This window comes from Silene latifolia, chromosome X, assembly GCF_048544455.1.
Source record: "Silene latifolia isolate original U9 population chromosome X, ASM4854445v1, whole genome shotgun sequence".
Classification (NCBI taxonomy): Eukaryota; Viridiplantae; Streptophyta; class Magnoliopsida; order Caryophyllales; family Caryophyllaceae; genus Silene; species Silene latifolia.
In genome coordinates, this window is record NC_133537.1 from 98,698,602 (window position 1) to 98,770,690 (window position 72,089).

Consider the following 72,089-nt stretch of genomic DNA (forward strand, 5'->3'; position numbering starts at 1 on the left):
TCCAGGTAGTTAGTCTTGAGCACTTATGTTGGTAAGTTAAATTGTTGTAGATTCTTGATTGACATGGAAGTTACACAATGAAGGAGATAAACCGCCAATTGAACACGCACACGCCCTGTTTCTGCTGTTGTATGTGCTCTCTTTGCGCTCTGACAGTATTTTTTTTTTCATTTGGTGTAGAAGTTGTTTAAGCAAATCACCCATAGAGGCATTGATTGACATGAAATTACAATTAATTCATGGATAACATGGGGTTAGAATTGGTACAGCGGTTACAAATAATGCCAATCTACTTGCTCTCTTTTTGTTCTTTGTTAGTACTGTTAGTCTGTTGTCATTTTCGCTACCCGCTTTCTTTTTTTCTTTGGTGTCTTTGCTGTACTCCTTTTTGGTACCCAAGGAATCTCCAGTTAGTTTCCTGGTTCAGGCACGCACTGAACAACTCTCTTGTTATAAGCACATTCAAAGTAGATGTGAGATATACATTCCTCAGCTTGCCCACAAAAGTAGCATCTATCCTCAATATCCATGTCATACTTGATCAGTTTGTCATTTGTCATTCGTATTCAGAGCTTCTAGTGCATATTGTCATCCCATAAACTGATTTTTGGCACAACTAACCCACCCATTCCAGCCTTTGTTGTACCGGGTCACCTATCTTTGGTGCATGCTTGTGTACCTCTGAACCATTCAGACCATTGACAAACCTTATTAGTAGCATGAGGCAGAGTAGGTAGTTAGAGTAAATTCTGTAGGTAGATAGAGTAGTCAATAGGCTACACCTTGTGTACAATCACGTACTCTATTTTCTGCACGTCCTTGTTAATTAGTTGTTCTTTAATGCATTATTTATTATTTCGTGATAATTAAGTGTGACGTATCATCTATGCCTATTGAGCCTTTGAATCCTCAAATCTAATAATGTTCTATTTTTTTATGTTACAGGTTGCATTTGAGGTATTAACAATGATGACGGGTTGATTTTTTGTCCGGTTGGCAACATATATATGCTCACAATACAAGAATGAAGACTTATAATTAGTAGCTTTCAAATAGTCGTTAAGAATTATTATTTGTTCTATTTAAATATTTGTTATATTTGTTTTAGTTAAATAATTGAACATTTGCGATCGAAGTTCTACTTTTGATCTTTTTTTGAAATGTAATTGACATATATTTTTGAGACTGAATCAATTGAATGCACAATTAGAGAGAATTACAATTGTTGCGTGCCTTACAAGTCCTTATGTCGTTGCACTTTATTAAGTGTTGTTTTTGAATAAATTAGTGTTGCATTTGTTTATTATAAGTGTTTTTTTGGGACGTAACTAGTGTTGCGTTTCCAAAATAAAAATGTTGCATTAATTTCATATAAGTGTTGCTTATCAACATGAAAAGTGTTGCATTAGTTCAGGAAGTGTTGCTTTTTTTACATAAGAAATGTTGCATTAGAAGATAAAAAATGCTGCCTTTGCAATTGAAAAAGCGTTGCATAAACATGACCAATGCAACACTTTTCAAAAGTGTTGCTTCAGATTAAAAAGTGTTGCATTAAGCGTTGCAATGACCTAATGCAACAAGACCTGATGTAGCACTTGATTAAGTGTTGCATAAACTCTATTGCAACATTTATATGACATTATGCAACAATAGCAAAGTGTTGCTATAGAATCTAAATGTAGTAGTGCAATTCTCGTACTATATCTCAACACTCCCTTAACTATCATCATTATAGCTACGGTAGAATTTATAAACTCGTATAGGTTCGCTATTACTAATAACTTAAATTACACACCAACACATCCACCTTTCATATTACAGCATACACTCCCGCACTTTCACGCATTTCTATTAAATAAACTCTTGTCACGTTTCTCATAATCATCGTACAAGCTCACTAATTATGCCAAAACTTCACTATACACAATCCAAACATAACTACCATACCCATATTTACGTTAGCAAAGACTCGACCACAAATAATTTCGACACAATTAACATACACATTACATACATACACACGAACTCCACATTCCCATACCCTGTGACTGGCTTAAGTACCATGGGGCCAAGATTTTTAAATGAGGGTGCCTACTCACCCAAAATCTAGCATCAGCTGGGGCTCCCATTATACATACACCAGGTTCATTTTATTAGACTCACTACGTTCATTATGTTCATTGGTTACAGGTTCCAAAATCGTCGCTCTGATACCACTTTGTAACACCCCCATATTCAGAGCAGCCTTAACTAGGCCTTCCTTAGCATATAAGGGCGTTACCATCTCGGTTGTCCGAGGTAAGTAATCATCAAAAGTCGATAAAAGAACATTTATAGTTATATTACAAGCGTTACAACCAACTTAACCAAAATAAGATATAACTCGTGAGCTACACACTAACTATATCGAAACTCGTGAGAATTCCTCCCGCCAGGACTCCAGCTATCAACAACATCAACACCTGCTAAGACCGACTGCTCACCATAAGGGATCACGGCAGACACATAGAAAGCACAAGACAACCACACAAGGTCAGTACTGAGATAAGACATGACAATACCAACAACATCTATCAACACAACACAACACAATCAGTCACACACACAATCACACCCACTCCAATCAATCTCCGTCACCGACTGTCCACTGGACCAGCCCTGCCAGTGGGGGACCGCAGCCGTACCCACTAAATCCCCGCTCATCATACCGAGCGATAATCCTGTCCCATTAATGTGCACATCCCCTCCCGTGGCGGGTTCCACGGAGGGCGAAACTAGGGCGTGAAGCCACTCCCGCAAGTGACTCCACTTAGCCGAGAATGCATCTCGAGAACCAGAGACAAACAATCACAGACAGCTGCAATACAACAACAACCAACAAACTGTATGTACCAACCGACTACCGCATATATGCTGCCACACAAACACAACCACAATACAACAACAATTACGAGACAACCGACACACTAGACTTCCACAGAAACTGAGTAGGCGAACCTACCTTTAAGCAACTGCAACCACTCCATGCCAATCATACGAAATATCCAGCAATCAAGCAACACCTATATCCACAACACAATCATCTATCACTACCAAGCAAACCCTAACTGCAAAGATAAGGATACGGATGATGATGACGACATACCTACAAGGAGAAACTTGGTAAAAGACCGCTACCCGACTCAAGCTATGCTCTCCTAAGGCACAAGAACCTTCAAAGGCGTCCATGGAGGTTATATGGTGAAGGGAAGGGGAAAGAGGCGACTTAAGGATTGAAGAAATGAGGCGGAAATGATTTGCGGATTTAATAAAACGCGATTATAAACCCTCGCTGAAAACCCGTTACTCGATCGAGTGTCCCACATACTCAATCGAGTGTCCCCTACTCGATCGAGTATCCGAGCTACTCGATCGAGTATCCGAGCTACGCGATCGAGTAGCCTCTACTCTATCGAGTACCACACATAACTCACAACCCAAGGTAACTTGGCACGCACTTTTAAGGACTATTACCGCTCCCAAGGTCAGTCAACGCTGGTCAAAGGGTCTCTAAAAGGGCGGGTATTACAACCACCCATAACTCGCAACCCAAGGTAACTTTGGCACGCACTTCTAAGGACTATTGCCGCTCCCAAGGTCAGTCAATGCTAGTCAAAGGGTCTCTAAAAGGGCGGGTATTACAGTCTTCCTCCCTTAAAAAGAACTTCGTCCCCGAAGTTCAACTCACCCAACCAAGGCACACAAAACGGAAACGAAACAAAATCACTATCTCTCTCTTTTTTTTTTTTGCATAGGTTACTACTCCCCGTAAATACCCTCCCCCATGTCATCATCATCAACCGTCTAACACTCCATATAGACCAACTCCTACAAAATATTACTTAAAATACCTAACACACAACGAGGTTACGCTTTCACTAGCAACAACCAACAACTCGAAACATGTCACTTTAGCACCACTAATGTACTCAACAATATAATTCTATTCCAACACATGACCTCATGACTATCTTTCTATGACCGCCTTTTAAGTATACTATTCAACTTTACTTCAACATAGAAGTTACTTCCACTAACAAGCGCAAACAATTATACTTCCACACCAGAGATGTGACTGAAGTCATAGGAAACATTATAAACAAACAACAACATAATTTCAAAATCGGCCCTTTTTATTCTGCGACATTACTCTTCCCTTCTAAAAAGGAACTTCGTCCCCGAAGTTCACCATCAAATTACTACATATGTTACTTACTACTTACATCTTGACATATATCCAAACCATATTATTCATTATTGACATTACTCATATTACTCGTACAACCAGCAAACCATAAAGATATATTCAACCATATTCGAATAACTAGCCACCGTCAAGAAGGCATGTGTATAACATTTCCATTTGTATATATGAAAGGACGCACTCCCGATGAAATATAACTAGTAGACAATACGGATGTAAAATGAATGCAATAAAAACAATTATAACTTCACGATTCGATACAAATACGCCTCTAAAAACCAAGCACGACCTCCAACATATGATATTAACGGTTCAAATATGCTACTAATCATCAATAACTATGTTGGACATCAAAACATGTAACTATATAATCATCAAACAATTTTAATTCGTGAAAAGTTCCTGTAACAGTGCTACTCGATCGAGTATGTACTGGTACTCGATCGAGTACCCGCTACTCGATCGAGTGTCTTGGCTACTCGATCGAGTAGCCCTCAGATCAGAATGCCTCATTTCTGTCACACCTACAGCTACTCGACCGAGTATGGGGTACTCTGTTGAGTACCTACAGGTCAAAATATATGAAAATACCTATCATAACCCACATATATGCATATATAAATGTCACATAACGTGAGTCGGGATGACTTTCTGACTCCCAAAACCCTGCAATAAAGTCAAACTAGCAAATCCGGCCTTATGGCCATCCATACAAATCTCAAAATAAAGTTCTAACTAACAACGACTACCATAATCTAACACCATCAACCATAAACAACGATAAAGAATAGGAGTATCACTCCTGCTACTACTGCTCCTCCATCAGCTCATCTCCACCACCATCTCCTAACGAGGAGCCCGCTCCCGATGACCCTATACCCGCATCAACCTCCGCTCCAGCTCCAGGACTCACATACCATGGGGTTAAGCCACCAAAAGCAAAGGACTGAGGTGTCCCCCAAGCTGACTGATCCACCCCGTAAGAGTGGAAAACCCCACTATAGTCCCCAACTCCGCTCCACCACACCGAATGCGGTCCCTCGGTGCCAATCCTCTGAGCATACGCCATCTCATGCATGTTTTGGAGTGTCAAGGTGGATGACACTCTCTCTGCCAAGTAACTCAAACGCGTCTCCGGGGTGTCGAGGTAGGGGTAACAAGGAAAAGGGTGCTGCTGCGGTGGTGCTGCCGATCGTGGTCTAGTCTCAGCGGTCCTCTCCCTCACTCGACGGGGTCCTCTCCCCAACCTGGGCCTCTCCTCCACTGCCGCCGCGTTCTCCCCCTTCTTCGGCTCGGGCATCACCTGGAGGATCGTGTTATCAATGAGGTACGTCCTCAACTGTCGAGGTCTATCATCATCCTCCTCCTCCTCATCGGAGTCCACAACTACCACCACCAGGTCCAACGGCTCTGTCGGTGGGAGGTGCTCAGGAGCCGGAATCTTCATCCAGCTCATGCCCCACACCCTCCAAGCAAGGCTGCCATCAGCTAAAGTTCTCAACCATTTCAGGTCGAGGTAGTAGTCTCGGTCTATAGTAGGCACCGGTTTAGCCAGAAGAACATACTCAAAAGAAGCCTTAAAGGAGGCGAGCTTTTCAGCTAGCCGAGTTGCGATAGCACCACAACTCAAGTACCGGGTAGTGGAAGTAGCCATCAAGGCAAGGCCAGCACAAACTATGGCAGGAGCATTAAAGACCACCCTCTCGGTCCGCTCCGCGTTGAGGTAAGACATCAGAAGCAGCATCTCATGATTGTTCAGTTTACTAATATCCGGTCTATCATAAAGGAGGTTCGAAATAGAACGAAGAAAGATCCTCAAGGTAACATGTTGAACATCGTTAATCAACATGTTGCTTGAGGTGGGAGCTGGCTTTCCGGTAACACAAGGCATTAGGCGGAAGACACCGCACTCAGAAGGGATCTCACTGATGGAATCCTTGGGAGGCTTGGCCAACCCAAGGTGAGACGCAAAAAGGTCCATGGTCAAAAGGAAACTGGTGTTCATCAAACGAAACTCAACGGTTTGTGCATCTGGCTCGTAATTAAACGAGCTCATAAACTCCAAGGTAAGAAAAGGGTAAGAATTCTTCCTCAGCCGATACAACCCCGTAAATCCCAAAGTCTCAAAGATGTGACGGACATCCGTCTCAATTCCCAAGTCAGTAAGAAGTGTGGTATCCACACAACGGGTAGGCCTCATTTTGCGTTTCTGTAACGCCACAAATAGCTCCCTCTGCTTAAAATCTACAAACACCACCGAAGGGTACTCCGGTACCGCGGGTACTACGGGTCCACTACCTTCCCCAAGCTCGGGCTGTGAAGCCCTCCCCCTCTTACTCTGTCGGGTCCCTATGTTTAGTCTCGGCATCTGTTTCAGCATACAATTTAAACAAACTTGCATAGGCATGTAAAGCACATAATTCATATAATTGAACTTTGAATACTCAGCTAGGTACACACTTTCACCAACAAATTCCCAATTTGATATGTATAAGTTCAGTTTATGACATTCAGACGATTTCCATGACTGTGAAAAGTTTAACCTAATAAACATAATTTACTCAATCAATTCAGCTATCATGGCTTGGCTCACATGCTACTTCATATACATACTTGATAACATGTGCAATGTTCATATATGTTCATAGAAAGGCAACTTAAAACATGTCATCATCGACCTTCAACTTTAGAAACAAACAATTCAATTGGACTAATCAGACGGTCTCTACAGCTGTAACAAATCGACATATTCATCAAGAATTTGCATCACCATTACTATACTAAAGTTCATCTCTTGTATATAGATTCATATCCAACACTAAATCCCAAATATAGAAAACGAATTTCAGTTTGAGGCACTTTTAAGACGGAGTTTTAAGGCAAGTTTTAAGATGAAAATCACCAAAATCCAACTTCTAACATGGTAGGTGTAACATATAATACTCAATTTCATCATCCAACATGTAGAAAACAACCAAAAATCAATTTTGATTTTGCAAACCCTAGAAAATTCGTCCCCAATTTTGCAATTTCTAGTCTATTCTACAGCAATTAATCACCAACATTCATGGAAGGGAAGCATGTGAATCATATTACAACAACTAAAAGCAATAATTCGCCCATATGAATCGAAAATTTCAGATTACACCATCATTCTAACAAATCGAAAGTAATAAAAGCATATAAATAAGGAAGGAGTTCATACCTTGGCTAGATAGGAAAGTAAAAGAACGAAATTAACAAGCAAATAATCCAACTGATCACCACCAACACAAGAAGAGAGGAGAGTTTTGAGAGAGATTAAGGGCTTGGGGTTCGAAATAAGGGCATAGAATGAGAGGAATAAGAAGAAATAAGGGTTTTAAGAAACCCGTAAAAGGCTCTGTACTGTAGCCTACTTGATCGAGTGCCTAGGGTACTCGATCGAGTGCCCTCTACTCGATCGAGTAGGTGCTATTTTGTCGAGTGTCTGCAGAAAATTTCCACATCCCGACGTCATAGCTTCCTAACTAGATCGAGTGAGGTCTACTCGGTCTAGTAAGCACTCGCACTCGGTCAAGTAAGGTTGAGTACTCGGTCAGAAATACGAGATAAATTGAAGATTCCTACAAAACAATATCGCCTGTCGATTCCAAACTATGTTCGGAATTCGTCACTAGTTATCATACTTACTCATGTATTAACATTACTACTCAAGCATATCATACCGTCTCATCAGACAATATTCATGTCACATTGCGCTACAACAAATTTACCCAACTCGGTTTACCTGTTACCGAGTCATTCATATGCATAATCACGTCATCATACCATATCTAAACTCGTCTTACCACATTGTTATCGACTTATTCTCATGTTAATGCAAAACATATATTCAACGATAATTATTCTCATGTCATCCAAGTACATTCTACATAAACAAGTTCCAATATAAACAAATTATTCGACACAATTAAACATCACGCAAGCGGAAAGTTTCAATCACCAAGCATTGTATATACGCATCACTAATTACCAATTCTCGTACTATATCTCAACACTTCCTTAACTATCATCATTATAGCTACGGTAGAAATTATAAACTCATATAGGTTCGCTATTACTAACAACTTAAAGTAAACACCAACATGTCCACCTTTCATATTACAGCATACGCTCCCGCACTTTCACGCATTTCTATTAAATGAAACCTACATCGCATAAGCTCACTAATTCTATCCAACTTCACCATATGCGATTCGAGTGCGACTATCATGCTTATACCAACATCAACAAAACTCATCCACAGGTAGTTTCAACGTAATTAACATACACATTAGACATACACACGGACTCCACATTCCCATACCCAGTGACTGGCTTAAGTACAATGAGGCCAAAATTTTGAAATGAGAGCGCCTACTCACTCAAAACCTTGCATCAGCTGGAGCTCTCATCATACATACACCAGGTTCATTTTATTAGACTCACTACGTTCATTATTTTCATTGGTTACGGGTTCCAAAATCGTCGCTCTGATATCACTTTGTAACACCCGCATATTCAGAGGAGCCTTAACTAGGCCTTCCTTAGCATATAAGGACGTTACCATCTCGGTTGCCCGAGGTAAGTAATCATGAAAAGTCGATAAAAGAACAATTATAGTTATATTACAAGCGTTACAACCAACTTAACAAAATAAAGGTACAACTCATTGGCTACACTCTACTACTATCAAATCTGGTGAAGACTCATCCCTGCCCGGACTCCAGCTATCAACGACATCAGCACCTGCTAAGATAGACTGCTCACCATAAGGGTTCACGGCAGACACATAAAACAACAAGACAGCCACACAAGGTCAGTACTGAGATAAGACATAACAAAACCAATAACATCTATCAACACAACACAACACAATCAACACACACACAAGCACACCCACTCCAATCAATCTCCGTCTCCGACTGTCCACTGGACCGGCCTTGCCAGTGGAGGACCGCAGCCGTACCTACCAAATCCCCGCTCATCATACCGAGCGATAACCCTGTCCTATTAATGTGCACATCCCCTCCCGTGGCGGGTTCCACGGTGGGCGAAACTAGGGGGTGAAGCCACTCCCGCAAGTGACTCCACCCAACCGAGGACGCACCTCGAGAACCAGAGACAAGCAATTACAGACATCCGCAATACAACCACAACCAACAAACTGTATATACCAACTGACTATCACATAAATGCTGCCACACAAACAGAACGACAATACAATAACAATGACACGACAACCGACACACTAAACTATCCACAGAAACTGAGTAGGCGAACCTACCTTTAAGCAACTACAACCACTCCACGCCAACATACGAAAGACCCAGCAATCAAGCACCACCTATACACACAACAGAATCATCTATCATTACCAAGCAAACCCTAACTGGAAAGACAAGGATACGGCTGATGATGACGACATACCTATAAGAAGAAACCTGGCAAAAGACCGCTACCCGACTCAAGCTATGCTCTCCTAAGGCACAAGAACCTTCAAAGGCTTCCATGGAGGTTATATGGTGAAGGGAAGGGAAAGAGGCGACCTAAGGATCTGAAGGGATGAGGCGGAAATGATTTGCGGATTTAACAAAACGCGATTATAAACCCTCGCTGAAAACCCGTTACTCGATCGAGTGGCCCACATAATCGATCGAGTGTCCCCCCACTCGATCGAGTATCCAAGCTACTCGATCGAGTAGCCTCTACTCTATCGAGTTTCACACATAACTCGCAACCCAAGGTAACTTTGGCACGCACTTCTAAGGACTATTACCGCTCCCAAGGTCAGTCAATGTTGGTCAAAGGGTCTCTAAAAGGGCGGGTATTACACCTTACATCATATATTTGGTTATTTTGGGCATTTATTTTTCGCCCGGGCCCGTATTTTTGCTAGACAGACTGCAAAATCGTCACGATTGATTTATCTCCCAGCAAAGATCGTTTATCAGGATTTCGCTTGCATTAACGAGCGGATTTCCAGCGGTGCTTAGTACGCGCCACTATCAGTTAAGCCTCTTCATTTTCTTTGACGATGTTTTAAGACACACCTTTATTGATATCTTATTATTTTCCCACCGAGAGTTCATGACAGCCGATTGCGCTTCTCGAGAGATGGAGTTTGTTTGGAAGCAGACGCAAGCAGATTCCCAGGAAATGATTCAATCGAGACTGAATCAACATCTTCCCCGACGAGAGTTCGCTTGAGACCGACGCAATCCAATTCCCCAATAGTTTCTACCGACGTCCTACTATCCTTAATACTATTTGTTTCCTCATGGAGTTTGGCAAAGGTGTCATTCTCTAGAAGTTCTCATACCAACCTTCTCTTAGGTTCCCAAACTACCCAGGTTCATACACCTAACCTCTACCTATTGGATCGTACTCCTTTAGGATCACCTTTTCTCAGGGTTCATACACCCCAAACTTTGGTTACCCTTAGGCCTCCTTCTCGTCGATGTTTTCCTTTAGGGTTCCACGCCCTAGCATAATCCTTATATATCATTTAGGTCTTAACCTTAGTTCCTATGCTTAACCTTAGCTCCTATGCAACTCCGGAAAAATCTCGAGAAAGAATCCTCGGGTATGGTTTCTTCTTATGGCTAGCGAGCTTCTTTACGTAGTCTAATGGACTTTAAACGACCCTCGCCGATAGTCGTCAGACTCTAAAATGTTCCCAACGACAGGTCCTTGGCTCAGACTCCTTGAGCCGCCTAGCATCGCCATAGTCGTCAGGTTGTAATCTTTGATTGACCTGATGGCTATACTTTGACTTTCGCCTTGTCCAAGCCTTAGTCAAAGTAGGGGCTCTATAGATACCTCCTTTCTACATCTCCCGCCAACCACCCAGTGATGATTGGGCCACATGTTTGGTACACGGAACGATTTATGACAATCCGTAAGTTGATCTTCAAGTGATAGTTCAAATACTTGTGTCTACCCCTTGGTCGTCATATACACGCCGATACGGTCGTTTTGACAGTAATTAGACTTCATTTCGAGTCCGGATCAAAAACCGCTTCATTTTCTAAGAAACCGTTTAAAATGCCGAGTCAGAATGATCTAGAATATTCCGGATATTTATTCCATAATTTAATTTTATATCTTTTGGCAAAATATATCTCGTAAATCATATTTTAAGAAATAAGGAAGTATAGATCTACCGCAATTCCATAAAAGAAACGCGGAAATCTTTCTTCCGCAGGAGGAAACCTTTGGGGAAATGACGCAGTAGATGCTGCGACTCTTAGAAGGATCGCAGCAGCTGCTGCGCCCCTTCTCCAGCTCGTTTCTGCCTATTTTCATATTTTTTTCGTGATTTATTTCCAAAGTTTGAGTCATTCCATAACTCTGTTGGAGCTTGTGTCCTCCACAAATTAGTGTGATAACATTTGTAAATCTCTTACAGGTTCACAAGGGTATACTTCGTATTTTAATCAGTTGATTAACGATTACCTAATAACGGTTGGCTTGCTAGAAAGTTTGACGTTATTATCATACAGATAGCGGTGATCAACTGGTCCCTAAAGGTCACACCTAAAGGATGTGTTTGAGAGATGTGGTCATGGAAATGTAATCACATTGATGCCTTATATGACTAAACAGTTAGTCAATGTGTTGATGAGACAATTATTTAATGCAGATTAAATAATATTAGTTGAGACGAATTAACTGTCAATTCGTAAATTGAATATAATAAGTTATATTTAATTAAATGTATGTAATGTTAGCTTGGACGAATTAATATGTTAATTCGTAATTAAATGTAATCGGTTATATTTAATATCAACAAGATGAATGTGTCATAGTGGTAATAATGAGGTTACTCAAACCAAGAGGTTATGGGTTTGATCCTCACTAGATGACAATTTATATTTAACACATTTATACATTTTTGCCAAAACCGAAATTAAGGAGATATTACTCCTTATTAATTTCGGTCAGATGGGCCGAATTTAGGAGAAAAAAAATATCTCCCACTTTCACCCTAATTTCGGTGACAATAAGAGGAGAGTAGGGTTTTTTTTCTTAACCTAATTCTTTTCCCATTCTGGCCTCCATCTCATCAGAAGAAAAACACAAAAACCTAAAAATTAATTAGTTAATTTTTGGATCGATTCTAGCATAATCAAAGGGCATTTCTCATATCGTCTTGGGTGCAACTGATAGGCGAATATCAACTTTGATATTGTTCTTAGGCTGTTTTTGCTAGGACCGAAGGTTATTTCTTAATCCTTTTCAATTTTGTTTATGCAATTTATTTTATGACTAGTTTCATCATTATAAATTTCGTTATAATCCTTAAAATTAAGGGGACGCTTACATATAAATCCCACAAGTGGTATCAAAGCAAAGACCACGAATAAGGGTTTCGGTAAAAAAAAAAAATTTTGCCGATTTGAAATTTTTTCTGCCGAGATTTTGTTCTTGTTTTTGATGATTATTTCCATTTTGATTTTTCATATTGTTGTTTTAATAAGTTAGAATGTTTATATGAAGAATTGGTAGATGCTTTGATTTAATTCGGATTAAATTAAATTGTAAATGGAATCGTCTTGTTGATGATAAAATTGTTTTTTGCTATATTGTTTTTGGCATAAATGGTTCTAAATTGTTGTTTAGAATCATGTATCATAAATTTACATGTTTTAAATTGAAAGATGAATATGTCAATCTTGTTAATAGCAACAATAAACGATTTTTGTTCATCAATATCATATTTTTGCAATTAGGGTATTATGCCAAATGCAAAAGGGTTTTTTTTTGTTTTGTTTTTTGTTACTGTTCACCGTGAACAGTTTAATAAAAAAAAAATCTGTTTTTTCTCGGTTTTGAGGAAATACCGAGTATAGGGGCTGTTTTTTTCCGGTTTGGTATATACCGAGAGAAAAAAAAGGAAGATTTCTGGTTTTTTTTTTGCCGAGAGCAGCTGGTATTATAAAAAACAAATTTTGTTTTTGTTTCCCCCTGTTTTAGCCGAGACATATAAAAAAAAGGGATTTTGTTTTTGTTTGTTTTGGCCAATTAATTATTGTGAAGCGGTTCATAATTAAAAGATACCTAATTATTTTAAAGCAGTTTAAAATATTGATGGATTAAATTCATATTACAAGTTTAATATGAATTAAGATTGAAATTAATGTGATTAATTGAGGAATTGTCACTTAATTTGATAATTTAATTTGGTGGTTTGGATAAAATTAATCTACATAATTAAAGAATTATGTCTTGCATGTTTATTTTTTTTTTAGTTGATGCTTTTATTTTTGTTGAATGAATCGTTGAATGAATTTATTTACGTATTTTTTTGCAATCGGCTGTAATTTGTAATACTTAGTGTGGCCTTAGTCAAATTATGTTTTCGTAATGAAAGAAACATAATTTTTATGTAATTATAAGATCTCGAATCTCCTTTATTTTTCTTTAGTTTTTGGGTTTTGAAATTAGAATGTAATAAATATGTTTATTATGTAAATTTATTTATTGTAATTTTCAAAGAAGACTAAAGATGGAGATTGGAGCTCACTCCCGCTACATGGATCAAGATGGAACATCGAGACAAGCTTCTCGGGTCCAAGGATGGATTCCAAATTTGTATTTAATGTTCATTTTGATAGGATAGGCCACACTAGGACTTTTTATTGTTTTTACGTTTTTCATTCCTATTGCTTTTCATTCACATAATAGTTTATGCATCATATTCCGCCTAAAACCAAACCACTTACTAAAATGCATGAAAATTGACACATATAGATTGTATGTTAGTTTTCATAGACATACAGATGTCACATGTTTATTAAGCCATCATCTTAGTTTAATCATTCACGCATGCTAGATATTAGTTCATTTAAAATGAATTAAAAGAAAGTTGATGGGATCTTCCTCTAAAACGGAAATTGAGATTAGTCTTTATAAGGGCAAACAACTATGAATCCCTTCTTCGTCGGTAGGCATAATATGACCCCTTGTACGTTGGGTAAGTATTTTGTGTTGACTTAGTTTATCTCAACATTATAGTCCGAAGAGTTTCTCGTGATTATGATGGACTAAAGATAGAATTTACAGAAATTTATCGACCAAGAATTCTAACGGTAGAATTAGCTAAAAGGTTAGCTTATCAATTTACAGATAATTGAGTCTTGGGATCATTTATATAATTCTTAAGGAAGGTCAATTGTATAAATGTTTTGAGTCTTCGCGTTATGACACTAGTTCATTAGACTTAAATTAAAATCGATGTACATGCTTATTATTTATTCTTCTTTTCGCAGTGTAGAACACGTTTATTTTATTGTTACAACAAAATGTCTGGAAATAACGCAATCCAAATGCCTAGTGCCACACTTGGATGCGAGTCCTGGCTGAAAATATTCATGGACCAAATGAATTAGTTCTCACGTCTGAAAAACGACGGGTCCAACTTTGCGGATTGGGAGGCAAAGACTACGGGATCCGCCATTGCCGACGAAGCTCGTGTACTTAATCGAGCTAATACCGTAAACCCAGGCCCCAATGGAGGAGTCAACGAGTCACTCGCTTATAGTGACTTCGTTATGGAAGCGGGTGCGATAAAGAACGTACTCATCTTTGCAATGGAAACCAATTTGCAGAGACGCTTCATTGCCCAAGGTGCGAACAAGATTTTCACCACGCTCACTAACGAGTTCTCAAAAGCACCGAGAATTGTTACATATGAGCATACCTGTCGCTTCTTTGATGCGAAACTCCAGAAGGGCCAACCGGTTAGCCCACACATTCTTCACATGATTGAGAATGTCGAGAAGCTGGAGGCTCTTGATTGCAAAATCAGTGAGAGCATTGTCATTGACCGAATGCTTCATTCTCTTCATGATGGTTTTGCCCTTTTCAGGGCGAACTACTACATGAATGACTTGAAAGAGAGTCCTCATGAGCTAAACTCCCTTCTCGTACAGACCGAGAAGGATATGAAATTGAGTGGGAGCATGAAGCAGGATGTTCTCACGATTTCCAACAAGGGTAAAGGTAAGGGCAAGGCTCATGGCGACCTAGCTGTAGGTAAGCCAAAGTTTAAAAAGCCAGGAAACGGTAAGAGTGGGCCCGGTGAGACTAGTGGCTCACAGGGCAAGGCAAAGAGCAAGGGCGGTGACATTGAGTGCCACCATTGCCACAAGACTGGACATTGGAGGAGGAACAGTCCCGTCTACCGTGAGGACATCAAAGTAGGCCGCGTCGTTCCTGTTGGTATGTCATCTTATATTCATATGATTGAGATTAACCATGCAAGTTTCGGAACTTGGGTACTTGATACTGGTTGTGGTTCTCATATGTGTAATCATTTGCAGGGCCTAAAGAACATCATACCTCTCGAAAAAGGTGATGTGGACCTGCGAGTCGGGAATGGAGCACGAGTTGCTGATGTCTCGAAGGGAACATATGTAATCCAACTCCCTAGTGGTTTTGAGTTATTTTTAAATAACTGTTACTATGTACCCAGTTTGTCTAAGAACATTATTTCTGTTTTCGTACATGCTAAAGACGGTTTTGCATTTTTAATAAAGGATAATAGCTGTATTTTCTCATTCAATGAAATGATTTATGGCAAAGCAATTTCCATGAATGGAATTTACATCTTAGATCAAACCACGGAAGTATTACACATGAATGATAAGAAATTAAAGGTTGGTGACAAAGATCAAACCTATTTATGGCATTGTCGAATGGGACACATAAATGAGAAACGCGTAAAGAAACTCGTCGATAATGGGACTATTCCCACATTCGATTTTTCTACATATGGCACGTGTGAATCATGTCTCATTGGCAAAATGACTCGAATTTCCTTCAAAGGTGTTGGAATGCGCGCTAGTGACCTATTAGGACTCATACATACTGATGTTTGTGGACCTATGTCAATTACCGCTAGAGATGGCTATAGATATTTTATCACTTTCACGGTCGATTTGAGTAGATACGGATATGTCTACTTAATGAAGCATAAAAGTGAGTCCTTTAAGAATTTCAAGGAATACCAGAACTGGGTTGAGAACCAACTGGGTAGAAAGGTTAAAGCACTCCGTTCAGATCGGGGTGGCGATTATCTTTCAAATGAGTTTGATCAACACCTGAAAGACTGTGGAATCGTTCTATAGTTAACTCCACCTGAAACACCTCAATTAAATGGTGTGTCCGAAGGGAGAAATCGAACCTTACTTGATATGGTTCGATCCATGATGAGTCACACGGTAGTGCCTGATTCATTATGGGGTTTTGCTCTTTTGTCAGCTGCTCTTATACTTAACCGAAGTCCGACTAAAGCTGTCGACGAGACTCCATATGAAATGTGGAAGGGAACGGTCCCTAACTTGTCCTTTATTCGGGTTTGGGGCTGCGAGGCTTATGTCAAGTGGAGACACGAGGATAAGCTCGGCCTGCGATCGGTCAAGACATACTTTATAGGTTATCCAAAAGGAACATTTGGTCATTACTTCTATTCGCCTACCGAACATCGAGTTTTTGTTGCGGCTAGTGCGACGTTCTTAGAGAAAGAATTTCTTGAGAACAAGACGAGTAATAGAACCTTCGAGCTGTCGGAGATTCCAGAACCAACAACCGAGGAACAGATGGAGGAAGTTGTTCCTCCAACTGATGATACGGTTAATATTCCTCAGGAACCTAGGAGGTCGGGTAGAGTCTCTCATCCTCCGGACAGATACATTGGTATGGTCGAGGAGAATGACGTTTTACTCCTAGAGATTAATGAACCCGCTACCTATAAAGGTGCTATGGCCTGTTCTGACTCAAAGCTATGGCTCGAAGCCATGCAATCCGAGATGGACTTCATGTATGAGAATGACGTATGGGATTTAGTTGATTTACCTAATAAGGTAAAACCTCTACAGTGCAAATGGCTTTACAAAATAAAGCGTTATGTAGACGCGCAACCAGATACCTATAAGGCACAACTAGTGGCAAAAGGTTTCACTCAAGTGCACGGATTGCATTATGATGAGATTTTTGCACCTGTAGTCATGCTACGTTCCATTCGGATAATCTTAGCGATTGCCGCTTTTCATGATTATGAAATTTGGCAAATGGATGTGAAAACCGCCTTCTTAAACGGTTATTTGGAGGAAGAGTTGTACATGGTGCAACCCGAAGGTTTCATATATCCTGAACATCCTAAGAAAGTATGCAAGCTTAAGCGCTCCATTTATGAACTTAAGCAAGATTCTCGGAGTTGGAATCATCGTTTCGACCAGGTGATAAAAGAGTATGGTTTCACTCGATCGGTCGAAGAACCATGCTTATATATCAAGTCGAGTGGGAGCAAGATTGTATTCTTGATATTGTATGTCGATGACATACTCCTGATTGGGAATGACATTCCTCTCCTATCTTCGGTTAAAGAATGGTTGAAGAACCATTTCCAGATGAAAGATCTGGGTGAGGCACAACGCATTTTAGGAATCCGTATCTACCGAGATAGATCACGACGGACGTTATCACTTAGTCAGGAGTCTTATTTGGATAAGATTCTTGAGAAGTTCAGCATGACCAACTTCAAGAAGGGAAATCTTCTAATGACGTCTGGGATGCAGTTGAGCAAGTCTCAGTCACCCACGACGCCTGAAGGGATTGAGCGCATGAGTCGTGTTCCTTATGCATCTGCAATAGGATCAATCATGTATGCCATGATATGCACACGTCCAGACGTGGCATATGCATTGAGTATGACGAGTCGATACCAAAAGAATCCGGTGAAACACCTTTGGATAGTTTGTTAAAAATATCCTCAAGTACCTACGGAGGAATAAGGATAGGGTATTGACTTATGGAGGCGATACTAAGCTATGCGCAATCGGTTACGCAGATGCTACTTCCAAACGGATCGAGATGATTCAAAATCTCAGTCCGGGTTCGTCTTCACTCTTAATGGTCTTTGCGGTCACTGGAAGAGTTCCAAACAGAGTGTTGTAGCAGATTCTACTACTGAATCCGAGTACTATGCCGCTTCGAAGCGTGACTAAGAAGCGATATGGATGCGTCAATTCTTACAAGGACTTACGATAGTTCCTAGTTCGAATGACCCGATCACCATCTATTGTGACAATAGAGGTGCCATCTTCCAGGCTAAGGAGCCTAAGTCTAGCAACAAATCTAGACATGTACATCGGAAAGCTCACCTGATCCGTGATTATGTGGAGCAAGAAGAGATAGTGATTGACAAGATTGCGACGGATGATAACATCGCGGACCCTCTCACTAAACCGTTGAATTTTGATAAGCATGAAGGGCACGTTATTTCCATGGGAATTAAACGTATTCCTGAGTTGTAGTAGTTGATTATGAATTTGATACATTATCTTTTTCATATACTATTTATAAGTTCATCGTTTTATTATAATATTTTGTTTTTCATGTGCATTGTACTAACAACTTTGAACGCCACAAAATGAACTGAATTACATTATATTTTGTTTGGTCCGTAATCGCCTCCAAGAGCTGATAACTCTGGCTATTATATTGTGCAGTCGATTGATGGTGGGTTCAACGAGCCATAAGTCAAACGGTTGACTGATCGTTCACAAATACGAGATTATAACCATACCTCGTAGGACAAATTTTTTTTGTGACAAACGTAATGGAGTCCTAAATGTTTAACACATTCGGTGCCAGGTCGTGGATAGTGATACCGTCGTTTAGTACCAAAATTAAATTTATAATTCCAAACTAAAACTATAGCTAGTGATAGTAAGGGTCGAACCACAGAGAGACAAGGTTGATTTTGTTTGCTATTTTTCAGTCTAAAAAAGTAACAATTAAATGGGGGTTTTGAAGTTGGTTGGCTAACAGGCTAATCGCAAAATTGAATATTCTTAACAAGATAAAAAGGGGATCGGGAACTTCGGTTCACCATGGCACAAAACAAGTCAGTCAAGCAGCAGAGATCTTATGATACGGTCTCAGGGAAAATAAGCTAGTCTTTCGATCAAAGCTCAAACAACCTCACAGTCTAATAATTCCCTAGAATTTATCAAAGTTTTCACTCAAGAGAAATTCCAAATCCAGCGATAAATCAAATTACCAATCTTTCGACCTAGCAAAGAAATCTATCAAAAGATGACAAGACCAATACGGAAGAACTCATGCTACACAACTATCCTAATTTAATACCATGGCTCACCTTATTCCCAATCAAAAGAATTACCTATGCATAATCATGACTACACTAATTGCGAAATTAATAAATAAAGACAAATTCAACATGATTGATTCTAACTAGAACAAAAGAGAGAAATTTAATTACTGAAATTAATTGAAGAAAACAAGAATTAAATTAACAAGGAAGAATAAGAGAAAGAATTATTGCATTAAAGGCTTACTAATTGAATATCAAGAACCAAACATATGAATCCAAGGTCTCCGTCTCAAGCTAGATCTGAAAACTAAGTTTTTCCAGAATAAAATTGCATACCCTAAAAGTTGCTGCGTTCAACTGATAAAAAGATACTGAAAGTTAATTACAAGTTGGGCTTTTAAAAGTCTAACACGGAAAATTAAACACAGCTCGAAAACAGGTCGATCGACTGGTCTGCACAGTCGATCGACTGAACATGCGGAACAGTGGCTCCTGTCTGAGCTCCAGTGGTCGATCGACTGAAAGGCTTAGTCGATCGACTGATAATGTGTGATGCCTCCTTGATGCTTCCAAAAAAGACTCTTCACTCCTTGCACGCATCTCAAGGTGAGTGAATGAACTCTCCTTCCTCTTGGCTTCCTTGAACTCGCTTAGGAGGACAGAACTTGGCTTGATTTAGCCTACTTCCACGCATTCCTACAATAAATCATAGAAAATGCAAAGTAAACCGTTTCGGGAGAAATAGTAGCCTTAAGCTATCAATTATACATGAAAATACGTGCCAAAACCGCAGATAAAGTGTATAGAATATGCACGTATCAAATCTCCCCAAACCAAACCTTGCTTGTCCCCAAGCAAGCACTATGACCCGTATAAAAACCTAAATGGAAAGGAGAACATTTCAGAGCTAACTACAGTCAATACCAAACCATTTAATGCCCAAAGTCAACTACCGCAAAGCTTAAATCAAGCCAACAAATTTATGCATATCATAGAATTAGATCGGGCGTTCGACCTTGCAAGACTCACACAATCAGACTCTCCCGGATCGCTCTTCTCTCAGCAAGGCAAATGGTAAGATGATATGTAAAAAAGAGGGAAGAAAAATACAGTCTCTCACCTAGACTGCGACCGACAAAACATGTGTGCTGGACTAGCATGAATAATGGTTCTATTCACCGTACATACGCATAACCACCGTCAAGGACTATCACATGCCGAACTATTGCAAAATTTGGATATGTGAGGCTAAGTGGGAAAGAAGGGGCAAAACAATTATGGGGAAGTGAAGGTAAGAGTCAAGCTAGTACCTAACGAACCATTAGAAACCGAATCCCATTCTTCCAACCCAACAAAAAGACCATGCCTTATTGACTAGGCAACACAAAAATCCAAACGAACGCCCCCAATTCAAGAGATAAGCATATGAGGCGTGTCTTTTTTCTCAGCCAAGACTTATTATTTTCAAGAGACTCCTTTTTTTTTCATTTTCTATTTCTGTTTCTTTTTTTTTTTTTTTTTTTTTTTTTCATTTTTTACATTCGAACTGGTGGTCGATCGACCAATAAGGGCTGTCGATCGACCACCCTGCACACTTCAGAACATTCTGCCCAGGTAACAGCCTCCTTTCTTTCATTTTTTTCTGAATTTTTTTCTTTCTTCTTTTTTTTTTTTTTCAGGCTGAAGTTACTCCTTCATTTCTCAAAATTACCCGCTCCAAAATTGCAAGAGCGAACCAAAACGACTTAAATCAACAAATTCCTCTACTACTTCCTAGCTTGGCACAATGGTAGGCTAAGTATGGGATGTAGTTGAGGGCAACTGGCGATTTTGGCTTATAGTGGAGTTAATGGGGTAAAATGAGAAAGGGGAGGATGCAATAATTCTCCAAACATGCAATACCGACCACAAAACAATGCGTATAGGCAATAAGCAATCAAAACTCATACACGTGCAAAACATGAAATGAAGGGAGTAACTACTCTCAATCCTAATTTAACCGGTCATAAATGTCACCAGTTATAGGCTCTATATCTCAGAAGGTATAAGTAGTTTGCCAAAAGTAATGAGTCAAGTCTAATTGCCCGAAATAGATTCCATAACAAAATTTGAGATATCGCTTTCAATTCTTACTAAGCAGCTATGAAAAGGCAAGGAATGGCATATTTGACTAATAGAGCAGAATCATCATTAAAAACTCCAATCCGACTCAACTATATGCAAAAGTAAACGTGATATTTTTGGTTTTTTATGCATTTTTCAATTTTTTTTTTTTTTTTTTTTTTTTTTTTTTTTTTTTTTTTTTTGAATGGTGAAAATAAAACAAATGCAAGCAGAAATTAAACATGTGACTGAAGTGCAATAGAGAACGAATGCAATGCAAGACAAAAGGCATATGCAAATACCCTCCCCAAACCAAAACGCACAATGTCCCCATTGTGCTCAACAGCAAATCACCAGCAAAAGAATGGGAGAATAAAAGCATAAAAGTAAAAGGAAGCGAAAAGAGAAAGGAAAATACTCACAAAAAATACGACCTCCCCAAACCCCCAAAAGCGGGAGGTCACCAAAGATCTAATCTCCACCCTCGTAGGAGGGGTCACTGTCTCTCGTGGGACCCGACTCACTCTCCTCCTCCTCGGCAGCAGAGGAGTAGCTCTCCCGGGAAACGGAGGGAGTGGGTCTCTGGAAGTGGAGGGACCAAGAGTGGTGGTGGTAGGAGGGGGTCTCTAGCGACCGAGGGTAGCCACCCTCGGGGGAACAAAGTAAGAAGGGTGAGCCCAGTCACCCTGTGGAAGCAGCCCCCCTCGAGCTAGCTCGTCGTAGACCGGGAACAGGGCGATGGCCGTGTCCAATCTGTGCTCGTTGAAGCTCCTGCACAAATCACCCAAAACACGTGACATTGCCCTCTGGTCCATGACCTGAGGGACAACTAAAGGAGTAGGTGCCCGAAAAGTAGCCGCACCAGCAGTAGGGGTGGTAGTGGAGGTAGGGGGTGCCTGTGAAGAGGAGGCATGAGTCCTCCTCAAAGTGCCAGCAGAAGGCGTGGCTGCCACCAAAGGAAGCCTGTAACTAGGCAAAGGTGGCCTAGCAGACCCCTCAACAGTGGTGAGGGGCAAAACAGGAAGGTAACCGGTGACGGGGATGCGGTCACAGATGAAAGAATCAATCTTCCACCGCATCTGTCTATCGACCCAATAGACACCCTGCGCGTAACGGAGGCCCATGAAGCGCAGGTCAGGGTCAATGGGGTCCTCCTGTCGAGGAAAAAGTAAAACAAGGCGGTTGGCGATACGTGTCACCAAACCGCCACAGGCAATGGTGGTCTTGGTGCCCTCACTTACAGTCTGAAAGTGAGCGGCGGTCAAGTAGGCAATGTTATAGATGCGGGCTCTCCGACGCTCAACGTTCAGATAACCCGCCAAAATTGAAAGCTCAATATTGTTAACATTATTCGACTCTTTACGGCCAAAAATGGTGTTACCCATTAGCCGTAGAAAATAACGAAGAGGGGGCAAGTGGACGGAAGTACCCGTCCTCCTCGACCCGTAAGTATCACCAATGCAGGACCACATGGCCTGGTGAGTGTCGAGAGGGTCCGAGGTGCGCCTCGGAACAAAGAACCAGAAAACCCGCAAAATCAGCAAGTGTCAGAGAATAATTAACATTAAAAAGTCGAAAGGAAATGCAGGGTTTTGTCGCATCAGCCTCAAAGGCTTTGGAATCAAAAGCATAAGAGGAAAAGAATTCTAGGGTCATGACATAATATGTGAACTCAGACATGTCCACCAGACCTATCATACCCGTCCCATTTAGCAGGGACACGACCGACTCATAACAGCCTAGTTTCTCCAAAGTGTCTTTATGGAGAAACCGGGTAGCTGTGACCTTTTGATGTGGCCGGGGTGATGTCGTCACTCATCCAATCAAACACATTTATAATACTCAACATACAACTAGCTAGCGGTAAGTCGAGGTCGATCCATGGGACGGTGGTTACTCAAATTATTCAATCTAATTATGGTTATGCTTGGTGTTGTCACAATTATAATGGGTTGATGATTCTAATCTAATAAAGGCAATAAACAAGCAACAAAAGGAAAGATGTAAACAATTGATTAAAGAGCACTAGGATATCATGGGGTCATAGGGGAATCATGGGAATTGATCATACAAACATGTTCTCAAATTATAAGCAAGCAATTATTGTTGTGATGGATTGAGTTGGGTTATATCTTACAATCCTAGGAAAGTTTGGGTCCCGGAGCCGAATCGATTAGATTGTACAACACCTACAAGTCGACTTAATCTTCCCTACTCAACAACATGCATGGTCTAATGAGACTCGAGTTGGTTTATGTCTTACAAGTCTCATTGAAAAGATAAGAGATGGTAGTAAATGCAAGGATTCATAGGCTTAGCATTTCATCAAACATAACATGTGCATGAGTTGAGATCAAAACAAGCAAGCAAATAAACCATGAAAGCATATTAATTTAAGCATGAATCATTCCCCATGTTGGTTTCCCCTAATTACCCATTAATCCTAGCTAAGTAACTACTCACTCATGATCAAGTTTAACATGTTAATAAGGTTGTCAATCATACTAACAAAGCCAAACATGATGAACAAGTAAGAAAGATTTAACAATAATTAAGCAAGGATTAAGAGAATTATACCTATGGAGATTCCAAAATAATAATGCAAAGAATAATAGAAGAACTTGATGATTGATGGAAGGTTGTCAATCTCCCAATAAACCCAAATGATCTTCTTATTACCCAATAATAAACTTGAATTACTCAATAATAAACTTGAACAATGATTAAAGGAAAGATTAATGTGTAATTTGTGGAAAGATTAAATGATAATCTATTCTAATCTACTCCTAATCTAATCTAAAGAAGGATTAAATTAACCTAATGAAAACTTGTCTAATCTAATAAAACTTGATGGTTTGATTATTACAAATGGGGTATTTATAGTGAAAATTAGGGAGGATGCATTAGGGTTAACTAAGGGCTAAACTAGTAATTACACTTTTTAAGTTGAGCAAGGAGACTCCGGGATTCTCCGAGAGAAGGGCTTCTCTTATCGTTGCTAGAAGAATGAAAACGTGCTGTGCTGGAATCCGTGCGGATGGGAGTCGGGACGGCCGGATCTGAAATTTGAGGAATCCGAGCGGATTCTTGGGCAAGACGCTCGGATTGGCGAGGGGGAATCCGAGCGGATTTAAAGCAAGACGGGCGGATTCTCCTCCAGTGAATTTTCTTGTTTTTTCCCAGCCAGAAGACGGGCGGATAGGGGACAATCCGGGCGGATTGGGGAAGACGAGCGTCTTCTTCTCGGGACGCGCGGATTCCCGAACAGCTTCTTTGTTTGACCTCGGATTGTAAAACGGACGTTATTTTCTCATCCGGACTCCTATTGGAGTGATTCAAAAGCCTAGATCACTTGATTTTTCGATGCCGTTCCATCTAGCATACTTTCAGAGCCAAATGAGCAACCCTTGGTTCAGTTTCCGAGCAATTTCTTCATAAATGGCTTCCTTCTCGTCATCTTTGCTTTTAACCCTTATGAGTCTTCTATAAACTCTTTATTCCTACATACTTGGACATCATTCTTGCCTCCTCTTCATACTAGTCCATCTAATATCATCAATAAGCTTCCAAATATGCACGAAAGACGGGAATTTCCGCCTTATTCTCTCCTTTTCTACAAAACATATGAAATGCGATAGAAAAGCAAATAGGAAGGTTTTGACGGATAAAATGGCCATAAAATGTTATAATAGTATGCAAAATAGGCTCAATTAGGGGACTAAATGTGCGCTAATTATGGTCACATCACCTTTACAGACGAAACAAAGAAAGAAAATTTAGCGCGCTGAATAGGTTTTTCAAAGATAACCTGCGGATAGTCAGGTAAACTATCCGTTGTGGTTTCTATCATCAGAGGTGGTCCGCGCGGGCGCTTAGCAGGCCGTTGACTCGACTGTCCCTCTTGCATTGGCGCTTTTCCCTTTGTCATTGTTATACCTGCAAAAGAGTCAAATTAGCAACAACAACCAACTCAAGCTACAAATTCCGGAAGCCCGCGTCAAAATCAGACCATCTACCCAAATTAGGGTTTCGAAATTTTTAGGGCAAACGGAATTAATCGCTCCTAGTTGCTAATTAGGGCCGAAAATCAAGGGGTAAAGGCTAGAATAAGCAATTAAAGCATGTATATCGACAGAAATTAAACCCTAAATCGTTTTCCCCAAATCGATTTTTTCGACTCAAGGGGTCAGTGCTCGAAAAATTAGCATGGATCTTCAGCAAAACTCGAACAAATAGCATAGAAATAAGATTAGAAGCATACCTTGATGACTTCTTTGAAGATTAAAGCAAGAATGGCAGAGAATGAGGCGGAAATGAGGTGAAAATCGCAGCAATGGAAAGGAACTTAGGGTTTCTTTTGTTTTTTCAGAAATTAGGGAAGTGAATGAATGAGAAAAGAAGGATGTAAACTTCCCTTATTAACTTCCTCTGAACCCGCGGACTGGTCGATCGACCAGTTCACTTGGTCAATCGACTGATCCTTCAGTAACGTACCTTCTGGACTTTCCTTGGTGGTCGATCGACTATGTGACCCAGTCGATCGACCACTACTCTATGCACAGTAGCTTCTGTTCTCCTCACGTCAGTCGATCGACTGAACCACCTAGTCGATCGACTATTTGAACTGGCAATTGGAATTAAATTCTTCAAAATTCATTACGCCATCATAACTTCCTGTCTTTCTCTGTCAAAAATCCAGTAAACCACTTACGCACTTTGCATAAAATAAATTCCTGCATAAATTATCAAAGGCGTACAATTTTCCCCAAACCAGGAGATTACAAACTTAAAGGAAATAGAGAAAACAAAAGCAATAAATGTAAAAATGCAAAATGAATGAAATAACAAAAGGGGAAAACCTAAATTACAAAATAACTACAACCTGGGTTGCCTCCCAGTTAGCGCTGGTTTAAGAGGTCCCGCACGACCTTGTTACCTCACTTTTCATCATCTGATAGCGGATCGAAGTACAAAACCTCGACCTTCCCAACATATGCATCTGATCCATGATAGTGCTTCACATATTGGCCATTTACCTTGAACCTTTCTCCAGCAGAGGTCTCCAATTCAACTGATCCGAACTTTGTGACAGCTGTGATCGTATAGGGACCGGTCCACCTGGATTTCAGCTTACCAGGAAATAAACGGATACGGGCGTTAAAAAGAAGTACCTTGTCGCCAATATTGAACTCGCGCTTGATGATTCTCTTGTCGTGCCAGCGCTTTGATTTTTCCTTGTAGATCCTTGCATTGTCATAGGCCAGCAGCCTAAATTCCTCTAGCTCATTCAGCTGTGTCATGCGTTTCTCACGAGAGAGGTTAGGATCCAAATTCAAATCACAAATAGCCCACCAAGACTTACGCTCTAACTCAACAGGTAAATGACATGTCTTACCATAAATCAATCGGTACGGTGACATCCCGATTGGCGTTTTAAACGCAGTTCTATAAGCCCATAAGACATCAGCTAATTTGAGACTCCAGTCTTTCCGTGATTTAGAAACAACCTTAGCTAAGACTTCTTTCAATTCTCTGTTAGAAACCTCAACCTGACCACTAGTTTGGGGATGATACCCCAAACCTCTACGATGTTGGACACCGAATTTAGTCAATAAAGCACTAAGTTGTTTCTCTTTAAAATGCATTCCCCCATCGCTAATGACAACCCGAGGGACACCAAAACGAGGAAAAATAATCTTTTTAAACAATTTAATCACGGCTTTTGCATCGCAATGGGTAGTAGCAATAGCTTCTACCCACTTGGATACATAATCTACAGCTACGAGGATATATTTATTACCTTGACTGCTCGGAAAAGGTCCTTGATAATCGATGCCCCAGACATCGAAAATCTCGACCTCAAGAATGCCTACCTGTGGCATCTCATGTCTCTTGGAAATATTCCCCGATCTTTGACAAGCATCGCATTCAGCAAAAAAACTGCGACAATCTGCATGCAAAGTTGGCCAATAGAAACCAGATTGGAGTATTTTAGCTACGGTCCCTGGACGGACCGTGATGACCACCATAAGCAGAAGAGTGGCAAGCCTCTAGGATATCCTTCACCTCCCACTGAGGTACGCATCTCCGGATGAGACCGTCTGCGCATTCCTTGAAAACATAAGGATCATCCCAAAAATATTGTCTAGCATCATAGGCAAACCGCTTCTTCTGCTGCCATGAAAGCTCGGGTGGTATCCTACCTGTCACAGCAAAGTTAGCAAAATCAGCAAACCACGGAGGTGGATAAGGACCTGAAGTAGTAATAGCTAACAAACTCTCATCAGGAAAGGAATCATTAATAGGCAAAAAATCCTCCCTTTCCGTCAGCTGCAGACGAGATAAGTGGTCAGCTACCACATTCTCTGCTCCTTTCTTATCTCTGATCTCCAAATCAAACTCCTGCAAAAGGAGTATCCACCTCAAAAGCCTTGGCTTTGCATCTTTCTTAATAAAGAGAGTCTTCAACGCCGCATGGTCGTGTAAACAATAACCTTAGAACCTAATAAATAAGACCGAAATTTGTCTAAGGCAAAAACAACAGCTAGAAACTCTTTCTCAGTGGTAAAATAGTTGACTTGAGTCTCATCCAGAGTTCGGCTCGCATAGTATATGGCATTCAAAGCTTTATTCTTTCGCTGTCCCAGAACTGCACCGATCGCATAATCGCTAGCATCACACATGATCTCAAATGGGAGGTCCCAATCAGTAATTTGAATGATTGGCGCAGAAATTAGGGCCTCCTTTAACCCGTTAAAGCGACATGACACTCATCAGTAAATTCAAAGACAGCATCCTTAAGAAGCAATTGTGTAAGTGGTTTAGCATTTTTTGAAAAATCCTTAATGAAACGCCGGTAGAAACCAGCGTGACCTAGGAAACTCCTCACTCCTTTAATATTCACGGGAGGAGGTAATTGCTCAATCACCTGCACCTTTGCCTTGTCAACATGTATACCTTTATCGTAAATCGATGCCCTAACACAACTCCTTCATTGACCATAAACCGACACTTTTCCCGATTTAAAACAAGATTAACATCTATACAACGCTGCATGACTTTATCAAGGTTAGCTAAACAACGATCAAAGTCATTTGCCATAAACCGAGAAATCATCCATGAATACTTCCATAATATTCTCTATATAATCAGAAAAAATCCCCATCATGCACCTCTGAAAGGTAGCGGGGGCATTACACAATCCGAAAGGCATTCTACGATACGCAAAAAACACCCCGTGGACAGGTAAAAGTAGTCTTACTCGATCGTCCGGATGAATAGGGATCTCGGAAGAACCCTGAATATCCGTCTAGAAAACAGAAAAATTTGTTAGAAGCAAGTCTGTCATTTGGTCAACAAAAGGGAGGGGGAAATGGTCTTTCTTAGTGGCGGCATTTAACTGTCTATAATCAATGCACATCCGCCATCCTGTCACTACTCGAGTTGGTATTAATTCATTTTTATCATTTTTGACCACGGTAGTCCCTCCTTTCTTCGGGACCACCTGAACTGGGCTAACCCACTTGGAGTTGCCAACTGTATAAATAATACCGCATCAAGTAGTTTCATCACCTCGGCCATAACAACTTCTCATCTTTGGGTTCAACTTGCGTTGACCATGTCTCGTAAGGCTTGTGACCCTCTTCCACTCTATCCTATGCATACAAACATCGGGGCTGATGCCCTTAATGTCATCCAAAGAGTAACCTAAAGCCTTCCTGTTTTTCTTAAGTACACACATCAAAGCAGCATAGTGGTCATCGTTAAGCTTAGAGCTAACAATAGTGAGTCTTGCTCCGTATCATCTAGAAAAACATACTTAAGATTAGGGGAAGTGGCTTACGCCGGCACCTTTACCTCTACAAAGATAGACAGAATCAGCTTCAATGGTGTAGCAAGTGTTCACCAAGTTGTCGTTGGCCAGGCTCAAAAGCATCTCATCTTCTTCTTCATTGAGCTCGTAGCTCTCCATTGAGGCAACCAAAACATCCGGCTCCTCAGCATTCTCCACTGTATTACCTGCACACTCATCTAAATAGGTTAGATCAGCTAAAGGACCCTTGGCTAAGGATTCCCTCCAATTACAAGTAACAACCCTGTCAACAACATCAATAGAATAACACGTATCCTCATCAGCAGGTTCAGTTGCTTTGTGAGCAAGACTGAACTCAATAGTGTCATCCCCTACCTCTAAGGTGATGGTTCCGCGTTTGACATCTATCACAGCCCCAGCTGTATGTAAGAACGGTCTACCTAAAATAATAGGTATCTGACTATCCTCTGCAATGTCCAAAACAACGAAATCGACAGGAATAAAAAACTTACCCACTCGAACGGGTACATCCTCTAGAACACCTATAGGTCTTTGAGTCGATCTATTTGCCATTTGAACGGTAATATCGGTTACCTTTAGTCTACCAATGTTTAACCTTTCGCAAACAGAATACGGCATGACACTAACACTGGCCCCTAAGTCACAAAGGGCCTTTCCAATTACGTGGTTACCTATAGTACAAGGAATTGAAAAACTACCCGGGTCTTTCAATTTAGGTGGCACATTAACTTGTGAAAGAACATTACATTCCTCCACAAACGCAACATTACCATCATCACGAAAATTTCTCTTACGATTCAAAATGTCTTTCATAAATTTAGCGTAAGAGGGTACCTGGGTAATTAAATCAGTGAAAGGAACCGTTACCTCGAGGTTCTGGACCATCTCCAGAAACTTACCAAACTTACGCTCCAGCTTGGTAACCTTCAAGCGCTCCGGATATGGGACTGCAACACTGGCCGTAGGATCAGTAACCTTCGGCTCTCGTAGGTTTAAAACCCCCCGTCAAATCATCAATGAGTGATGGATCATGCAAACTAGTAGACGGATTTGCATCCTGCTCTGGAGATCCAGTCGATCGACTGGTATGGGTGGTCGATCGACTAAGTGAGCTGGGAGTGAACAGTTCCTGGCCAGAATTAACGTCATCAGGTGTTTCAGTCGATCGACTGAGGATGTTGGTCGATCGACTGGGTATGATGGGTGTGAATAGTTCCTGATCAGAAACTATTTTGTCTGACAGTTCAGTCGATCGACTGGGAATGAAAGTCGATCGACCTGAATTACTGGCATTCAGACTCGTTTTTGCATCAGAATTCAAACGAGCGTCTTCATCAATTCCCGAGTCTTCCTTTGGCTTGTCGGGACTTTCATAAGAAAGGCCACTTCTGAGATTTATGGCATTGATCGTCTCAACCGGCCCTTCACATTTAATTGAAGAATTAGCGGCTTGCTTAGCCTCCATATTCTCCAATTGTTTCACAAAGTTCTGTGAGGACTCAATCCCGGCTGCTTCCATATTTGCCACTTGAACCAAAAGGAGTTGGACCATCTCTCTTAACTTCTCGACCTCATCTGAGTTTTGAACAGGAACTTCGACTTTCCCTTTGGAAGCTTCAGAAGTCTCGAGTTTCTCGAGACGGGTAGAAATGGAAGTTATGAGTGACACAACAGCAATCATGTCGTCACTTTGCTTTCGTGACTTACCACGTGAACTTCCAAACTCAGCTTTATGGACTGCCATCTCCTCAATGGTGTTCCAACCTTTACTTTGACCGGTATTATTTTGGAACCTACCATTAGCAGCTGCATCCAAAATGACCTTGTAATCGTCATATAAGGCATTGTAAAATAGATTGCAAAGGTACCATTGCTGGAAACCATGATGAGGGACAGCTCGGACCAAACTTTTGAAACGACCCCATGCTTCACAAAAATATTCGTCGGCTCCTTGCTGAAAACTCGTGATTTTACTCTTCAAGGCATCAGTCTTCGAAGGTGGGAAGTACTTCTTGTAGAAGGCTAGTGCTAAAGACGTCCAATCAGTGACTCCAGCTGCTACTCTATCGAGGTAGCGATACCAATCTCGCGCCGAATCCTTCAAGGAGTATAAGAACATGAACCCCTTTACTTCATCTTGAGTTACCCCCTCCGGTATAGGTATTGAACAGCAATAGTCCGTGAAAATTTCCATATGTTTCAAGGGGTCTTCATCGGGTAGACCCGCGAACTGATTCCGTTCCACTAAATCAATATAAGAGGAACGAAACTCGAATTTACCGATAGAAGGAGTAGGTAACTGTTGCCCCTTTGGAAGGTGGTGCTCCTTTGGCTGAAAGTTATCATATATCGTAGCCATAACTTCCAAAATGAGAGTACTCAAGTCTTCCTCTCAAACAACCTGGCTTCTAACTGTGCAAAAGCAAAACTAGAAGCAAAGATAAGCAACGGCCTCAAGGAACAAAAGTTCCTTGAGACAAGGAAAAATAAACTAAAATAAAGCAAACAGAATTACACCGTCTCCCCGGCAACGGCGCCAAAATTTGATACCGTCGTTTAGTACCAAAATTAAATTTATAATTCCAAACTAAAACTATAGCTAGTGATAGTAAGGGTCGAACCACAGAGAGACAAGGTTGATTTTGTTTGCTATTTTTCAGTCTAAAAAAGTAACAATTAAATGGGGGTTTTGAAGTTGGTTGGCTAACAGGCTAATCGCAAAATTGAATATTCTTAACAAGATAAAAAGGGGATCGGGAACTTCGGTTCACCATGGCACAAAACAAGTCAGTCAAGCAGCAGAGATCTTATGATACGGTCTCAGGGAAAATAAGCTAGTCTTTCGATCAAAGCTCAAACAACCTCACGGTCTAATAATTCCCTAGAATTTATCAAAGTTTTCACTCAAGAGAAATTCCAAATCTAGCGATAAATCAAATTACCAATCTTTCGACCTAGCAAAGAAATCTATCAAAAGATGACAAGACCAATACGGAAGAACTCATGCTACACAACTATCCTAATTTAATACCATGGCTCACCTTATTCCCAATCAAAAGAATTACCTATGCATAATCATGACTACACTAATTGCGAAATTAATAAATAAAGACAAATTCAACATGATTGATTCTAACTAGAACAAAAGAGAGAAATTTAATTACTGAAATTAATTGAAGAAAACAAGAATTAAATTAACAAGGAAGAATAAGAGAAAGAATTATTGCATTAAAGGCTTACTAATTGAATATCAAGAACCAAACATATGAATCCAAGGTCTCCGTCTCAAGCTAGATCTGAAAACTAAGTTTTTCCAGAATAAAATTGCATACCCTAAAAGTTGCTGCGTTCAACTGATAAAAAGATACTGAAAGTTAATTACAAGTTGGGCTTTTAAAAGTCTAACACGGAAAATTAAACACAAATTTAAAACAGTGTCGATCGATCGTCCGCACAAATCGATCGATCAACATGCGACAGTGGCTCTGCCTCGAGCTCCAGTGGTCGATCGATCGAAAGGCTTAGTCGATCGATCGATAATCTTTGTGCAAATGCCTCCTTGATGCTTCCAAAAAAGACTCTTCACTCCTTGCACGCATCTCAAGGTGAGTGAATGAACTCTCCTTCCTCTTGGCTTCCTTGAACTCGCTTCCGGAGGACGAACTTGGCTTGATTTAGCCTACTTCCACGCATTCCTACAATAAATCATAGAAAATGCAAAGTAAACCGTTTCGGGAGAAATAGTAGCCTTAAGCTATCAATTATGCATGAAAATACGTGCCAAAACCGCAGATAAAGTGTATAGAATATGCACGTATCAGATAGGACATCCATTGTGTTCCTAGAGTCGATTCTTTTGACTATCGACTGTCTCTTGAGATTAAGGCGGTTTTTGGGTGACTTTTGTTTCTTTCTCACGACCGCCATAACCGGAGGCTAAGTAGATTTTTTCGGGTCATTTCATTGTGCTTACATCGGCAGGATTCGAGTTGAGGAAAATATCCAACCCTTATCAGGTATAGTTATTTCTCATGGCCACTCGAGGAGTTGTAACTGAAATGCATGGCCATGCTCGGATGATGATTCGTTTATCAGTTAAGTTACTCTCTAGTCGGGGAAACCACTCTTGATAATGATCGCTTGTAAAATACGACCTTTGCGAATACGGATTTTGCAAATTGTTTTACATTGAGTGGGAGAAATTTTAGGATATGAGAATCGGTTATCGCACATACACTTGTGAGGACAAGTGGGAGTTTGTTGGAGCTTGTGTCGTCCACAAATTAGTGTGATAACATTTGTAAATCTCTTACAAGTTCACAAGGGTATACTTCGTATTTTAATCAGTTGATTAACGATTACCTAATAACGGTTGGCTTGCTAGAAAGTTTGACGTTATTATCATACAGATGGCGGTGATCAACTGGTCCCTAAAGGTCACACCTATAGGATGTGTTTGAGAGATGTGGTTATGGAAATGAAATCACATTGATGCCTTATATGACTAAATAGTTAGTCAATGTGTTGATGAGACAATTATTTAATGAAGATTAAATAATATTAGTTGAGACGAATTAACTGTCAATTCATAAATTGAATATAATAAGTTATATTTAATTAAATGTATGTAATGTTAGCTTGGACGAATTAATATGTTAATTCGTAATTAAATGTAATCGGTTATATTTAATATCAACAAGATGAATGTGTCATAGTGGTAATAGTGAGGGTACTCAAACAAAGAGGTTATGGGTTCGATCCTCACTAGATGACAATTTATATTTAACACATTTATACATTTTTGCCAAAACCGAAAATAAGGAGATATTACCCCTTATTAATTTCAGTCAGATGGGCCAAATGTAGGAGAAAAAAATATCTCCCTCTTTCACCCTAATTTCGGTGACAATAAGAGGAGAGTAGGGTTTTTTTTCTTAACCTAATTCTTTTCCCATTCTGGCCTCCATCTCATCAGAAGAAAAACACAAAAACCTAATAATTAATTAGTTAATTTTTGGATCGATTCTAGAATAATCAAATTGCATTTCTCATATCGTCTTGGGTGCAACTGATAGGCGAATATCAACTTTGATATTGTTCTTAGGCCGTTTTTGCTAGGACCAAAGGTTATTTCTTAATCCTTTACAATTTTGTTTATGCAATTTATTTTATGACTAGTTTCATCATTATAAATTTCGTTATAATCCTTAAAATTAAGGAGATGAATACAGATAAATCCCACAAACTCTTCACATTTTTTAGTATAAATAGGGACCTTTGTTCCACATATTTTTCACGCGAGTGTCCGCCCTTCTCTTCTCCCTTTGCATTCTAAGACCGTGCTCTAAGCTTTCCATGCCTACGTGCTTGATCAATCGACCACGTAAGCTCAAATCATTCTGAGTTCTAGTCACGTTGCATGACCGACCAATTTGACCACTACACATCAATCAACTTAATCTAAATCCTCTAATGAGGGCACTTTCTTCATACATTCGAGTCGACCAATCACTAAACGTTAACTAAGTAAATGATAGGCTTATCGTGTACCTATGCAAAGATTATATTTATACCCAAGCAAAACAAATGAATGTAGTACGTAGGGGTCGAACCACAGAGAGACGGGAGTTGTTAATTAGTTGTTATGGATTGAACTTTTATCTTGGTAGGTTAACAGTTGATTGATTGGTTTGGTTTGATGTGATGATAAAACAATAATAAAGAAAATGTCTAGGAAGGTCAGGTCACACATGCTAATTATGAAAATGCTCATGTCAAGTTAGGAAGTTGATTTTACGATAAATGGTTAGGCTTAAAGACACCCACCTTACAATATTAGTGTCAACCATAGATCGGGTCCTAGAGAAACTCTCGTCCATGACTCGGTCGTCCTACTACACAAGCTTAGTCTAATTCAATTCCTTGCCTCTCGACTTTTAGAATGAATGAACAAGTTTAATCAATGAATAAGGCCTTTAAACCTAGATTAAACGTGACGATGAAAACATGTGATAGAAAAAATTTATCAATTTAACTTAGCCTCATTTTAACATTTATAATTTACTTAGTCATGCATGTTTTTCCTTTCTCCTTAGACAAATGTAACTACTCAAACATGATGAAAAATGTAAACTACACTAATGATAATTAAAATGATAAACATAATGGAAATGTAAATAGAAATTTCCTTGCAATATGGAAATGAACTAGAAATGGAAGAACAATGCTTGTAATGAAATAACTTGAAATGAAACTTTGGAATATAATTTGAATGGAAATTGTGTTAAAATGTTTATAACATAAAGTAAATCTGAACTAAGCTAAGCTAATAACTAAACTAATCTAACTACTAAACTTAGAGAGAATTATGAGAAATTGTGTATGCGAATGGTGTCCAAAAGCCTTGTGACGAGTCCCTTATTTATAGGATTTGAGTGTGTAACATAAACAAGCCAAAAACACACGACTCCGATCGGGGACACCCAACCCCAATCGGGGTCAGCATTGCCCGGGTATTTTCCATTTAATGCTTGATTAAAGTCTTTATGGAATCCAAAGTTTGTTGTTAATGCCTCCTTTAATCTCCGGATTAAGACTCTTTTGGCATCCCATGAGCATTCTATGACAAGCATCTTATGATATTTTTGTGGACTTTGTAATTTGGGCTTTGACTTTCATTTGCATTTGATTTACATTTTCTCACATTAGTCCAACACTTTTGCTCATGCAAGTCCATGTTTTACTTTATTGTTGGTCCATTCTTCTCTTCAACTTAGCTTTGTATCCTAGTGTTTGCAAATATGTGGAATTAAGCTCCATAAAGCTTAAGTACCTATAAAATATGATAGAATATGCAAATGCAACTAGAAATATAATATTAGCTCAAAATCACTAAGGTTAGTGCATAATATCATACAAAATGGAGCTAAAATAAGGGGTAAAAATGTATATAATTTGGACTTATCAGTTAATCTTGTTTCGTCAAACATGTAAGTCTGAGGGTATAAATCCCATCTTTTTTTATTGCATTTTATTTTTATACTCATTATTGTAAGATTTGCGTCAAAAGTACATTCAAAACCGACTTCTAAGACCTTTTTATCAAACTGTTTTTACGGATCAGCAGCAACCAGACGTAAAAAAGAAATGCAGCTGCTGCTGCGCCTCTTCGAAGGGTCGCAGCATCAGCTACGCCTCTTCCAGAGGCTGTCGTTGCCGCTGGTTCTGCTCTTCTTCTTCTTTCTCGGTTTTTTTGTTGTTCTGGTTCTTTTGTTTTACTTTTTTATTTTCTCTCTTTTCTTTGTATATAAAATAAATTTTAATATATTCCTTTTAATTATCACGTTTTATTTATGACTTAAATCCCATATAATCAATATTTGCGGGTTTTCGTCATTAAATCAAATCCGGATTTTGGGAAGCTCGATTTGTTAATATCAAGTTTCTGGAATTCGTCCTTTGTGCATATTTTCATTGTTTATTTCCAGTTTATCACATCCTTTCAAGTTAGTTTACGTCTTCGTAAATAACCTAATTCGTCTTAGTCCGTTTATAATTTATTCTTAATTCGTTTTAATTTGTGTTTATTGCTTTTATGACGGCTTCATATGTAATTAACTCATTAAATCACTTTCACTTGAGTCAAATATCGATAAGAAATCATAAGACATACTAACGAACATTAACGAACCCGCGGTTCTCATTTCACAGCCAGAACTGAACCCAGGAACAGACGCAGTGATAGCTGCGCCTTTTCTAAGGGACGCAGCAATGCTGCGCCCGTTCTGGGATGAGTTCTGTCCCTGAACTTCCGTTCTCGCGTTGACCTAATCCTTAATTACGTAATTAATTAACTATTAACCATAATATCACTCTTAATCTGTCTTATTTTTTTACTTTAATTATCAACTCTTCCATTTTCTTCCTTTTCTCCAAAATTCCGTCTTGAGTGTATTTTTTACGTAAATCAATTAATCCATTGTAATTATTTGTAATTTTAATTATTGTAATTTTATTTATCGCTATTTATTTATCATTTATTGTATAGTTTCTGTGCTTGTATTCACATGTAATTAATCTTAAATCCCAAATTCGACATTAATAAGTGCTAATTACTTGGTCACCGACTTAGTCTAAATTCACATGTTAGGATTAATCTATTGGATGTTGCATTGAATGTATATAATCGACGACATATCAACTATTAACAATTTCCCCAATCATTATTAGAGGCCGCTATCGAGGCGGGCGGGATTAAGTGTTCGATTAAAGAGCTTCCTAATACGTACCCTCACCCCTTACTCCAGATCTCTGTGAACATCCGTATTCATTGCCATCCTCGAGAGTCATTCTAGACATATAATGCTAAGGGTAACGAGTTCTTAGTGTTTATGTCACTACTTTGTGTCTTGACGTGACATGAGGTATTCGAACGGTTCCAATTTCCCATAAAAATTGGTGTCGACTCCACAAATGCAACGCTTGTCTCAAGCGCCTCTGTGACCCCGTGTCCACAACATGAGGTCGCTATCATTAAATTATCTCTATTCAGTTATCGCAGCCTATATTGATTCTAAACCGGTCGGTGCAAGTCTCAATTTGCTATACTAGTCAATTAACCCTGGCCATTAATTAACTAACTAGATGAAGAACAATAAACTGAACAACAACGAATAAGTAATTTAACTATCAATTCATTAATTAATCCCCAACCTAGATCCCCATTAACCCTAGATTAGAGGTTTAGCTACGTATACTATAGGGAATAACAATAATAAGAAGAATGAAAGGCGTAATTAAAGACATAATAAGATGAACAATGAAATAATTGTATAAACGAGTACTTGAATTAATAAGTAATGAGAGATTAAAGAGTACCGTAATAGAGGAATGCTTAGATCTGAAAACAATAATAATAGAACTAACCTAAGAGTTTTTAGAGAGTTCTCTAGGGTAAATTATACGTAGCTAGGTAGAATAAAACGTAGAAATAACATAGGGTACGAATTGGGTATTTATAGTAAAACATAACTGACTTAAGGAAATCGCGGACAAATCCTTAAAATAGTGTATACTCGATCGAGCCTGGGTGCACTCGATCGAGTACATTCCCAGTTGATCAAGTTCACTTGGGCTTAATCGAGTATGCTCCCTGTTTCAGTTCTTTTCTTCGTGTTGTCTTCTTTACTTCTCATTCTTTATTCTTCTAGATTCCCGTGCCATGCTCTGTGTATTCCTTCATACCCACTCCGCGATGCTCATTTCATTCCCTTCCTCCATAAATGCATAATTCCTACATTAAACACAAAATAGCGGAAGTATTAACATTCTAGCATAAAAGGCATGTCGTTAATATAAAGTAGCACGAAAACCGTATCAAAAATAACTAAGGGGAGGCATAAATATGTATATAACTATGACTCATCAAACTCCCCAAACCATCTCTTTGCTTGTCCTCAAGCAAAGCATCACATAATACATAAGGTAATCATACAAATGGCGAATAAACAACTCAGAGCTAATGTTGATGCACATAAAAATCTCAAGCTCCATATCTGTAACAACGTAATGACCAAAGTGTACCAATAAAACAAATTCAAAGGTACGGGTAATAGAAAATGCATCTTAAGTCTCATGTCACCGTACTATAGACAAATGCCAAATACCTTTCGGTCTTGCACGACAAAATAGTCGGATTTTTGCGGATTCACTCATGCACTCATAAGTATGGGTGATTTATATGTGAAAATAGAAAGACGTAGAACACTCACTCGGCTTATGAAAGATGCATGCAATCTAATGTGATAGAGATTTCTCCAACCAATACGCATTCACAATATAGATAAAAGTACATGTATCAAGGACAATAAGGTGGCAAATGGGCAAATGGTATAGAAGTGGTTTGTGCCAAAGTAGGTTATGGATATGTGGAGCTAAGACGGTAGTCGCACCGCCACACCAAAACCAAAACCAAATCTATGATGACAGATACAAATAAACCCAACTTAGAGAAATAATCTTGACTTTGCAACACTTGAGAGCTTATGAAGTACTCTCCAAATATGCATTAGACTCTAGTAACCAACCTTCGGTTCCCTTAACAAATGACAATGAAGCATATACTTTTTCTTTTCTTTCACTTTTTCCGAATTTCTCTTTTTTCTTTTTCTTTTTTTTTCTTCTTTTCTTTTGCTTCATATTTTTCTTGTTTTTCAACATAAAGGATACAACACAATTGCTAAATAATTCTAGTACACCCACCAATGACAATAATAGTCCCAGCCCAACCATAGTAGCAAAATAGACATGATAAACAAGCAACTGCGACTATCCCGATAAGGTAGGCAAATTTTGGATTGTAGCTATTAGATGGGATATAAAGCGGCTACAAGGGTTCAAACGGGCTAACAAAACATGGGTAATGTATGGCTTATTTGAATGGTAAGAACCGCCTTTCCTCATGTACTTAGTTTTATCAATGCATAAAAATTAAGAAAATAATGTCACACTTATGTAGTTTGATATTACATATTCCACAAGGAGAAACCACACTCAAGCCTAAATAAGAAATGAGACCAGTTTATTGATGTTCTTGGACTAGGAAGCTCTATAGATCTCCGAATTTAAGTAGTTTACCAACATAATTTTGTCAAATCTAATTAGCATAAGGCATGTCAAATACGGTTAAGACTTGAATAATGAGCTTTGTTTTCATAAATAACGGGTCAAAACAATGTACATGGATAACTGAATTAGGATTCAAATGCAAAAACAATGCAATTTAACATCGTCGTTATTCAATTCACCAAGACTCGACCTAAAACAAAGGAAAAACATGCTTTTGGATTTTAGATTTTGAAATTTTTTTATTTTTTTTTTTATTTTTATGCACACAACAGTAAGTAAATCACACAACATAGTTAAAGACTCCTCCCCCAAACCTAAATGTCACATTGTCCTCATTGTGACACCTACAACATATCAATCACACAACAAACCACAGCAACCTACAGGACACATCTAACAAAAGGAATGAGAAATAACTAGAGATAATACAATAAAAATAATGAAGCAAGCCTATATGAACAATCAATGGACACCTGATATGACGGGCTACTCTGTTAGGCATGGGTATGAATGGCTAAGACACACTCAGCCTAAGAAGGATTGGTACAGTGTTGTTTGGAACAAATGGAATATAGCAAAACATGCTATTATCACCTGACTCTATATGAATAAGGGTATGAATGTCAGAGACAAGCTGCATAGAATTGGATACTGTCATGAGAAAGCATGTTGCATATGTGAAGATGCAGATGAAACTTTGGAGCATCTTTTCTTTAGCTGTGATTACAGTAGGCAGCTGTTTCAATGTCTAGAAAGCTGGTGTGGGTTTAAAATAGATGTAAACATGACTGTGATAGGGAGAATGGGAGTGAAATCTCAGACTCATGCTATGCTTTGGTCTGCTTGTTGCTATTATATCTGGCAGCAAAGGAATAATGCACGAATGAATGGTGTTCTGGTAAGGCCAGCTAGCCTTGCTCAGAATATGATAAAGGAAGCTAAGAATAGGATTAAGTTCATGGTTGGCAGGAACTTACATAGAGGAGAACGAGAATGGCTTAACAAATGGGGTTGCATGACCTCCATTGTTGGTCAGCAGGCTAGATAGTCTGAGTTTTTTGTTTCTTGCTTTTGTTCTGAGTTATATGAGTATTAACAGTTTTGTTAATGCTTGATATAACTATGTTCGGTTGTAAAATTTGACTCTTTTGTCCGTTTGATATATATATATAAATATATATATATATACTCTCACATTTCACCAAAAAAAATGCAATAAAAGTAGATACAAGGAAAGAGAATACCGGGTAAGAGCTTATGAGTTCTCCGAAACCAGCTGCAAAAATAGGAGAAAATGATCAACCGCGCAACTACGTCATCATCTGGCTACGTTTCAGACCCAAAATAGAAGGGTACTCAATGGTGCCCATCACCACTCGATCGAGTACTCATCTGGCGAGACAATTTCCTGCATTTAAAAAAACAAATGCTCATCTAAGGCACAATCAATACAACTTAAAGCACGCAAAAGTAAATCAAAAAGTAATGCATGTGCTACACACAGACATATGTAGCACCAATAAAAAGTATATGCAAATAAAATAAGAAACGAATAAAGTTCCGGCTTATCAAACCCAGAATCTAATATAAAATATAAGCAAGTATGCTCATCGCTCTTCAAGTCATCATCTTTGGGGAGGAGATGGGGTGCTTCATCTGTCATAGGAGCTTCCTAAAAAACTTTGACAGGCTCCTCTCTAAAAATCTCGGCCTCCAAGGCATCAAGCTCAGCTTTTATGTTAACACCGACATCAAAGCTGTAAACAGGCTCAGGATGAGGCTCATCTCCGTAAATCAACTTCTCTATCTCATCCACCTCCTTGCTCCATGGTCTTAATGCAGCAGCAGAGGTGTCAGACTGATTCATGTTCAAACATAAAGCAAATGAATCATGAATAGGGGGATCAACAACATTAAGCATATAACATGGAGCCACTGAAGGGGAATGCTTTAAAGCGTTATCTAGCACAAACTTAATAGTATCATCCCCAACCCTTAATGTTAGACTACCATCCTTAAAATCTATGAGTGCTTCTGCAGTGTGAAGGAATGGTCTACCAAGACTGATTCCTGTTCAAACATGGGAATCCTCAGCCATATCCATTACAATAAAATCAACTGGAATAAAATACTTCCCTACTCTAATTGGTAGATCTTCTAAGACACCCATAGGGCTCTTTAAAGATCCTTCAGCCATCTGCAGGGTCATATTAGTAACACGGAGTCGACCCACATTCAACTTTTTGTATACAGAATATGGCATGACACTAACACTAACCCCTAAATCGCAAAGGGCTTTATCTATGGCTATACTATCAATATGACAAGGAATACAAAAACTCCCTGGATCCTTTAGCTTTGGTGGTGAGTTAGCTTGCAATATGGCTGCGAACTCCTGAGGGAATGCCACCGTCTCAACTTCATCAAAAGACCGCTTGTTTGATAAGATCTACTTCAAAAACTTAGCATACGCCGGCACTTGGGTTACCGATTCAGTAAATGGCACACTTACTTGAAGATTCTTCACTACCTCCATGAACCTCCCGAACTATTGTTTAAGCTTAGATTTTTGTTGTTGGTGTGGAAAAGGTAGTTGAATTTTAATCGGCTCGGCTTCTTTTATTTTTTCTTGGCTTTTCAAAACATCAGATCCACTCAGGGGGGGTTACTCGATCGAGTCTTGGGGTCACTCGATCGAGTACCCTATTCTCTTCCAATGGCGTAGCTGAAACACGTGAAAAGTCAACTTCTGGGTGGTATACTCGATCGAGCCCATCTATACTCGATTGAGTACACACAGTTTTCCTCGTATTTTCGTCTTTTTTCTTATCCCGTGTTTTATTCTTGCAATTTTCCTTCTCATCATCACTTAGCTCAATATTACCCAATCCCTTAGGATGCATATAAGGGACCTTATCTTCAGAAATGGGCACATCCATAATTTGATAAGTAGTACCGCTCCTCAGTGAAATAGCATTAACTTGTTCATGTGCTTGTTTACCTTGAGGAGGAAGATTACCTGGCTTTTTTGAGGGATTTTGAACCGCCATCTGAGCAACTTGAGTGTCCAACATCTTGTTATGAGCTATAAGTTCCAAAATATGAGCCGTTTGCTTTGTTGCACCAACAAAGTATGTTGCAATAGAGCCTTCAGCTCTACCATGTCATTACTTGGAGCATGTGGAGGAGGTTGAATTTGTTGAAAACCTCCTTGATTTCGCCTAACAAAGTCCCCTTGTGGTTGATTACCCCGATTTTGAGGAATAATATAAGCATTCTGTTGTGGGAGCCTGAGCAAATACATTCTGACTCCTTTCAGGGAAGAAGTTAGAATATGGAGTACCTTGCTTGAAAGACTGAAAAGCGTGAACTTGTTCAATTGTACTCATACATTTAGCCGTAGTGTTGCCATCAATCCCACATCTCTCACATGACACTTCTTGTTGAATCATGGCATGAACCATTTCTTGCTTATTACCCAAAGACCGAGAGGTCTTTAACTCGCCTATATGAGCAGTCAAGGCCTCCAGATGTGCGCTTGTGCCGCAACAACATTATCTGAACCACCCCTCTCTTAGTACCTCTGGGGTTACCATACTCAACAGTGTGGGTAGCTATCTGATCAATCAACTTCCATGCATTATCATCATTGGTATTGTCCTAGAATCTCCCATTAGCTGAAGAATCAAGTAAAGCTCGATGTTCATCATACAACCCGTTGTAAAACTGATTGCAAAGAAAGCACTTTTGAAAGCCGTGATGGGGAACTGAACGACTAGTCTCTTAAAGCGAACCCATGCCTCATTCAAATCTTCATTGGGACCTTGTTTGAAGCTAGTAATTTGGCTTCTGAAGGTATAGGTCTTCTGCGGTGTAAAATATCTCTTGTAGAATCCAAGAGCTAAGGTATTCCAGACAGTGACCCCATGATCCTCCATGTTTAGATCTCTCAACCACTCGGCTGCACCATATCTTAACGAAAAGGAAAGAGAACCTGTTTCAGCCGATCTTGAGTTACTCCTGCAGTCAGTGGAATAGAGCAACAATAACCAGTAAATTTCTCCATATGCTTGGCAGGATCTTCATTAGCTCCTCCTCAAAATAAGTTTCGCTCCACCAAATTGATGTAAGATGGACAAATCACAAAAGTGCCCTTGTCAGTAGTAGGGAGCTGGAATCCCTTAGGAATAGAAGCCAAAGTAGGCTCAAAATGACTAGTAAGAGAGGCATCTTTGTTGATTTTTTTTGTAGAAATAGGCTTGTTCTCTTCTAAGGGCTGATCTTCTGCCTCGAATATGCCCTTCGTATCACTGTCAAGTATATTAAGTCTTCTACTTGACCTATTTCTCTTTGAAATTTTCGTCTGTACCGAAGTCTTTTCTGGCTCGGGATCAAAAGGTACAATCTCCAACCTGTTAGACCTAGGCATACATGAAAACAACAAGAAAACTATCAAACTGTCTCAAGGAACTGACGCTCACTGAGATAAAAGACAAAAATAATAAAAAAAACAAATAGAAAAACCGTTGCCTCCCCGGCAACGGCGGCAAATTTGATAAGGTTATTTTCAGTCGTTGGCCTATCAAAATAAATCCTATTCGCAACTAACTAGTAGCTAGCCGTAATAAAGGGTCGAATCCACAGGGAGGCGGTAATTAACTATTTGCTAATATTTAAGTTTGTCTTAAAGGTACCGATTTCTTGAAGGTTGTTTGGTTGATTTCTATAAACTAATTGCGATAAAAGTAAATAAGGTGTATTCAATAATATTAAAGAGTCTAGGGATCAAGTTCACTAGGTAGTCATTCGGGGGTCAGATTTAATTTATTAACATGCAGTCGATTATATGATCGATTGATTTCTTGAAGGTTGTTTGGTTGTTTAAGGTTATATGATCGGTTGATTTAATATTCCTTTTAGATCTAATTTAACATGCGGTCGCTATCATTAAATTATTTGTATTTAGTTATTGCAGCCTATATTGATTCTAACTCGGTCGGTGCAAGTCTCAATTCGCTATACTAGTCAATTACCCCCGGCCATTAATTAACTAACTAGATGAAGAACAATAAACTGAACAACAACGAATAAGCAATTTAACTATCAATTCATTAATTAATCCCCCTTCTAACAACCTAGATCCCCATTCACCCTAGATTAGAGGTTTAGCTATGCATACTATAGGGAATAACAATAATAAGAAGAATAAAAGGCGTAATTAAAGACATAATAAGATGAACGATAAAATAATTGTATAAACGAGAACTTGAATTAATAACTAATGAGAGATTAAAGAGTACCGTAATAGAGGAATGCTTAGATCTGAAAACAATAATAGTAGAACTAACCTAAGAGTTTTTAGAGAGTTTTCTAGGGTAAATTATACGTAGCTAGGTAGAATAAAACGTAGAAATAACATAGGGTACGAATTGGGTATTTATAGTAAAACATAACCGACTTAAGGAAATCGCGGAAAAATCCTCAAAATAGTGTGTACTCGATCGAGCCTGGGTGCACTCGATCGAGTACATTCATAGTTGATCGAGTTCACTTTGGCTTGATCGAGTATGCTCCCTGTTTCAGCTCTTTTCTTCATGTTGTCTTCTTTACTTCTCTTCCTTTATTCTTCTAGATTCCTGTGCCATGCTCCGTGTATTCCTTCATGCCCACTCCGTGGTGCTCATTTTATTCCCTTGCTTCATAAATGCATCATTCCTACATTAAACTCCAAATAGAGTAAGTATCGCCATTCTAGCATAAAAGGCATGTAATTAATATAAACTAGCACAAAAACCGTATCAAAAGTAACTAAGGAGAGGCATAAATATGTATATAATTAGGACTCATTAGATCTCATAGGCGTCAAAGAAATAAAATATTGTTGCTGTTTCCATCGCCGAAAGCGAGTACGTAAGTGCCGCATTCTGTTGCGCGCAAATCCTCTGGGTTCGACAACAATTAAGAGACTATGGTATTATCTTCGACTCAACTCCTATCTTTTGTGGTAATACTAGTGCTATTACTATTTACAAGAACCTAATACAACACTCAAGGACTAAACATATTGACATACGACATCACTTTTTACGTGATCAAGTGGAAAAAGGTCAAATTCGTCATAAATTTTGTAGAACGGAAAATCAAATAGCCGACACTTTTACAAAACCGCTGGAAAGAGAAAAATTCGTAAAACTTCGATTAGAAATTGGTTTGTTAGATTGTGCATAAATTTGATTGACAAAATATCTCGCAATAATGAACCACACCCATCAACTCACCCTTTGTCATTCGCCATGACCACTTGTAGCCGCCTAAAGCCACTCATGACCCTACCATTGCACGGCTACGCCTCCTCAACACCCAACCATATAATCACTTTTACTATTCACCATTCCACCTCATTTTACTCCTTAAAATTCAAACAAATAATAATGAATCCCCTTTTTGCATTCAAATACATTAATCATATTCACCTCACCTCACTTCTCTCCCAAAACGTTCAAAAATTCCCTCTCCCAACTCTTACTCTTACCTTCACTTTGAAAGTCATGCCTCCCAAGAAAACCCTCAACAAAAACATCAATGAAATTCGAGCATCTTATATACCAAAACCGAGAATGAATCCACCCATTATTGAACCAAGCACCGAAAGTTTTGGTTCTAAGTTCGTTCAAAGCCAAAAACCGCTAACAAAACCAGAAGTAACTCCAATGCCAAGAAGGAAAATGGTAGGAAAGCGTCCCAAAACAGCCGTCGAGGCGAGACGGTTTTTAAGCCGGGTTTTCAATCGGAAAATAAATTTGAATGAACCACATGCAATGGATACCAAGGATGAAGATGGTGGTTCTAAGGTTGTTGGCAAAGTTGATGATGATGGAACTCCTATTATCGAAAAAGAAGTTGATGTCAGTACTGATGTTGAGATTGGTAACAAAGGAAGGGAAAAGGAGGATGATACAAGTGAGAACGAAGAAGATATTGAAAAAGAAGGAAGAGAAATTAAAGGAGATGAAACCGGGAAGGAAGGAGAAAAGTATGAATAAGATGTGATTGAAAAGAATGAAAAATAATTGAGTGAAAATATTTAAAAGATTTGAATGAACCAACGAAAAATTAAAGGGTGAGGAGAAATAAAAGAGAGAAAAATCGAAAGAAAAGAGCGGAAAAGAAACTATAGAAGAAATATAAAAAGAGAGTGATGAAGAGGTGTTGAGTACAATGGTTTGAAATCGAAGAATGAAGGGAAAAGGAAAGATGGTTGTTAATGATGAAGGTGAAGAAGACATGTAAGTTGGCAAAGAAAAGTTGAATGCCATTGTAATACCTGGATATTTTGGGACCCACAAATGAACCTTGGGATGCGTGAGAGGACCCTCGGGTTTGATGAGTCTACTCGGGAGTGAAATATGACTATAAAGTGGACCGAGTATAACCTATACTAGACTTAGTGGAGTTGTTATAATGTCCGTTTAAAGAAGGGTCGTCTTAGAACTCTCATAACTTGATATATAGACATGTTATTGATATGATTCCAATTGGAGGTGATAGCTTGTTCTCTTACGATTACAATGGTAGGTCACACGCCCAAAATTACCACAACACGAGTGAGATAAGACTGTTTTACGAAAACTGGTCATTGTTGAGACTTGCGTTGTACTCGACCAAGTGGATTGAATACTGGACCGAGTAAGGGTCACTTGATAAAGTGGGCTCGGAACTCGACCAAGTGTTTGGCACTTGATCGAGTGTTCTCGGCACTCGGTCAAGTACACTCTGGTCAGCGGGTTTTAAAACCCGCAAAACCCCTTATTCTATTTCATTTCTATCTTTTTCCATATCTCTCCAAACTCTCTCCCTTCTCTCTAAGACCCTCACAAACACCATATTAGAGGATTCAAGTATGGATTAGAGGATTTATCACCTTCTCCTTCACCCTCACCTTGTAAGTTGAGATCTAACCTTTTCTTGTCTTATGAACCCTAACTTTTGTGGGTTTCTTATTGATTTGTTTAGTTAGTAATTAGTATGTATATGCGGGTAATTAGTGGGTAATAATAAGAGGTTTTGTATTATGTTATAGTGTAGGATGATTTGTGATAGTTATTATGTGGTATTGTAGGATGAGACTGTCTATAAGACGGATCTTGCTTATTAATTTGATTGCTTGTGAAGAATTCTTAAAGGTAGGTTTATCCTATTGGGTTTCAATACTTGGTTTACATATTTGTGTGTCTTTCATCATCATTGCATTGTGTGAGTCGATTTACACATCATGTTGGTATTTGAGGAATTGTTGTTCATAACATGTTGGGATTGAGTTTAATGATGAGTAACATATTTGGTATTTTATTTCATATTTCATGTGTGGTTATTGTTGTATTGTATTGGAGGTCGTTGGTAGTGGTACTTGGATATTGAGGAGACGTAAGACGGTTGGAAGACCGTTTTACGCATGGGTCGCCTCTTGGAGCTTCCCACTCTAAGAGGAATGTGCACATTAATGGCTTGAGTACGAAGGGACTCGTCTTGGTGAGGCACCACGTCTGGCAGGGGATCCCGTTGACTTCTAGACTCGATACGTCTGTGCGTGTCCCGGTACTTTGTTGTGAGGTGTGGTGTCATGGGCGTGTCCCTGGCACTGATGGTTGTGGGTACATCTGGGCGTGTCCTGGTACCGGCGTGATGATGGTATAATCGTGTCTCATTCATATCATGGGCATATTGCATATTTACCTATCCTGTTATTGTGTCGTATGTCTAATTATTGAAACTGACGTGTTGTGTGTCTGTGTAAATTGTCACCTATTTCCGGGGGTGGCCTGTGTCGATTCATATGATATTTCCGATCATATGGGGAGCAGTCTTTTACAGGTTGTTTTGATATCACACGGGAGATGGGACGAGCTTTGGACTTGAAGCCGAGTGTCACTTCATTAGAAAAGTATGTATAGTAGTCATGAGTTGTATCATTTCTTTTATTTATACAATCACTGTTATGTAATCCACTAAATGCTTTATTTATATTAAATGTTTCTTAATTAATTCTCCGATTCATCGCCTCAGGAAACTGAGATTGTAACATCCACCCATTACCTTGGCCGGGTAAGAAGGGGGTGTTACAGCCATCTTTGATGATGATGAGCTCTTCAAAGATGAAGGTGAACTCGTGTCTACACCGAAACCCCAAACCCGAAGGATACAAACTCGAGCAAGCATGAGGAAATGGAAAATAGAGGAAGTAGAACATGTTGAAATCTACAAGGACGAAAATGAAATCGAAGTAGAAGTCGATGAAATTGGAGAATTCAGTTTGAAATCCAAAGGTGTCTTGATGGTTATTGACCAACCATTGGACGAAAAGAAGAGCAAGGCACTTGAGATTCTTCAACAACAAGGTTTTCCTCAAATTGTATATGATCGTTGCAAGCATATGATCTGAGGTAGCTTTCAATCCGGTAGGGGCTATCATCTCGATTGGTATGACTCTTCTCCTGCTTAGTTTTTCGAAGATGCGATTTTTCCACAAAAACGGCAAAATCATCTTAATTACTATGGGAAGGTCTATATACCCGAGTTGGTTCAATTCTATACTACAGTGAAGGTTAATGTTGATTCCGGCTCATTCACGACCGTGATTAACAATAACCCCTTGTGTCTTAGTGTTGAAAGGGTTGGTAGGATGTTTGAAGTTCCAACAACCGGTTTGTCATAGTTTCCTAAGGGTGGTAGGCCTACTATTGACGGGATTCCATCATTAACCATGACCATGTGTTTAAGTCCAAGTGCTAATTCATGCAACATTCTCTCGGCTAGGGAACTTAAAATCAATGATAAGTTCTTCTTTAATTACATTTATCGAACCTTGATTCCTTGTAATGGAAGCCGTGGGAAATGATCCGTCTTGGACATGTTGTTGATTTATCACTGTAATACCACGTTTTTCCAAGTCCTATTACTCGGCCAAGTAATGCGTCGTGTGTTTCTGAATAGGTTACTGTCCAGGAATACTCGGCCGGGTATGGTAATACTAGACCGAGTAAGGGATACTCGGCCGAGTATTCTCAATATTAGACCGAGTATCCAGTCTGACGGAAATTATTTCCGCAGTTTGATTAAAGACGATTAGAGTTATAAATTACGATTAATAGTTTCACTTTTCACTTTTACCAAAACCTAAAACATTCTACGTAACTTTAATCATCTCTAATCTCTCCGAAGATCGTTGATTGTTCGTGAGTCCTTGTTCATTTCTCTCTTACATCGGTTGCGTCGGTAAGTCACCCGTCTTATACCTTTTGTCAGTTTTGTCTTTTAGGGTTTTACTCTAGTATTGGAAATTGGGGAAAAAGGGATGTTTGCATGTTGTGGTTGGATTATTGAGATTGTTGTTAGGTGGAGAATTTGTAGAAGAGCATTTCTAGTTTCTGCTTGTTGACTGGTGATCGGATTTGTGCTAAGGTAGGGTTTCCCTACTTTGTTGATTGAATAATTGATTTAAGATGTGATATTGTGATTTAATTGATATGATTATTATTGTTGTTGATTGTATTCTGGAGTATTGAAGTTATGGTGGATTGACTATGATTGTGAGGTGCGTCCTTGGCTGAGTGGAGTCACTTGCGGGAGTGGCATCATGCCCTTGATTCGCCCCTTGTGGAACCCGCCACAAGAGTTGATGTGCACATTAAGGAACATAGATTATTGCTCATTGCAATGAGCATGGCTTAGGTGGGCAAGGCTGCGGTCCCTCACTGGCGGTGTGGATTATCTATCGTGGCAGTAATCTGGCAGGACTACACACTTAAGTGTGTAGTCAGTTATGAGACATGATTGGGAATGGAGAATGGTTGTGGAATAGTTGTTATCGATATTGTTGTATTTTGCTTATGTTAATTATGTAGTGACCTGACCCCGTTGTTATTTTGTATATTTCTGGTGATCCATCCGGGGTTGGTGACCAGATTGTGACAGGTGATGGTTGTCTTTAGTTACGGGGACAAGGATGGGATGTCATCACTTCGAGTCTAGCTTCCGCTGTTAGGAGTTTAGATGTTTCGGATTTCAGTTGTATTGAGAGTTCATATATACTTTCTTTTGGTATTTCTTTGAGACAGTGTAATCGTTTAAACTTTATACTTTGATAAATGTTTTGGAATGGTTACTTTTGATATACTAACCTCGGGCAACCGAGATGGTAACAGCTTCTCATGCTAGGGTGGTCTTTGGTCTAAATAAAATGAACCCGGGTAAGAATTGTTTGGAGCTACCGCAAAGGTTTGGGTGACGTCCTAAAACCGCAAATTGCCCTTCACTAGTAGAAAACCCCCCTACGGTGGCGGTTATAAATGGCCTTTTGTGGCGGTTTTTAGAGATTTAGGGTCCGTCGTTTATCGCGGCGTCGTATAAACTTTACGGCGGTTGTAGACGGTTATTGAACCGCCGCAATAGCTCTCCTATAGTGGTGGTTATTATACGAAACCGCCATTATAAACTTATAGAATACGACAGTTGTTAGACAAGAACCGCCACCAAAGGTATTTCAATAATAACTTTCCACCACCACATGTTCTCTATAACGTCGGTTATTGTTAAAGATACGCCACTAAAGGTAATTATGACGTCGGTTGTTAGTATAGAACCGCCATCAAAGGTGAACTAATAATGGCGTTTCATACTTATGAACCGCCACCATAGATAGATATTTTTTTTAAAAAAAAATTATTTGCTACCAAAATTTCGGCAGCAATGTCGACATTGATTTGATAAGCCAAATAGCGAAATAAATAAACAATACATACAAAAGAATGCCAACCAACGAACTTGCATATCATCCGACAGAACAATTATGTCGATGTTCAAAATTATACATCCAAGTGTATAAATAATCACATACGCGTCTTAGTGAAAAACTAATCTAACATTTCATGTTCTCTAAACATTTAATAACCCACCCATCTTTAACATCTTTCATCTCGTCAATTAACATAGTTGAATCTGCAACAATTCATTTAGAAAACCAATAGTTAGAAAAACAACCTTAACATTATTAAAATAAACATAAGACACTATAGAACACTCCCGAGTTTGATTGAAAGCTTTTGCATGAGTGAGACACTTAACGTAAATTCTGATCTTACTTGCTCAGCTCAACAATTGCTTTCACTTCATCAAACAATACATTACCATCTACCTACATCATACACCATGGTATAGTCTTGAACTATATTAATTAATTTGTCAACGACCAGGGCAAAAAAAAAATAAGGAATATGGCTATGGAAAGAAGAAATGACTAAGAGTAGAGCCTTGATGCTCTCCGCCAATAATATGGAACTATTTGGCTGTCTAGCGCTAGTATGTACACTTAAACATACTCCTTCGCACATATCTTTGATGAGGTTAGTGATGTGACCATAATTAGAGCATATTTAGTCCCCGAATTAGCCTTGTTCCCATGTTTTTAGTGCATATTTGGGTCATTTATTATCTTTAGTCCTTTGTTTTGTATATTCTTTGATAGAGCTAAATTGATTGAATTCAATGACCAAGCATCAAAGAGAAGACAATATTAGAAGGCCTTTGTACATACTATAGTAGATGGGCAATGATGAGAAAAGATCCTTGCATCCCCGAGGAAATCCTCAAGGATTTTATGAAGAAAAAGGAAGAAAAGAAGAAGGAAAGTAGCTGTAAGACAATCCGAGCGGATTGTCCACAAGACGCCCATCCAAGGGGTACAATCCGAGCGTCTTCCCCCAGTGGACGCCCGTCCAAAACACCCCCAATCCGCCCATCTTCCCCAGCCCTGGACGCCCGGATTGTCTGTCAGCCATTTCGTCTTCTACAAGCTTCAAGGAAGGATGCGCATATTTTTCTAAGACCGGCAAAAAGGAGACCGGAGTCTCCCTAGAGACCAGCGATTCCTCAAGGACTTAATCGTCATTTAAGCCCTTAGTAAACCCTAATTTATGTAACTAATCCCCACTATAAATAACCCATTAGGCTAATTAGAAGAGCATGTTCTTCTTAGCTATTGTTAGTGTAGTTAATATCAATTAAATCTCTCTTTAATCTTGTAATCAACATTTAATCAAGTCTTATACAAGTTTCATTTCCTTAATCTCTCTCTTGTTCATCCTTTGTTTTGGGTAATTGAAGATTATTTGGGTTATTATTGGGAGATTGACAATCTTTCAATCAATCATCAAGTACTTCTATTATTCTTTGCTTTATTATTGGAATCATTAGTAGGTATAATTCTCTTAATCCCTTTTTAATTATTGTTAATTATCTTCATTTATTCATCATGTTTCACTTTGTTGGTATAATTATTCTTTGCTTTATTATTGGAATCATTAGGGTTAATGGGTAATTAGGGGAAACAAACATGGGGGATGATTCATGCTTAAATTAATTTGTTTTCATAGTTTATTTGCTTGCTTGTTGTGATCTCAACTTATGCACATGTTATGTTTTATGAAATGCGAGCCTATGAATCCTTGCATTTTTTACCCATCACCTATCTTTTCAATGAGACTTGTAAGACATAAACCAACTCGAGTCTCATTAGACCATGCATATAGTTGAGTAGGGAAGATTAAGTCGACTTGTAGTTGTTGTACAATCTAATCGATTCGGCTCCAGGACCCAAACTTTCCTAGGATTGTAAGATATAAACCAACTCGATCCATCACAACAATAATTGCTTTCTTATAATTTGAGAATATGTTTGTATGATCAATTCCCATGAATCCCCTATGACCCCATGACACCCTAGTGCGTTTTATCAATTGTTTACACCTTTTTTAATCATCTTGCTTGTTTACTTTTAATGCTATTTAGTTTAGTGATCTTCTACTCCAAACCTCAAATTGTGACACCCTTAGACACCGCTAGTTGCAATTGAAAATCTCATCTCAATTCCCATCCCTTGGGATCCGACCTTTACTTGCCTCTTTACTAATTGTAGAGTTGTTGGTAGAGTTATAAATTGTGTTTTGGTCTAGGTGCTCCTAACGACAAGTACCGAAAACTAAACCTCCAAGTGAGTCCGACCAAAAATATCGCCGTTGCCGGGGACGGTGTTAACTTGATTTAGATTTTCTTATATTGTTTTTAGTTGTGTCTTTCTTTGCCTTGGGGAAGTAAAACTCCTCAAGGTTTGTTCTAATTATTTTCGAGTTGTTTGATATTTTGCATGTCTAAAAGATTACAAGGTAACTTGTTACCCTTTGATCACGAAATTGAAAGGACTTTAACAACCAATAGAAGACTTGCTAGGAGAACATTGAGAGGTATTGGTGAGGTTGTAGATATTCAACCAAACACTATTGAGTTCATCAACCCTTTTGCAAGAGAAGGTGAGGAGAACCCAACACAAAATCCAACACAAAATCAACCCACAATGCCTAAATTTTCATCACATTCCGTACCAACCGAGGAGAACCTACCTAATGGTACTCCCACACCACAACATTTAACCGTAAATTTCATTGCCAAATCCGCATTTATCCAATTAGTCGAAAGAAGCCAATTTGGGGGGATGCCTAGTGAAAACCCTCACTCTCACATGGAGACTTTTTGTGACTATTGTGATGCGATTTCTCAAACCGGTGTAACTCAAGACCAAATTCGATGGGGCTTATTTCCTTTTTCTCTAATTGGCACCGCAAAACAATGGTTGAAAGGCCTTGATAAGGCTACTCTCGGAATTGATTATTGGAAGAAATTGGCTCTAGCTTTCTACAAAACGTTCTATCCACCGGAAAAGACTAACATGCTAAGAGCTCAAATTACGGGCTTTAAGCAAAGAGATGAAGAATCTTTATATGAAGCTTGGGAGCAATTCAAAGGAATTTGTCGCTCATGTCCTCATCATGGACTTAGCGAGTGGTTCTTGGTACAACAATTTTGGAACGGTCTTTATGAAGACTCAAGAAACATTATCAACATGGGATCAAATGGAATGTTCACCGAAGTTCACGACAATCAAACTTGGAACAAGATTGAGGAAATGGCGGTCCATAATTCACAATATAGTAGACCTCGTAAGGCTACTAGAGGAGGAAAGCATGAAGTGGACTCTATTACTCAATTAGGTGCTCAACTTAGTGCTCACATTGATACCATCAATTTGAAGTTGGAAAAAGCTATGGCTAGACTTGAAGAAGCCTCAAAATCACCAAAGCAACATGTTAATGCCATGACGGCATCTTCATCAATCCCAAGTGGGATATGTGAGAATTGTGTAACTTTGGGACATGACCAAAGTGAATGTAGGGGAACAAATGAGCAAGTGAATGCTTTTCAAGAATACAAGAGTGGTACCCCTTATTCAAACTATTACAATGAAAACACCAAATTCCAACCAAATCTCTCATACAAAAGCCAAAATTTTCAAAACCCTCAACCAACATACACCCCACCTCCCATGAGAAACCAAAATCAAAGACCCTTTTACAACCAAAACCAAGGTTACCAAAATCAAACTCCATACAATCAACAAAATGACCAAGGTTTTGATGTTCAAAAAGCGGTCCTCCAAATGCAAAAGAATCAATAAGAGTTTTTCACTCAAATGCAAAAGGATAGTCAAGCAAAGGAAATCACCATCAACAACATCCTAGCCCACACCAAAATGTTGGAAACCCAATTAACTCAACTAGCATCTTCAAGCTTACAAAGACAAAAGGGGCAATTACCACCTCAAAGTAATCCCCCGAGACATGAAACGGTTAGTGCCATTCACTTGAGAAGTGGTACGAGGTATGAAGCACCGGAGAAGCAAGTTGAGGATGAAGTTGTGGAAGCTAGTAACAAAGAAGAAATTGTGCAAAACTCCAAGGATGGAGAACCATCAAAAGAAGAAGTTTCAATGAAAAATGAAGACAAGGCCAAGGAGAAGGAGCCCATTGTGATTAGACTTCCTTTTCCGAGTCGTCAAGCCAAGCCCAAATTTGATGACCAACTTGGAAAATTTATGGAAATTGTGAAGAATTTGGAAGTCTCGATTCCTTTCACGGAATTAATCAATCACGTGCCGTCCTATGCAAAGTACATGAAAGACATCCTTACGAAGAAGAAGTTGATCCAGAAGCTTGAGACTATCGCCTTCACTAAAGTGAGTAGTGCAATACTTCAAGGGAGTTCACCTCCAAAACTTAAAGATCCGGGAAGCTTCTCAATACCATGTACCATTGGCGACACCACGATCAACAATGCCTTATGTGATCTAAGGGCTAGTGTGAGTGTTATGCCGTACTCGGTGAGTAAACGATTAGGGATGGGAGAGCTCAAATGCACCAATATCACACTCCAAATGGCCGATAGATCGACGAAGACACCATTGGGGATATGGGAAGATGTTCCCGTAAGAGTTGGAAAATGTTTCATCCCGGTGGACTTTGTCATTGTTGACATGAAATAAGACTCCAGTATTCCAATCATTCTCGGTAGACCTTTCTTGCACACTACTGGTGCGGTGATAGATGTGAAGCATGGAGAGCTCACTCTAGAAGTGGGAGATGGGAGCATAACTTTCAATCTTGATAAGACCATGAGAGCTCCCCGTTTGCAGGAACCATGTTTTATGGTTGATCATTATAGCCGGAAGGATGATAGGAAGAAGTCGGAATTCCAATGGAAGAAGAGAGTCGATGATGCTCCATTCAAAGAGCAAGAAAATTTCAAAGAGGGCTTGAAAAACTCACCAAAGTCAAGCAATGAAGAATATGGCCTCATTGGCCAAGACAAGAAAGTGGGAGAGTTGTCTCTATCAACTCAAGAGATCTTTAGTGACCAAGTAGATGAAGTTTGTGGTCTTTGGGACGATGAGTTTGAAGGGATTTTCAATCCCTACATTGGTAATGCTATCGATAAAGACCAACATGAAGGACAACAAGAGCAAAGATCTATTGAGGATCTTTATCATGACAACGAACAAGCTTTTGACTACTTCTTCAAGGTGTTGAGCAACATAAACAAAACCTTGGACATGCCCCCATGACATCTCACTAAGGATGAGAGTTTGGTGGAGTCCTCTCCAAACCACCATTTGTAAATATTTCTAACTCCCTAACTTGCATTTTAATTCTTACATTGCATTTTTGTCATTTTCGGATTATTATGCCTTGATCAAGATATTTATCATTTTTTAGAGAAGTGAGGGAGGGAATAATGATTTTATTAATGTGTAGTGCTTTAGCTTAGTGTGGGGATAGCAATTGCCTAGGCTATTCATGCCTTAGTAGTGCTCCTACAATGAAGGACACGGGATTTGAAGAATGAAAATGACACGGGATATGCACGTGCACGGATGGAACTGAATCCGGGTAGACTAGGAGGAATCCGAGCGTCCTTAAGGGGAATCCGCTCGTATTTTGGGAATATGAGCATTTATGGCTGAATCCGTCCGTCCAAATGAGCTGCAACGTTGAAAATTTGGGACTGTTAGAGAATCCGAGCGTCCCAGCAGAGAAGACGCTCGTCTGAAAGAATCCGCTCGTCTTCGCAAGAAGACGCCCGTCTTTTTGCCGGTGCAGAATAAGAAAAGTTCCTGTAACAGAATCCGCTCGTCTCTGAAGGAATTCGCTCGTCCTGAATTGCCGAAATTCGCCCGTCTTCCCTGAAAGACGCTCGTCTTTAGGCGAGATTTCTTGAACCCAAATTGAGCAGAATCCGAGCGTCCCGAAGGGAATCCGCTCGTCTTCCCCCTACAGTTTGAAAATTTCGGGTGTTTTTAAATACCCTTCCCACATTCATTCATTCATTCATATAATTTCAAGAAAATACACTAATCACTTTACAAAGCTCGATTTTGTTCTACTTGAGTCGGCCTTAAATATTGGAAGGGAATTCACTAAGCCTTACAATGCTTTTGGTGGAAAGATGGCTCAATGTTGATTGTGGTAAGGAAGGCACCACTTTTATCGTAAATGGAGGTCTAGTTACTCTCTTGGCCAAGTACTTTGATCCAAATTTCAACAAGGATAACACCTATGTGGCGAAAAAAGGGGGCCATCTCATTGACATGGATGCCATGATTAACAAGTACAAGTGGGTCAAGCATAATCCTCTTGACACCAACTATGGGTGGCTCACCAATGATGCTAGATCTTTCACTTTGCCTTCCAAGATATGCCGCTTGAGTGCTCATAGAACAAACTACCTACATCCACTCTCAAAAGGCGTCGAGTACATCATCCGTCAACAAAGGGGCGAAATTAAAGAGCCCTCCTCCTCCATTGTCACACCACCCTATCCATTTAAATATCAAGAGTTCAAACCCGAAGGTGTTGAAGTGGGCAATGACTACATGACTCTACTTATGCAAGAGATGCATAAACAAGCTTACAATGATCGAGTAGATGCATACTTGGCCCAATATCCACCCCTCTTTCATTTAGCTAGGCAAGGACTATTTGATCTTTCATGTCCTTTGCCTAGTTGGGCGGATAGGGAAGTCTTCTTTCCAAGCACATCTAGGGGTGAAAGACCGGGTGAAGATGGGAATGTCGATGATGAGGTTGATGATGATGAGGGTGTTGATGAAGAGGTAGATGATGAAGAAGAAGAGGCTAATGAAGATGATGAAGGAAGTGAGCAAGGAAGTGAAAAGGGAAGTGGTGATGAGTCCGCTTCTATGGAGGAAAATGACGACAATGATGATATGGTGGAGGACTAGCAAGCTTTGGAGGCTCCTACCCTCTTGAGGTTTGTCTACTTCTTTCTTTGTTTTATTTATTTTTATCTTGATCATAGTTGGAGAGTCCTAGCAACATGAGGACTAACACCTCGGCCCCATTGAGGTGTTCTTATTTCATTGTTCCCGTTTTGAAAATCCAAAATGACAATTTAGTTTCATGCATTGCATCTTGTGTGCATGAACTACCCCCCAATTTTAGAACATTAGAAATAATGTCTATCTCGGTTTGGGGAAGTACGTGCATACGCAACAGGAGGTAATCTAAATTACGCTCTCCGTCATAAACAAAAACCCATGCATCATGTAGTGTACGGTGATCTAACTCAATTTCAACCGCTTGACTAGTATATTTGAACAAATACGAGAATAAATGGAAAAGTATAACACAAAGATTTATACGTGGAAAAACCCTGGGAATAAGGGAAAAAACCACGGGCACCGGGCCATGAGGGATTATTACTATGATTTTGGTTAGCCTGATAGGGAATATGTATGTCAGGCCAGATAATTGGTAAGGCTGCTTAATAATAATGGTAGTGTTTCTAGCTGAATACAGATGAACGAAATGTGAGTAAGTAGTAGAGTAAAATTGCGTGTGTTTCTCTTCCCTTACTTCACTTCTATTTATAGTAGCTTGCCAATGGTTCTTCTAGGTTGTTTTTAGGGTTTCCTGGTAAATAGGACTCGTGCCCTATTTACTCGGAGGCAGTTGTTTGACTTCTGCTATATTCCAGCCGTTGTCTTCTTTCAATTCTTCTAAGTTCTTGTTTGAGTGTTTGAATGGGTCTTCCTTATTTATAGGGGCTCTCTTTCTACAGCCCGACCGTGCTTTTCTTGTCGCCTGACTTGCTTTGAATATACTGCCCTTATGCCTGAGATGGTGTCTTTCTAGGCCAGGCCTGTTAGATGTTTGTCCTGTCTTTCCCTCCTGGTTGATGCCTGATTAGGTGATCTCGGTTCAGGCTAGGCTTTGGATGTCGCCTGACTTATGCCTGATGAGGCAGGGTCATTCTGGGCCCAACAATTTCCCCTTATCTTCTTATTCCCAATGGATCTGGCCACGAATAAGGAGATAAAAATTCGGACGAGGAAAAAAGGTGTATAAGATTCTTTACCGGAAAGAGTTTATGTTTGCTTCAACTTCTCTAACGGCTACTTTCCAAAAATGAGGTAGGTTCACCAAACCCTAGGAGAGTCATGATCAGGTTTGTCCACTTGCTCTGCCCGTTTATTTTTGCGGCTATAAATACCTTGCTCCGTTTGCCTTTACTTTCACATTTCCATTTCCCACATTCTTCTTTCTTTCTCTATAATTCTCTTTGCGAATTTCGTCTTCTCTAAAAATCAATCTTTAACTTTAACCCTAAAAAATGGATGGACGAAGAAGGAAGACAGCCGCATCCAAGGCTACTGCTGAGGTCGAAAAAACTCCTGTGGTTGTTGATGTTCCTGAAATCATCCCAGAAGATGAGGTTATGGAGGTTCCTCCTCCTCCAGAAATTCTGTCCATGACCCACAGGGGAGTTACTTATGCCCCTGCGAAGGCTTTATCTACCTCCTTTCCTGAGGCTAATAAGTTGAAGCCTACTTTCGAGGATTATTTGAAGGGCAGGAGTCTTCTCCCTGCTGAGGCTGAAGTTTGGGTCCCTGAAGGTGGTCCAGTCAGGGCTAATTGGTGTAGTCCTGGCTAGTTTTTGTATTTTTGAGTGGGCATTCAAGGGAGGCTGTCAGCTTCCACTTTCTTCGTTCATGGCTGAGGTTATCAGGGCCGTCAGAGTCCCTCTTTTCCAACTTATGCAAATGGTTTGGAAAATCGTTCACTCTATTAAACAATTGTGTGCTAAGCACAAGTTGGTCATCACTCTTGATGATTTTAAGAATGTCTATCATCTGAAAAGCAATTCTACTAGGCGTTTCAATCTTCTAGTCAGGTCGAAGATGGCTCATCTGATCACCAATTTTGATTCAGGCGATGACAAACGATGGGCACATACCTATATGTTCATCAGGGCTGACTCCATTGCCCCTGATCTGGAGTATCTTAGTTATCCTGCTGTCGAGGGAGGTAATTTCTTCTTCCTGCACTCAATTTTGGTTAGGGATAATTAATTTTGATATACTAAAAATAGGCTTACTTGATTTGTCCTTGTAGTGGCTGATTGGGCTAATAATCCTGATGCTGAGGGATCGGCTGATCGGATTGCTGCTTTTATTGTGTTGCCTGAGGAGGAGAGAACATGGTCTGCCTGTCTGGGGCAGGCACTTATGTCTCACTTCAAGAAAGCGAAGTTGATCACCTATAAAGCTGTTAAGGGTGTGAAAGCTTCAGGGGCTCCTTCATCGGGCAGTAAGTTTTGTTGCTTTTTCTTTGTGGATTACTTTGCTTGAACACATGTTAGTATTACTGATGTAGAGCCTCGTCGTGTAGCTACCAGGGCTTCTGCTAGGATTGCTAGCTTTGGGTTGTCCTTGGTGAAGGCAGGTGTCTCTCAGATTACAGGGGAAAAGTCAAGGAGTAGCGAGGCTACAGGGAGTAACAGTACGTTGCAGTTCCAAGCGCCTGCCCAACAAGCTTAGTTGGTGTCTCCTCTAATGGTTGTGGTCGATGAGCCTGACCATGCTAAAAAGAGGAAGAGGCCCGACGAGTATTTAGAGGGGGTTGATGAGATTAGGGGAGTAGGGCCAGGCTTGATGAGGTCCAATTTGCCAAGGAACAGATCCAGGCTTATTCCTTCCTGGTTGATGAACCTTTCTATAAGTACCAGGCTGAGGACTCTTCTGCTCGTGTTTTGGCTGTTATGTACCGTTCCAGGGATTGTGCTGCTAACCTGGTTACTATGGTGCAGGAGGTGATGATTCTATTTTCCTTAGTTTTGTTTTGGTTGTTTGTTTTGTTTTGCCTGATTGGTGGTCTTCTTGTAGAATGTGAATGACATGTTAAGGGGTGCCTGCCAGTTGGAATCTGCAAATGGTGTTAAGGATACTTTGGAATTTGAGGTGCAATGCCTGAAGAAGGATGTTGCCACCCTAAAAACAGATTTGGTAGTGGCAAAAACGGAAAATGAGTCTTTGAAGGAAGAAAATGAGGCAGGGAAGGCACGGTTGATGGTGGAAGCATCAAAGTTAGGTTCCGCTCAAGATGCTCTGAAATCTCTCTAGGCCAAGCTTGATGCTATTCAGGAAGAGTTGCTGGCTGAGAAGCAAGCTATGCAGGATCAAATGAAGGTGAATGAGGAGTTGGCTGCTGAGAGGGACTTGGTGCAAGGTAGATACAAGGACGCTGCTCTTTACTTTTTTGGTAAGGGTCGTGTAGATGTCATGAAGGAGCCTATTGAAGTCAAGCCTTACTGGAATCCTGACCAGGAGATGGCGGATCTCAATGCCACTTATCCTGACCTTTACAAGTTGCATGCTGATGATGAGGTAGATTCTCCTCCATCCATGGAAAAGAGTGGGGAAGCTGGTGATGAGGAGGATGACGAGGAGGAAGAGGAGCTCGTTGATGAAGGAATTAGCTCTGCTACTGCTTCCAAGGCAGGCTAGTTGACTTTGATTTTTAGGGTAGTTGTTTTTGTTTTGGCCCATCCAGGGAGGGATGTTCCCTGGACAAACAATTTTTTAGATTTATGCTGGTATTTTGTCCTACCTCGGAGGGATGTTCCCTGGGCAATATATTTTTTCTTGATGCAATTTGAAGACGTTTTTCTTGTTCCTTTGAATATCTTGGTTTGAGTAATTGGTACCTATAATAGTGCAGTTGAAAATATTTTGTTAGGAAAATTCCTGTCAGGAGGGCTTATGGCTCTCAATCCTTCTTAGGAAATCATGGCTTTTTTGCCTGTCAAGAGGGCTTTTTAGTAAGAGGGGTGGTTGCCAATCAGGAGGGCTTATGTCCGTCAGCCTGTCAGGAGGGCTTTTAGACAAGTGGTCTGTTCTTTTCCACCATCGTACTTGTCTTTTTTTTTTGTACTGAGCTCAGTTTTTTGGGCCAGGGAGGCACATGCCAAGTTTTGTGAAGCATTTTTAGGATGCTTTGTTCAGGCTGGGTGGAGTGGCCCTCAATCCTGAACATTTGTTTAAGCCTGTGTGTAATATACAGTTTTATGGGAAAAAGGCGTAAAACAAGTTTTCAGGATTCAACATAGTAAGAATAAAATAGGCAGACATGATAGAATTTGTATTAAAATAAAGTAGGCAGATATTCAGGCAAGATAGTAGGTAGCAGAAAAACATAGCATGTTAAGGTCACATGATTTTATTCAGGGGTTTTCCATATTAGACTTAGTCAGGAAAGATACAAAGTTAATGGTCATACCTGATTTGGATCATAGGATATTAAGGTTTAAACATGGAATAGCTTTAGGTGGGAAATGTTCCAAGATCTGGGGATTATTTCTCCGTCCAGGGTTTATATTCTATATGCTCGTTGTCCTACTATTGAATCAATCAAGTAAGGTCCTTCCCATGTAGGAGCTAGTTTGCCAGCAACTTTGTCCTTAGTGTTAGGGAAGAATTTTCGTAGGACTAAGTCTCCTTCTTTGAACACCCTGATGTTCTCATTTTTGTTGTAGCTTCTGGCTACTGTTTGCTGGTAGGAAGCTATCCTGATCCTGGTTGCGTCTCTCAATTCTTCAGTCAAGGTCGGGATGTCTTGCAATAGTGGCCTGTTCTCCTCTATGGTATTCAGGCTACTTCTGGTCGTTGGTACATGAATTTCTGCTAGCATTACTGCTTCACAACCATAGACCGGGGAGTAGGGAGTTTGGCCTGTGGATGTCTTAGGTGTAGTTCTATCAGCCCAGAGGACTAAGGGGAGTTCTTTAGCCCATCTGCCTTTTCTTCTTTTTAGTTTTTTCTTCAGGCAGCTGATTACCACTTTGTTGCTTAATTCGGCTTGACCATTGGCTTTTGGGTAGCCTGGGGTGGAGGTTACCAGGTTGATATTCCATTGTGCACAGAAAGCCATTGTCCTTTTTCCCACGAACTGAGTACCATTGTCACAGACTATTTCTGAAGGGATCCCATATCTACATATGATGTTGCATTTGATGAATGATATGACATCCTTCTCCTTGACTTGCCTGTATGAGTCGGCCTCTATCCATTTTGAAAAATAGTCGGTCATGGCTAGCATACAGACTTTCTATCCAAGGGCTTGAGGTAGCTTGCCCACAATGTCCATTCCCCATTTCATAAATGGCCAGGGAGCTGAGATGGAGTGCAGTAGCTCTGATGGTTGGTGGATGAAAGGAGAATGGATTTGGTAGGCTTCTCATTTGGAGATGTAAGCTATGCAATCAGCTCTGAGGGTTAGCCAGAAGTAGCCTGTCCTTAGAACTTTGCTAGCCAGGCTTCTGCCACCTTTGTGATTTCCACAGTGTCCATCGTGTATGTCCTCTATAACGTGTTTGGCTTCATGAGGTTCCAGGCAACGCAGGTAAGGTCCAGCCTTAGACTTTTTGAAGAACATGTTATTGATAATAGTATATGTTGAGGCTTTGATCCTAAGGGCCCTTGCTTCATTCTTATCTTTACGGAGTGTTCCGTGTAAGAACCAATCATAGTATGGTTTAGTCCAAGAATTTGTGTCCTCATTGATGGGACAAGTTTGGTCAGGTTTTTCAATGGTTGGTTCTAGCAGGTGAACAATGGGTATTTTGCAAACACAACAGGGCTGAAATTTGATCCCAGGCTGGCTAGGGCATCAGCCTGAGTATTCAAGCCTCTTGGTATTTTATCAATGTCAAATGAACTAAACTTTTTGCAAAGGTTTTTGACGTAGTCTAGATAGAGAATCATTTTGGAACCTTTTGCAGCATATGTTCCTTCGACTTGATTGGAAATTAAAAGGGAGTCAGTTTTTACCTTGAGATTTTTCACACCAAGTTCTATACATACCTTGAGTCCAGCTATCAAGGCTTCATATTCAGCTTCATTGTTTGTTGCTTTGAATTCACAACTAATGGCCTGAGCATTTAGGTATCCCTGTGGTGATTTTAGTAATAATCCTAGGCCAGTTCCTCTCATATTTGTTGCTCCATATACGTGTAAGGTCCATTCCTGGCCTTATTTACGGGTGTCTAGATGGTTGACCTCTTTTATGAGGTCTGGTTCTAGCTTGAGACTGAATTCAGCCACAAAGTCTGCTAATGCCTGAGATTTAATTGTTGTTCTAGGTTCAAAGGTTATGTCATAAGTACTTAGTTATACTGACCATTTTGCCGTTCTGCCTGAAAGCTCAGGTTTTCCCAGGACAGATTTGATAGGCAGGTTGGTCCTGACAATTATTGGGTGACTTTCAAAGTAGGGTCTAAGTTTAGTACAGGATATAATTAAAGCAAGTACATATTTTTCAAGTAGTCTATACCTTGTTTCTGCATCCATGAGACTTTTACTTACATAATAGACAGGGTGTTGTTGGCCTTCAACCTCTTTGGTTAGGACTCCGCTTACTCCTGTTTCAGTGACAGATAAGTAAACCACCAGGGGTTCTCCTTTGTTTGGCTTAGCCAACAGTGGAGGAGTAGTCAGGTATTTTTTTAAGTCTTGGAAGGCTGCTTCATGTTCAGGAAACCATTTGAATGATTTGTTCTTCCTGAGGAGGTCATAGAAGGATCTGCATCTTTCTGATGATCTTGATAAAAATCTGTTCAGGGCTGCAACTCTTCCTGTTAACCTTTGGATATCTTTAACCGATTTGGGAGATTCTAATTCCAGGATGGCTTTTATCTGTTCTGGGCTGGCTTCAATCCCTCTTTTTGTCACCATGTATCCAAGGAATTTGCCTGAAGAGACTCCAAAGTGGCATTTGGAAGGATTGAGTTTCATATTGAATTCTTCCAGGATCTTGAAGGCTACTTCTAAATCTTTTACATGATCTTCAGCTTTTTTTTATTTAACCACCATGTCATCAATATAGACCTCCATTGTATCACCTATTTGGTCTTCGAACATCATGTTGACCAGGCATTAGTAGGTTGCCCCTGCATTCTTAAGGCCAAAGGGCATTGCTGTATAATAATATATGCCCCTTTCCGTGATGAATGCAGTGTTTTTCTTGTTAGCTGGGTGCATCTTGATCTGGTTGAACCCACTTGAGGCATCCATAAATATCAAGAGTTCAAGGCCTATTGTGGCATCTACCATTGCATCTATATGAGGAAGTGGAAATGTGTCTTTTGGGCAGGCTTTGTTTAGGTCTGTGTAGTCTACACAAACTCTTCACTTGCCATTTTTCTTTTGTACCACAACCCCGTTTGCTAGCCATTAAGGGTACATGACTTCTCTGATCATTCCCATATCCAACAGTTTGTCCACTTCTTCATTAATAATAGCGTTGCGTTCAGGGGCAAAACTTCCTTCTTTTCTGTTGCACAGGCTTAAATGATTTGTCAATATTAAGTTTATGGGTAATAATATTGACGTCTATACCAGTCATATCAAAGTGGGACTAGGCAAAACATGAAATTTTATCTTTGAGAAAACTTACTAGTTCTGGTCTGATATTGGTAGGGACATCAGATCCTATCCGTACATGCCTGTCAGGATACTCAGGGTCTAAAATTACTTGATCTGTCTCCATTTTGGTTTCTGCCACATAAGTGCTCCTAACAGGGTTCTGTAATTGCTAGGCAAGAGACTTACCTGCCTTGGAAGGCTTTAATGATTCAGTATAGCATTTCTGGGCAGACTTTTGTTCACCTTTAATCGTTGTTATTCCCCACTCTGTTGGTATCTTGACACACTGGTGGTAAGTGGAAGGGATAGCTCTGACGTTGTGGATCCACGGTCTGCCTAGGATAGCATTATAGGATGACAGGCAATCCAGGACTCCAAACCTCTCATATGAGGAGACTCCTTCCACGTGTGTTGGCAGGTAGATTTCTCCTAAAGTATTCTTTGTTTCACCACTGAATCCTACCAGGACATTTGATTTCTTTATGATCTGGCTTTTATCAATCTTCATTGCTTTCAGGGCGTCAAGCATGAGCTACCCCCATCTACTAAAATTCTTATGACACGTGCAGTTCCTATTTGCATGGTAATGACCAGGCCATCATGGTGTACATCAGGGATTCCCTGCATGTCAGTATCATCAAAAGTAATTTGAGGTAAATTTTTGGGTTTAAAAGGAGATTTCATTTTTGACTCCCTGGCTATTTTATTTGCAGCAGAGCTGGTCAGGCCGCAGATCTCAGATCCTCCATTGATGAACTTGACTTCATATATGAGTGGTGCTAGAGGTAGGTCTCGTTGTGGTTTCTCCTGATCCTTCTTTGCTCCATTGTCTTCCCTGCTCTTTTATGGCATCAGATCTTTTAGGTAGCCTCTCTTTAACAGGTAAGCCACTTGTCTGCGTAGTCCCAGACATTCTTGAGTTGTGTGTCCTATGTCCATGTGGAATTCACACCACCTTGTTGTGTCTTTCCTTGAATTGGGGTTGTCTGTCTTCTTTGGCCACTTGACAATGTCTCCTATGTTGTCAAGCATTGTATAAGGGGATGGCATGGAACTGCTTCCTCTGTGATTGGATCTTTTCCTTTTGGACCTGTCATATCCTGAACTGTTGTTAGTATTGTCTGCTTTAAAACCATTATCCTCTTCCAGCCGGATGTAGCCAAGAGCCAACGCCTGGACATCTTCAAAGGTCTGGCAAGGCTTCATAGTTATCTCATCATAGAAATCACTGTCCAGTGGTAGCCCCTGCCTGAAAGCTTCCAGAGCTGTTCCAACATCACATCTGGGAATTGATACTTTTTCTTTGTTGAATCTGGTCATGAATGCTCTGATTGATTCGCCAGGCTTTTGCTTGATCCTGTACAGATCACTAGATCTCTTTTCAAGTTCCCTGCTGCTGGCGAATTGGTGGTTGAAGGAGTTTATCAGGTCAACAAAAGACTTGATGCTTCCATTTGGTAGATTTATGTACCATTGTAGGGCAGGCCCGTTCAGGGTTGTTCCAAATCCCTTGCACATGCTGACTTATCGTAGTTCACTAGGTATAGACGCTGCCAACATTCTTTGTTTGTAGTAGGCTACATGATTGATGTGACTCTTAATTGCGCACATTTAGTTCCCTAATTGAACCTATTTTGCATACTAATATAGCATTTCATGGCCATTTTATCCGTCAATTCCTTCATATTTTGCTTTCCTAGTGCATTTTATATGTCTTATAGGAAAGGAGATAATTGTTGGAATATGTGTTCTCAACAATAGTGCGATCACATGATTTAAATATCACAATTAAATCTCATATTAAGAATACGTAAGGGATGATTCATTTATATAGTCAACTGATCAACATTAATCGATAATGATTGGCTTGCTAGAGTTTGACGTTACTGTCGTGGGACGGTGGTGGTCAGTTGATCCCTTAAGGTCACACTTAAAGGATGATGCCTAATCAGTAAAGTTGATTAATTATATGACGATACAAGTTGATCAATTCCTTAAAATTGAACAATTCAATTTGTGAGAGAGAATGTTTATATCTTATTGTAATGGGATTAAATAAGATTTATTTTAATAATAAAAATGCTTTATTACTAAAACTATTTATTTTTTGAGAAACAATGGAGATAAGCATGTATGGTTGATCATAATTACAAGATGTTGTGAATTATAATTATATGACCCATTTTATTTATGTGATCAAGTATCACTTGTCAATTTGTTGTATATAATTTAATTAATTTGTAAAATGATATTTATGTGATAAATATGCATTAAATTAATTAATAACATGTAACATACTACATGTGACATATTGTGTGACAAATGCCAAATTAACAAAATAAAATGGTAGTCCATTTTATGTATATGGACCGAAAATGGAGGGTGTGTTAGTGGGTTATGGTTGTTTTATTTTATTTGATAAAATAGCATAATGATGCCTATCTACAACTAGCCTTACACCTACTCTTACACATCTTACACATCTATTTCTTGTGAAGATAAAAAGGAGAAAGTAAGATGTCCTATTTTGGACTACTCCAACCGTCCACCCTCCATCATCTTAAGAGAATTTTATTCTCTTATTATCATTGATTCACATGAAACATTTACACATGCACTTTCCTCTCTCATATATTCTTCTTCATCTTTCTCTAAAAATTTGAGAAATGATGATCCAAATTGTTCAATCACATTACTAATATTATTAGTATAATATATGAGTATTAGTAATCAATTTTAAGGTAGACTACTAAACAAATATCTAACAAATATTATTTAGTAGAGATAAGGGATAATCTTGGGTGCAATCAAGAGGAGTGGCTTCTATACTTGGAGTCTTTGGAGGATCATCCTTATATTCATTATAGCCCAAGAACAAGTGAAGGTAGGAGACCTTACTTGTGCCCACAAAACCGAAATTAACAATGTAAGGGACATTGTTTTCTTGTAAATCTATTATTTTGTTATGCATGCACTAGATCTAAATAACATATAATTAAGAAGTTAATTAGTTTACTATTAGAGGAGTTTAATAAGAGGTAAGTAAACCTAACCAGTGGTATCAGAGCATAGAATGTTGCATGCGTAATCGGTTATTGATTTTCTGAGTTAAAATGTTAACATATAAAACTAAAAATTTGTGATTTGTAAGAATAAGCCACGAAATAATTATGCATGTTATATATTCTGGTCCTAAAATGTTTCTAGGTCATTTTTATGATTTATGGAAATTTATTGCTCATTTTAATGATTTTTACTGATTTTATTACATTTTTATGAGTAAAATGAACTTTTATTCACAAAAATAAGTTAACCTTCACTACTGGCCGTGGTATTTTAGTATGAACTCACATAATTATTTTATGTGTTGCATGTAAAATATCATATTAATGTGATTAATATTTCATAATTTATGAATTTTTAGTGTAAAAATGGCATAAATGGAGGTTAAAATGACTAAAAATGGTTAAACTTACTCTCTGGCCTTGAAAATTTTATATAACCTCACAAGCATATTTTACAAGTTGTATGTAAAATTTCGTATTAATTGGATTAATATTGCATTATTTGTGATTTTTATGAGATAAAAATGGATTAAAAGAGGTAAAATGGTTAAAAATAGTTAAATTTCGAATTGGACCATGAAACTTTAATATGTTGTCACATGCATAATTTACAGATTGTACGTAAATTTCGAGATTAAATGATCTCATTTAGCATGATTTATGAATTTTTAGTGTAAAAATGGCATAAATAGTGACTATTTTAGCATAAATAGCTAAAACGAATTGAATGGCATGAGAAAATTATTTTAGGTTGCTTAAATATCCCACTAATCAGATATAAGGTTGTAAAATTGATTGGATTAATTTTTGGATACTTTAGATATTTTATGAGATAAAACCGATAAAATGCAACTATATTTTCTCAAAATAAATTCGAAAATTTTAACCATGATTTTTGACATTATGAGTGTCATGGAAATATTCAGAAACGTTCAAAAATTTAAAATTCAAATTTTTAAATTATTGTAATTTAATTTGGATTTATTTCATAAATGTTATGATTTTAAAGTAAAAAATAAGCATAAAAATTAAATCAAGTTGAATTATTGTCAAAAATTGAGTGATGACTAATTTTTGAGTTCTAAGAGTTTTAGGATAATTAAATTGACCTTAGATGTGATTTAAGTGGTAATTTAAGAAGTTATTATCACGCATTTCCATAAAACCGGGTTATATAAACGATACAAGTTAAATAGGGTGATTTGGCACATAATTTGGCATGATAGATACATATTATAATGCTGCATATTTTAATTGTTGAATGTCTTTTATTTATATAATTTTGAATTATGTAATTTTATCTTAGTATGGCTTTAGTTTTATTCGATATTACCCGTAATGTAAGGGAATATTGATTCGGTTGTAATTTAATGTGATCTCGTATCACTTTTATTTTTACTAGTTATTCCATTTTACAAATGTATAATAGGAATAGCTTTGTATTTTTATTATTATTTGTAATTATGGAGTATCTTCAAAGACGGTGCCATTCGAAAAGGTGATCCGACGAAGACGGTGTTCTTGGGAGGCGTGCCCCTTGAAGATTCAGAGGGACCAAAGGAGCTGGTTTCCGAATATGTAATAGATTATTTGATTTTCTATTTTTAGGAAGGCCATACTAGGAATTTTTATTATTGTTTTGCATTTCTTTCAATATGTTACATGCATTGCCAAATCGCCATAACAACACATGCATATCATATCGAGTCATCGACCGTATCAATTACAATTATCGTAGTTCACCGCTTTAGTTCACTTAAAATGTGATAGATAATAAATTGATTCGACCTCTCGCAAATTAATAATTGAGAATTACCCTTACCAAATAGTAGAAACCATGAATCCCAATTTCATAAGGGAGTTAATTCGGCTTTACCGTAATACAAATCTTGTTACATTGGGTAAGTGGGTAATAGAATGTTATTACATCGAAATTTGGATTGAGCTCAACGGAAGTATTCGTGACCGTAGTCGCATGTGTTCCGGGCTAAAGATGAAAATTAGAATGATTTTTATCGACCGAGTGTTCTAGAACTAGAATCGATTAAGAGGTTAATCCACCGAGTTATATTAATAAGGGATGACTCGGCTCACCGTACCCGTATTAATATGAATTTGGATCTCAGAATCATTTATAATAGTTGGGTAGAGGTCACTATATAAATGCAATACTTGTTTACGAGTATTATTAAAACGATAGATGTTAATTATTTCCGTCATTTCCGTTTTTGTAGTTAATTATACGCAATGAATTCATCTAATACTCCTACACCAATCACCATTGATACATGGCTCCAATCATTCGATGAGAAGTGCTCCGAATATGACAATGATACGATTAGAGAATTACGCGTTGGCATTGGTCAGGATGGAAATTTTTGCTTCTTTACCACCTCCACACCACCCACTCCAATTTTAATGCCCACCACTTTGGTAGAAAAATCTTGTGTAGAAAATCTCACTAAACCAAAGGCATCCTTGTTTGAAGAAACAAGGAGTAATATTAAATTAAGTGGCAGTTCTAGCAAGAGTGTCCTTGCAACTGGAAGGATTATTGGTATTATTAAAGGGAAGGCAAAGATGGGTGAGATATCTGAACCTGACAGTGAACTAGAAATGGATAGTGGGACTACCAAAATCAAGACCAAGAAAGATGCCCAATCCTATGAGGAATGTCATTATTGTAATGTCATGGGCCATTGGAAGCAAAATTGCCCCAAGTATCTGGGAGATATCAAAGTTGGACTTGTTACTCCATGTGGGACTTGGAAATATACACTAGTGGAATTATACCCTATAATGGCTGTTCTAATACGGTATTAGTGGCGGTTTCCTAGCGACGTGATTGTTGGGGTCATATATTTTTTGTGTCGGTTGTCAAACCGCCACCTTAAGGTAAGCTATGACGTCCT

At 39.2% G+C, this 72,089-nt stretch overlaps 1 protein-coding gene, 1 long non-coding RNA gene and 2 other non-coding genes across 4 annotated transcripts in view; 3 read left to right on the top strand and 1 right to left on the bottom strand.

Moving 5' to 3' along the window:
* LOC141621514 (uncharacterized) overlaps window positions 1-1,212 on the top strand; it is a 2,274-nt gene extending 1,062 nt beyond the window's left edge. Inside the window, exons 3-4 of the long non-coding RNA XR_012532407.1 lie at window positions 51-129; window positions 946-1,212. This is a non-coding gene — a long non-coding RNA (uncharacterized LOC141621514). The remainder of the gene's footprint in view (window positions 1-50; window positions 130-945) is intronic.
* A 29,990-nt stretch (window positions 1,213-31,202) lies between these two features.
* LOC141625382 (small nucleolar RNA R71) lies at window positions 31,203-31,311 on the top strand. Its single transcript, XR_012535165.1, has one exon. It is a non-coding gene; the product is annotated as a small nucleolar RNA R71 (small nucleolar RNA).
* A 9,244-nt stretch (window positions 31,312-40,555) lies between these two features.
* On the top strand, window positions 40,556-40,999 carry LOC141617930 (uncharacterized). Its single transcript, XM_074435057.1, has one exon. It carries the CDS (start codon window positions 40,556-40,558, stop codon window positions 40,997-40,999), a length of 444 nt encoding a protein of 147 aa, XP_074291158.1.
* A 13,728-nt stretch (window positions 41,000-54,727) lies between these two features.
* LOC141624015 (small nucleolar RNA R71) lies at window positions 54,728-54,834 on the bottom strand. The gene has a single exon (XR_012533827.1). It is a non-coding gene; the product is annotated as a small nucleolar RNA R71 (small nucleolar RNA).
* Between the last annotated feature and the right edge of the window lie 17,255 nt (window positions 54,835-72,089).

Excerpts from the sequence above, each read along its gene's own strand:
- LOC141617930 (XM_074435057.1), top strand. The coding sequence starts at position 40,556 with ATGAATAAGGGTATGAATGTCAGAGACAAGCTGCATAGAATTGGATAC.